This window comes from Ylistrum balloti, unplaced genomic scaffold (assembly GCF_031769215.1).
Source record: "Ylistrum balloti isolate Yb309-2 unplaced genomic scaffold, AGI_CSIRO_Ybal_v1 Utg370312, whole genome shotgun sequence".
In the NCBI taxonomy this organism is placed as follows: Eukaryota; Metazoa; Mollusca; class Bivalvia; order Pectinida; family Pectinidae; genus Ylistrum; species Ylistrum balloti.
This window is the reverse complement of record NW_026782231.1, coordinates 837,351-898,298: the sequence shown is the minus strand read 5'-3', so window position 1 is coordinate 898,298 and position 60,948 is coordinate 837,351. Positions and strand designations below refer to the sequence as shown.

Below are 60,948 nucleotides of genomic sequence, written 5' to 3'. Positions count from 1 at the left end.
ATGGTATCTTTCTTATGACCGACACCAGTTTGATACTGCACAAACAACTGCCTCCTCAAGTTTCCTAAGTTGTTTTGATGACGCAATGACGGTGGAGAACTGGTCAGATTGTGACAGCGACAGTGACTCCTTAACGAATATCCCAACACCACCATTCCCCTTACTAAAGCAGTAAACAAAAATACATTCCCGTAAGTAATAGACAAGGGTCATTAATGATCCTGTGAAACTCTGTGCTAAATTGATTTTTTTCCATTTTATTATCATCCATATTTGCAAAAATATTTCAAATAAATACACTGCACGTGATAAACGTATTGTTTATAGATGCATTAAGACAGGAAACGGTGCTCAAGTGTGACTTAATTAGTAATTAGGGCACTTAATTACCGTGACCTACTTTTCAACAATGGCATATGAGGTTTTGAAATATATCATCAAATGACACTTAAGAGAAATTTTTTTTTTAATTTAGTTTGATAATTATTGCAATAATAACAACTGAACAGCCTTCAGCTGACCTTAGATTAATGTCATGTCATTACCGCATGACATCAAGTTTTTAATAGACAAACAATAAAAAGAAGGCCCAAACTGTCAGTCCTCCTTTTCTAAGTTGAAAGGGTCACAGACAGCCGGGAATCGAACTTAATCTGTACCCTTGCAACAAAAAGCCATATGCCAAATTTCATTTTGATAACTCAAAACATTACCGAAAAAAGTCTGGAAAACTTTCGTCCGAACGCCGCCGCCGCCGCCGACGAAGTGTGAAGACGGAAGTGATCCCTAAGTGTCTGCCAGCTCTGCAGGCGACACAACAAGCTAACGATGATCGTTGCTGTACCAAGATACATTGGGTTGTGGAGTCTTACCATGGAAGATTAAAAAATGGGTACTGTTTAAAGATACACTCACTTCAAATCATCTGATTACAATCATTGGGAAACTTGTACGTATAGTAACCGCAAGCCTGAATAGTTTCAGAGGGCCCATATACGTTTCAGACCCCCAGTGTGAACAGAGAGACATACAAAATGCAACTCGCATGGTATCTCTTTTGCAAAGAGATAATGCTCTTGTGAAGCGTGTTGCGGAGGATCCAAACATGACTCGTAGAGCCGAAAATGAGTGGCGAAAACTAGAAGCATCAAATGTTTCCTTTCCTCAGTTGAATCGTGAGTACCTTGAGACATTACCATGTGGTATTTACCAGATCAACCTGCCCCTGGTTATATTGCTGAGCACCAGTCAAATGAAGGTGACTACGAGATCTGGGTATACCAGCATGTGGATGATCTCATCCGAGCTCAGATTCATTCACGCTACAAGTCACAAAGTAATATGATTGGATCCAATTTGAAAAACTGATTCAGATGATCCTATCAAGGCATATTACTGCCTTTGCCCTGCAGGGACAAGAACGTCTGGCATGTGTGTATGACTTCCTAGAAAATAAAGGCTGGGCCAAAAAGGGGAAATTAAGCAAATCTTCCTTCTGTACAAACAATTGCATTTTGTACATATTTGGTCTGAGGCATTCTAAGGTGGATGGCAGTCAATGGTGGGTCGTCACGTTGTGGGGCCAGACGAGCATAATTATACGTTCCTGGCAGAAACTACATAATGCCTTTCATAAATACCCTTGCATGATGCTAAATCGTATTTTAAATGAAATTCAAGGAAAACTGCTCCTTGCTTCAGACACCCAATTCAGTATATAGATATAAGGCCTAATAAGACTCAACACTGCCATCCACACTACAGGTATAATAATATACACAGTGTACAATACAGCCAAACTGCAAGAAATTCTCAATGACATCAGAAATATTCTTTTTTTTCTTTCTTTTTTCCAAGACATTTATTCATGATTATATTGGCAGACTGCCAAGGTCCATTGGGGCCTTTGGGTCAGCCTTCATAAATAAACTGTGTCCCCTCACAGGGGGCTCTCACACACCGCTTCACACATTCATCCTTCAAATATTTTACTATGTAGATACATAAATAGAATACATACTGAATGATGCTATATTCGCTTAACACAGGTATGGATTAACACACATATACAGTGGCCTACACTTGTTTACACAACCACAGATCCACACCAAAATATGCACTAATCACATGTTATATATTAATAAGGTGCATGTACTCCTTTAAGGGAAAGACATACAATCTGGGCCTGTATAATCATACTATAGTTTAACCATATGTACAGCTAGTACCTGCATCTTACACACGCTCACAGGTCATGCACACATACAGATTCTCAAACTCGCACACATACATCACATTGAATGTCATGTCCTCTTACATTTTTTACTCACTAGCAGAGAGTCCAGACACGACAAAATCTTTAGAGTTGGTAAATTACATGGTAAATATGATCAATATAAAAAACCTGTACTGAACAATATTCTATGATCTGCCCCCACTGGTTCATGTCTCAGAGCATTGACAAATGTCCCCCATTTTCGATGAAATTTACCAAGTGAGCCTGTTCGTTTTGCTATAAAGAATTCCATTTCCAGAGTTTTTCTTAATTTGGTCTTACATGCAGTAAAAGTAGGAACAACATCATTGATGGATGTAGTATTTAAGTAATAAAAGAAAGAGATTCAAGATATCGCTAAAATTAGCATTTCCAAAAATTACATCTGTACTTTGTAGAACACCTACATGTTGATCATCATAATCAGAATACCATGAACAAAATTCTTCTATCGCCGCATTGGAGTAAAAACAGAAATAAAGAATATGCTCTATTGTTTCTTCTTCTCTGTTACAAAAAGTACACAGATTACTCTCTGTAAGTTTTATTTAAAAAGTTTTGGGTTTGTCATAAGTATACGATGATTAATCTTATACTGAAAGGCTTGTAACTTAGTCTCTTGTGTACAACGAAATGCAACATTATAAATATTTTCAAAATCAAATTAATCAAGTAACAGAGCTTTCTTCCACTTTTCCTGAGTCTTAACGGGTTCATGTTTTATACTGTTTACAAAAAGCTCGTATATTAATTTTTGGTCTTTCATATCTAACATTTTCTGAACAATATCTTTTTTGATTGGAGTAATTGTTTCACCATTCACAAAAGCAATTCTGTATTCATTTTTTCAATTTCTATTCATTTTCTGAAAAATTGCATGGTATTCAATACAATCTAAATGCAACACATGCCTGAGCTCTCCCCAAGGTTTTGGTAATCCATTTATAAATAAATCATTAACCATGTGCAGACCAAAATTTCTCCACTGGATACAGTGGTTTACTTTTTGGAGAGGTACGAGATAGGTTAAATCTAACGCTAAAAATTCTTCAAGAGAATTTGGTGGACATTTTAATTCTGCTAAAGATAATACAAAACACCAGAATTTGGTTTTTACATTTTTTGCTTTCTCCCTCAACTTTCCTGCATCCAAGTGAAAGAGCACCTCGGGATCTATTTTCTATATGTGTTTTAAAAAAGATTTCCAGCCACTATCTACATCTGAATAGTATCTCTTTATCCATCTAACTGTCATATATTTACTAAAAGCTAAAATGCTTTCTGTGTATTTGAATTCCAGATAAATCTATAGAATACTCTATTCATTCTGTTGAAAAATTCTGTTGACGGATTAGGCAGAACACTAAATAAGTGTACAAACTTAGGTATAACAAGTGTTTTCAATACATTTATTCTGCCGATAATAGTTAAATCTTGTACTACCCAAAGCCTTAGCATTTTTTCAACCTGATTCAAAGTATGTTCATAATTTATTTCTTCCATCTCATCCAGATTCAAGGAGAATGTGATACCTAGAAGTCTAAAATTTTCAGTTGACCAAGTTAGGTTTATGTCTGGACAAATGATTTCATCTGAGAATTTATTATTGCCTATCCAATAATGGTGGGACTTTGCTAAATTTGCTTTTAAACCGGATATCATAGAAAAATCTTCAAGTATGTGTACAGCTTCGTATAGTGATTCACTTTTACCATCTAACAGGAGATATGTATCATCTGCGTATTGTCCAAGTAATACCTTTTTGTCAACAATTGTAAGAGCCCCGATTCTTTGGTTAGAATTTATCATTAAAGAAAGTAGCTCAGCCCCAATAACAAAGATGTACGGAGATATCGGGTTCGCCTTGACGACAGCCTCTTCCCAATTTGAAGAAATGAGAAAGATTACCATTATTGATAACACAGCTTTTAGAGTTAAAGTAAAAAAGAGTTAACCATTTATGAACAGATGAACTAAAACTGAAAATTTCTAAAGCTTTGTCTAAAAAATCCCACTCAACCGAATCAAAGGCCTTTTCAAAATCAAGAAGATACAATAAACCATGTTTGTTGTTTTCCTCTAAGAAATGCATAACATCATATAATTGCCTAGTACTATCCCCTATAAATCTTTCCTTAATAAACCCTGTCTGTGTTTCACTTATAATCGATGGTAACACCCTTTAACCTGTTTACTATGGCAGCTGAAACAATTTTGTAATCTACATTTAACAATGATATTGGACGCCAGTTTTTTATATATCTTCTATCTTTATTTTCTTTAGGTATGCATGTTATTATTCCCTGTGATTGAAAGTCAGACAATTTTCCTACCGAATATGCATAATTAATGGACCTACAAACTAGTTTACCTAAATCTTTCCAAAAAAATTGATAGAATTCTACATTAAATCCATCCGACCCAGGTGTTTTCCCATTTTTCATATTCTTGAGAGCTAGGGACAGTTCTCTAAGTGTTAGTAGACAGAAATATTAATACTTCCCAAATTATCTACTTCTGTGAAAATTAAAAAGTTTTAAATAACATTTAATATCAATTCATCAATTTATTTGATTTAAGTTAAATCCACGTTATCTAATCACATGACTTTTCTTTCTTTTGTTTTTTGCTTTTCTTTTTTTTGACCACTACACTATCTTGTCTATCACTTCCTGTACTGGCTGTATCATCGTCTTCACAAGATTCTCCTTTCAGTTTCTTTTTCTTCTTTTTTAAGTGTCTGATGGTACTGTCATGTTCCAGTACACATTCATCACTTGTCTGTTTGTTTGTTTTACTATTAGACATATCAATCTCTTGGACCTCAACTTCAGTTATGTCTATGTTTTTCAGCATTTTTTCTTTCCTCTTTTTCTTTTTGATGTCTTTATCTTTGACAGACTCGGAAGTCTCCTCACACCTCAGTTTCACAGGTGAACAAGCTGAATCTGTATCAACTGTCGCCTCCACTGAGCTATTATCCAAGTCTTCCATTTCTCTCTTCCGTTTCTTCTTTTCTGATTTGTCTTTCTTTCGTTTTTTCTTCTTTTCTTTTACATCTGTACTTAAATCCTCATCATTCTGGTGTCCATCCTCAATTTTGTCTTTTCCTCTGCTTGTTCCAGTTTTGTATTTAGCCAATAGCAACGCTTCTTGTTCTTGAATTCTGGCCAGTTTACCATTTAACTTGTGGCCGTGTCTGGCAGCCCTATAAAAACATAAGTCAAAAGTAACTATCAGGATTTGGAACTCTTTTGAAAAGAAGGTGACTTTAAATATGTTACAAAGGCAACTCTTTAAACAAGCTTATGTTCTGTATAAAATATAATCAAATTAAATTGATCACTTGAATGCATCTAACCTCCAACAAGACCTGATCCTGATGTTCAACAGCTGGTTTGATTTAATCAGTTGTTAGTGAAAACTTTCGAAACAGAATTGAGAAATTCTTTATCGTTTTCCAGCTGTAGGTTTACAGACTGATATATTTTAAGCTATAGTGATTGCCTTTCACAATGGTATTTTCTGTTTCAACAATTTGAAATTTTCACTAACCACTCATTGTCTCAGACCAGCCTTTGAGGCACCAAGGTGAGAAAGCTAACACATAATCTTTGACTCATCGCATTATATCTTATTGAAGAGCAGGATACAATACATATGTAGTTGATGGCAATCACTTTATCACCACTGGTTTTACAGAAATGCTGTATTGACACTATAACTTCACTACTGCAATCTCAGTATCATTAAAATGACTGTTTCACTCTCTCCTAGACACTAGTTCCCACCATACAAAAGGAAATGTAATTTATCCAGAAACAATGAATATTTTTTGTAGTTTTAATTCCCCTGGTCTTTTTAAGTCTGATATGCAAGCTCTAATGTTATTTCACCTCTTGATTAGTTCACTTCCAAAACAAAGATCTTGAAATTATAGAACATAAATTAGATAAATGCAGAACAGGAAACACATGAATGATTAAATAGATCAATACGATAAGGTAAATCGTGTTACCTATCATATGTGGTGTCTGATGTCACGTAATCCTTTGTTGGAGTATGTTAGATAAAATATCGCACAACTTACTTGTGTCCAGTCATTCCACCGCATGCCTTCAATAATTCTGCATCTTCCAAGTCCTGAATCCTAGTTAGAAAATATCAAAAATTAGAAATCATTTTACAGAATTATTAATCTTAAAGTCCTGAGTCCCAGTTAGAAAATAACAAAAAATAGAAATGATTCCATAGCACCATCATCTTCTCAGTCCTGAATCTTAGTCAAAAAATGTAAAACAGAAATACGAAATAACTTTATAGAACTAGATTTTCTGTCTACAGATATCGGTTGTGCTGGCAGGCACACACACACACACACACACACACACACACTCACAAACACACACACACACACACTCACACATGCACACACACACAATCACACACCTACACACGCACCCTCACTCACCCTCACACACACACACACACACACACACACACACACACACACACACACACACACTGTATTGCTGACCTTGCTGGAGTTGTATCCTCTTCATATTCATCCTCAGAATCCTCCTCCTTGGTTGCCTTGTAAGACCCATTAGACAAAGTGGCTCCCTGAACAGAAACATTGATGATTTTAATGCAAGACATTCATTATAACAATATGTCAAAGCAGGACCTTCCTTTCTTTATCAGTTTAAATATATTGATATGAATTTTATCTGTTTTAAAACATTTGTGAAACAGGTTTTTTTACGATGTATATTGACTCTTGTTGGCCTGGATGGAAGCCCACAATGCATCTTATTGTGAAAGGAAGTGAGAGTACAGGAGGAAAATGTGAGGTCAGAGAGGCGACCCCCTACCTACGTCTGATCTGGAAATCAAACCCTGGACAGCTAGGGGTGAAAGACGAGTGTGTGACCACTAAACCACCGACCACCTAACCATTTATCAGTTGGACCAGGGACGTCTGTTTATAAGATAAAGCAGATCTAATGATCTTACTTTTCTTCTGACAAGTCTCAACTACGCCTTACAAGGACAATATCTATATTTTCATGTCCATTCCTGGTTTATGCCTGAAATGATACATTTAAACTGGTATGTCTGTCAACATGAGCAAGCCCAAAGTGGGTTAGAGAAGCTGATATATGAAGCTGGAAACACTATATATAGCTACCAGTTTACACACACTCTATCCCATACATCAGGTTTACGTGCTAAGCACTCTACTTTCCTTAAGAATTTAGTTTTCTGGACAAAATATTGCCTACATCTATATTATGTTATAAGAAAATTAAGGTATGCAGTTGAACTGTCAAATGTTCAATAACATGAAAACCCTCCAAACTTAATGATTTAGATTTATTGTTTTTAGACCCTATTAGTAGACAAAGCCATTATAATAGTGATATGTACTTTCTTACAGAACAAATGGACTAGACTATAGCCTACAAGGGAATCTCCCAAATCCAATACAGGAGAATCTCACAAGTCCAATGTGTGTGAAACTTTCTAAAGGATTTAATATCAAATCAATCAGAAAAAAATCATTTCTAAAGAATTTCATATTAAAACAAAAAGAAAAAATCTCTAGAGGGTTAAATTTCAAACCAATAAGAAACATTCTTTATAAAGGGTTAAATTTCAAAACAATAAGAAAAATTCTTTATAAAGGGTTAAATTTCAAACCAATAAGAAAAATTCTTTATAAAGGATTTAACATCAAACCAATAAGAAAAATTCTTCTACTTCTTTCTTTGCTTTACCAAGATTTCTGGATTTTATTAAAGACAATTTTTTACCAGACAGGTGATCAGACAATTTGATAATGCTGTAGACATCCTTAATCACATCAGAATATTCTGAAACCACAGACAAGAATTTATACAGGTATACAGACCTTGAGGAATTTTCCATACAGCATGGCCTTGTTGTCGAAGGTTTTGGTGGTTGTTGTGGAGATCTTATCACTGTCCTTATTCTTACTCAGATTGACACCATCCTTCAAAAGTAAAACAGATACAGAATATGTCTCACACAGATACAGAATATGTCTCACACAGATACAGATAATGTCTCCACCAGTAAAACAGATACAGAATATGTCTCACACAGATACAGAATATGTCTCACACAGATACAGACAATGTCTCCACCAGTAAAACAGATACAGAATATGTCTCACACAGATACAGAATATGTCTCCACAAGTAAAACAGATACAGAAAATGTCTCACACAGATACAGAACATGTCTCACACAGATACAGAACATGTCTCACAGACACAGAACATGTCTCACACAGATACAGAATATGTCTCAAACAGATACAGAATATGTCTCACACAGATACAGAACAGATACAGAACATGTCTCACACAGATACAGAATATGTCTCCACTAGTACAACAGATACAGAATATGTCTTACACAGATACAGAATATGTCTCACACAGAACCACTAGAAAATTAATTACTCACAGATCTGACTACTTCTGATGGTCTTAAGATGGCTACATTGAAATTAGATTATGGGTTTACTAAATACATTTATTCGTAGTGCCTCTGTGAGCTGACATTACTGTTGGGAATTATTGAGACTACACAGTGAACAGTGTACTGCTGTAGATGTACTTAATTTACTGCAATCAAATTTTAGTGTATTATTGTTTTTTTTTTTTTAGAAAATTTGCACATTGATAAATTTCTTTATCCCCCATAACTTCTTTGAACACATTATAAAGAAACTGAAATTAGCGTAAACATATCTTAACATGTTGCTTTCCATGCAAAAAGAAATTTAGATAAGATTACTCTTAAATATCTACATAAAAAACAACAAGAAAATATCATAAGTCAACATAACAAAAATATTAACAAAAGAAAGACTTCTGAAAATTTACAAGGAAGATAAGACCAGGTGTTCCAGAAGAGTTAGCATCTTCTGCTTGTGTTATACAGTATTATTAACCATATCATAGTATGGTAATACCTCGGTGGAGTTGACACTGATGTTACTGGCTGCTTTGTTGAACACATGATCCCACCAGTGGAAAGCAAATTCATCTCCTTTTTTATGACCAACCTGAGGAAGTAAAATGTAATTTTAATTTTGTTTTACTCGATAGTTTCCTGAATAGATTTGACTACCAATAACAACAATCCAGGAATGATTACAAATGGGTAATTTTGGTCTATATCTCTCCTATCATACCACTTGTGGTCAGCAACATTCTATGTTGTCTGTAGTTCACAATTACACTTTTAATGATGAGTCCCTTAGTATGTTTGTATGGAAAGCAAATCAATAAGATCAATAACAAAATGTGTTGAAATTTGCTATAGAGCGTATCATAGACAGAGTTCATCATGTATGGGAGGTCTGCAGATCAGAAAGTTTACAGAAAGAAAATGTTCTTTATCAGCTCCTCGACTTGTAATTTTTATAGAGCAAACATTCTGTAATGTATTCCATTCCATCTTAAAATAGGTTGGACACAGTTCTGCAAATGTGTAAGTATAAGTGAATAACAGCTACTCAGCTGTAAAAACATAGCACATATACTTAATACTACTCAGGGATAAAAACAAATTTCCACTGACAGACAGGGACCGTCGAGAAAAGTCAACAATAATGAACCCTTTATTGGCTACCATAATGGTATGATAGAAACACTAATCCTTGTCAATGTATCTATGTAACCACACTTATAAACTACCAACAATTGTATGCAGTATCACACTTTCCACATAAAGTTGTTCTACTGAAGTCCTAATATAGATCCCAGTGTATCGTTATATTACATAAATTTCCTGATACCTGAGAATACCAAGCCACCATTTTTCATCTCAATGCCTCCGCTAGGAATCAAACCCAGGACCCCTGGCTTACTAGTCTGACGTTCAACCAATCGAGCTATAGAGAAGTTCTCTCTAGCCAAGTGGTATATTGCAGCTTGTATTTTACCAGGGTTACAACTACAACAGGTTTGTTGTAAAATTGTGCTGAATTTCTTAATCCTGCATAAGATGGTAACATTAATCAAATCTGATGATAAATAATTAGACTTTAATGTAACTAGTGTAGATCTCTCATCAGAAGTGATTTACAGGATGATCTCATGTTTTAGTTATTTATTACAGCAGTCGGAAGGTCGGATATTTCAAATAAAAAAAACTGTCCCTTGGCGTATAAACTTGACAGAAAACCACATCTGTTGCAACAATCCTACCCTTCTATAACATAGTTATTCAGAAACTACCAACCCAAATACAAAATCAGAAACGAAAACAGTGTAAGATAGTTAAAGTGTTTATAAGTTAAATGTCCTGTAATGACACGTTTTTATGGCACAGGTGAGTAAATGTTACCCCTATCAGGATTGTGCCCAACCTGTTTAAATGTAGTAAAAGGTATGTACTAATCTTACCCCGTGTGTGTCGTGTTTGATTTTCACTTTTATTGCTTCTTTTATACCACTTTCACTCTTCCCGAGTCCAGAACCTGAAAACAACCGTTACACATAAACTTCAGGATCAATATTAAAGTATATATCTAACTGTATTTATTAATATTCGTCTTATACACAACATCAATTCTCGTTACAAGGTACGATAACAGTAGCGTTACGTGTACAAATTATTGGATAGTACTATACCACGTATGCAGTTTATGTCTGTCGGAATTGGAGGATCGGCAATCTGGCTATATAGGCAGATATGACTTTGATGCATAGTGAACATGATTTTTGCTTGTGTTGGTATACGTTCCATATACATTGTACAGGTGCCTGTTCTCCTTGACCTGGACTAATTAGTGAATACGTCTTTACTCAACATGAAAGTGACGGCTCAGAATGAGTTGTGTCATTATTACTATACCTTCCTTCCAGCCATGTTTTGAGAGTTGTTGTAACGCGAACTTAGAACTGGACATGTCACAAATCTAGAGACAACAAGCACACTCTATGTATACTTATTCACACGTGTGTCGAAATCAACCGGAAGTAAAGACGTGTGTGTAAAATCAGTCTTACAAAGCAAAGCAGCCCCCTGACCATTTCCGGTTTCAGGTACAACTTGTAGTTCGATCCATATCCGACCCTACGACAAACTTTCGTATACAATAAGTAAAGCAGGGACATGTTTAGATGCATACACTTATATCTAACATGTAATGTGTATTACTTTATGTTCAATAATAATAGCTTCTTTCCTGATTATCATTGCTTCTAGTGAACGCGTCCGTAAAATGTACATGCGTCGTCGTCTTACTAGCAATGATTTGCCCGAGTGAGCAGTTTCTTGTCTTACGTCATAGGGGTTGTGGGGTTTTCGTTCATTGTCTTAATTGGAGTTTACGCGGGATTTTATGATATATTTCTTATGAAGATATGTATTTCTCAAACACTACAGAACAACTAGCTATACAATTACTGGTATCTCCACATCTGTGTGAAACATCACAATTAAGATATACATAGATATTTAACCAGGATCAATCTTGGCATGTACATTTATATAAGAAGCCATGCTTCATTTCTTCTTTAAACCAGGCTACAGTTCCAGCATATTGCAACCCTTTAGATTGAGAAATTGGGTTCTAAACCCTTCCACAACTCCCACGTAAATTTAAATTAAATTTTGCCTGAAAAATTACACGGGATTGACAATAATTTGTTAAATTTAAGAAATGAATTCGACCCCTTGGGACAGGGGGAGGAGCTTCGAATGAAGAATATGGCCAAAGTTTTGCTTTGAGATCCTACACTTCCCCAAAGCCTCAACAGACATGTTTTTTTTTTCAACCAACTTTGGTCTCAAAATCATTAGGGATAGGAAATCATTACTTAAATTCATAAAGTGGATAGACCCCTGGGGACTGAGGGCGGACCCTCCGAACTGCTTTCCTTTGCTAGTATTCCTGAATGATTGCGTGGATTTCAAACCAAATTTCGTTTGAAACAGCAACAATTTCAAAAACGAATGTTGACCGTTAAGGCCCATTCCCGCGAAAACCAGACTAGTATGGTAATCTCAAACTATATTAACTTGAAACGCCCACATCATTTAAGATACCGTGTTCAATGCCCGACAACAGATAACCCAACAAATAAACATGGACCTCTGACAGGCCTAATATTGAAAATGTCTCATAACATGGAAATGTTGGATCTTTGTAATGGTCATTACACATTTATTTTAGTTGTTTAACTTCCACTCAACTTTTCATTGTCATATTGTGAAATGAAATCCGGGATAAAACTGGTTATCTCATCAAATGAATAAAACACAAACAAGACAAGACAGATTTGTGACGAATCAATTTTTATTTTTAATAGACGGTCAGTAAAATTCTATGTGTACCAGCTGTACCGAATTATCTACATTCTAAATTTGTGTTAAAACTACTGTAATGATGTTCAAGGCAGACCGTGGATAATCGGGATGTATCGGGATATTTCGGGATGCATCTGGATGTTTCAGGATGTTTCTTTTATATCTGTTTCCCCCTCATGCTGTTATTGTAACAAAAAATTGGTCAAAATCCTAAGGAAAATTTGAGATAATTCAAAATGAGGCTGATTAAGCCCATTTTATGTTAAATAGTTACTTTATCCGTTCATGTCTACAAGTTACAGTTTACCCTAGTCAACATTCTTCAATCTATATCTCTATATACACACACTACATGCACAACATAGATACCTACGATTTAGAAATATCTTTTATATTTTCACCGTTTATATAAAAAAAGAAATAAATTAAGCTACACGCTAACATTGCAACTCGTGTACACGGTTGTATTCATAAACCATAACGATTAATAAATATATACATGCTCACCGTATAAACAAAAATGTATTTAAGGCTGTACGTGGCCTTAGTGTGACATTATACTTTACAAGAGAGTTCCAAACTAACAATTCTTAACATAATTAGTGACTTTGACACGATGAAAGGATCAGCTGATCATCTGCGGAAAACAAAGTCAAATTAAGAGTAAATTACTTATACTGTATACAAGTTATTTGGGAAACTCCATGTTTTATGAATAAGTTAAAGCGATATTACCAAAACACAGTATTAAAGTATGATACGAAAACAAGAATATGTCCTGATTCGCTAGCTGACAGATGTATCAAATGACGTCACCTCATTAAGACATGACGTTATATTCAGTTGACGTATCACACCCTCGCCATAAGTTTACGCATTAGTATCTCCTCGAGTTCCAGTGGTTCCTCTGTTGGTCGGGGTAGTCGATGATGGTTCAGGTCGATTGAGCCTACGAGAGACATCAGAACATTTTGGAGGGAAGAACTTGCTGGCGCATGCGCACTTACTGTATGAGTATTTGAGAGTGTTCCCTTGTTTGTGACATTCGTACTTGTAGTACTCTGACTAACCAAGGAATTACTTCCGCCTGGACTGACATGCGCAGATGTTTGGATAAGTATATCCGGTGATCGTGTACCAGTGTTTGTAGGCGCGTTTGTATTGTTTATAATGGTAGTGGTTTGCGGCTGGTTGTTATTAAATGAATCGACACCCGTCTGTAGTTGCGGAACATTCATTTCCTGCCAAGATCCACTTGGGACTGTGCTTTGTGAAGAAGAAACAACAGGTTCAACTTTTACACGAGTATCATGCGGAGGTCGGGAACTGCGTATAAAATCAGATCGAGACAGCACCTGGTCACGTGATCGAATGATGACGGGCTGTGATGAACTTTGAATCCCAACATCGGCAAACTGTCCTCCGTTGTCTGTTATACGTCTGTCTGAAGAAGGCAGACGAGAACTGATCATTATGATGTCCGGAGAGTTTCTGGAGTTGAAAGAGTCAAAGGACGATCTTGTAGACGAGGAACCATGGGAACTTCTGAATCTGCGGGAGTCTCCGAGAAATCCGGAATCAATAAATCTAGTTCTACCGCGCGAGCTTGTACGTCCCCTTGAGTCAATCTCTATTGCAATATGTGATCCACGACTCCGTGTCCTACTTCCCATTCCGGAGTGTCGGTTTCTACTCGTCAGTCTGTCCCCAAGTAATCCAATATCATGGACCCGCATAATTTGTCTGTCTTCCCTGCTCGGACCGCTACGTAAGCCTGGGAACGGGTCACCCCACTCGCCCTGCAAGAGGAATTTGTCGAGTTTAAGTTAAAATAAGGTATTCATGCCCGCTCCAGCACCCATCGTCTGTCAAGGTATTGCACTGGGGTAATGGAAACAAAGGGAGGTAACTGTGGCAGTGACAGAACAAAGATTCGCATTACATTTAAATGTTAAGATAATACCACGATAACTAAAAATCACACAAAATACAAATTTATAATAAAGACACTGAATCTACATGTCTACATAGCGTAGTGTGAGTAATCACATTGCTACAATCGTTTGTGTCGATGTTATTACGATTTTACAATATACTGGGTGATTACATATGGTAATACTGGTAGTGACATCACTGACCACCAATCATACTGTCTAGCATTGCAACCTTGATTCGATACAGCTTCACTAACATATATATTACATACCTGACTTGAAGAGATGGCTGGACGGCTCCAACGGGGATCAAAACGGGCCTCCGGATTCTAAAAAAATGATTGAAATAAGGGTACACTTCCAACCTTGTTTGACGTATAGACCAAGATTGATCACATTAACGTATCACAGATAGTGATATCTTAATATTACCACCAAATGTTTACCTCATTTCTCCGTGATTTACACGAGAGTTGTCTCCCTTGTATTTTAAAAATGACGCTGGGTATTTTATTTGCTAAGAATACATATATTTTGCAGGCCCATTCTCAACAAGTACAACTAAATACAATGTTACCTATGTCATTATTCCTAATCAATAAGATGTATTGATATTTTTAATTAAAGACATACCCAGTGTTCTGATTTGACGTTAAATTCAATGGAAGTAACACTTTATTTTAACAAATTCAACGTCTCCGCTACAGCATGGGCTATATGCGAACGGTTGTCAAGAGGGACGCCAACACCCGGGATTATATGAGGACGGGTGTCAAAAGGGACACCAACATCCGGGATGATATGAGGACGGGTGTCAAAAGGGACACCAACATCCGGGATTATATGAGGACAGGTTTCACGAGGGACACCAACATCCGGGTTATATGAGGACGGGTGTCAAAAGGGACACCAACATCCGGGATTATATGAGGACGGGTGTCAAAAGGGACACCAACATCCGGGATTATATGAGGACAGGTTTCACGAGGGACACCAACATCCGGGATGATATGAGGACAGGTTTCACGAGGGACACCAACATCCGGGTTATATGAGGACGGGTGTCAAAAGGGACACCAACATCCGGGTTATATGAGGACGGGTTTCACTAGGGACACCAACATCCGGGATGATATGAGGACGGGTGTCAAAAGGGACACCAACATCCGGGATTATATCAGGACGGGTTTCACGAGGGACACCAACATCCAGGGTGCTATTAGTTCGGAAGTTAAGAGGGACATCAAGAGTGGAAATGAAGCACACAGAGAGAAAGAGGAGAAGGGAAAGAAATAAATTGGTGGGGATAGGTAGGGTGAGATTAAATTGGAATCACTGTATCCTATCTGTCAAAAATGTGACCTTGATATATAAAATGTTGATTAATTATCATTCGCCACTTACTAATGTTACCGGTTATTATTTATATTTTAGTTGATATCGTGTCGTTAAAATCATTCACAAACATCGTAAATATTTTACTTGATGATTGATATACGTGCCTCTATCAAAGTACATTACACGAAACTATCTTACTTTTGAAGGAAGAATCTGTAACACTGACATTTCCTAAAGATTTCAAGCATTTTCCATAATTATAGATTTCTGTACATCACATTCAACTGTAAGAGACAGCATTTTACACTCAATTTTATTATTCCAGTGATTCAGCCACCAGTAAGAGTTACCTCCCCTGTTAAAAGCTGTGGCTCGATATGAATAATTAGGTTTCACCCAAACTGAAATGATATTTTTTTTAAATCCTTTTTTCGTTTGATCAAATGCAATTTTCTAATTAAGAAACGGTTCATTATATCTACCACAAAGCAGGTGTTAGTTGATAACGCCGTGAAGAAAAATATCCCACACACCGGGAACCAGGAAATAAGACAGGGTGCGTTTTCTTACATATTACACAATTAAATCCGTGCTTTAGGAAAACATCATTGTGCATTGTTGTATCGATACTGGTTTAATGCCAGTTTGCCATTTTACCATTTCAGATTAATTGATTTCGCGCTACCGTTTTGCTGTATGTGATCTGAATGTAGGGTAGGCCACTTCCCACTACACTAATGTAGTTGGATGGTACATAGTTAAGGGTTTGTTGTTATAGACTTGTGTGATACTTTTCCACCACAGACAAACATTCATGTACTTGTTCCTCGTCAGTTTGAAACCTGAAGTTTCATTGCGAAACTAAAACCATACGTTTACTTATTTCAAATGAAAAAAAAATAATAAAAAAAGAGATTTTTCCAGCGTAAAATATGTCTTAGTATCTTAGCAATAACTCTATATACGATAAAAAGTGCGTTTTCTTGTTGCTGGTAAAATTGAGGTTTGTATTTCATACTAAAGTGTCCCAAAATAATTCATCAAGTTTTCCCATTCTCAGAGTTTTATAAAACACAAAAAGAAAAAAAAGTGATATAGAAAATTGTCAAAATGAGAAAATGGTAGTCCATCTCTATAATAGATAAATTAAGATACTTACCCGTATCAAAAATCGCTGGGCAAAGGAGACCTGTATGTAGCAGACCAAACACAGCACACACGCTAGTCTAGAATCCATTTCTACAACTTCAAGCAGATTTAAAATAAAACTCAATCAACTTTTTTGTCAAAAATTAAAACAAAAGATCAGTTGCTAAGTCTTCTAACGGTAACCATCCGTGGCCCGAACTAATCACCTTGGCTGGTCATCAGATCAATAAGATGGCCAGCGGAGAGCGGACACTCATCAACGGTAATCTCGACTGACCAGCACGTGATTGTGTAATCCGTCAGTATTTTTACGAGAAGTCACGGTGGCTCGTTAACCTATCGCTAGTGTTACATGATGTCTAGTGTCAGACCCTGATAAGCCCGTGGTTACGTACTAACACAAATTCACACGCTGAAGTCATGTATCGCTCATTAAAAATTATAGAATAATAAAACGTGTATTTGATTTCATATTAAGATAATTTCCCTGTTAAACTATCGTGAAATACAAGCAATGACGTATGACAATTATTTTAACATATACAACACCTTCACCAAAACTCCACAATTAAAACTTTAAAAAATTAACATATACAAACAAAAAGAATAGGTAAGGATCTTGAAATTTTGATTATCATACGACAGTTCGTCGTCACTAATACACAGAGTGCGATAATTTTAGCACCTGTATTGGAATGGCTGTTTAAAACAATAGATATATTGTTATTGTTATTAAACAATATATATATATTGGAATGGCGGTTTAAAACAATATATATATTGTTTTAAGCATTATTTTAATTTAACATTAAAATCATAATTATATATAATTATAATTTTAATGTTATAAAAACATACATTATATTTTATATTAAATATTTAGAAATTAAATACATAGTGCATTTTCTAGATATATATATGTGTGTGTTTGTGTGTGTACGTGCGTGCGCGCGTGTGTGTGTAACCCTGTATCATCTGAAATTATGAAAATTTAAAAATTGACAAAAAACAACAAGTGATATATTTACTTGTTCCGGAATTACATCTGTATTGTTTTATGTTTAGTTGTTGTTAGTGTAGAACGTGCTGTGCAGTCGGGTTGCGGCTTGTCTAAGGATGTTATGTATTATTTAGATGTGATAACGGGATAGTACTATGTAAGTATGGATGAAGATTTCATACTATCATGGGATGTTTGGACAAAAATGACATTACTTTTTAACAGAGCTTCAAACAATACATCAAAATACAATAACGATATCGTCAGTAGAATTATATGTAAGTATATGCATATATTTATTTTCTTACACTTCATTGAATCTGTCCTATACTCTTGACATTCATTTGCCCATGAATGCCATCCACAAACAGGTCAATGCTTGTAGTTATCATTTTATTTTTCGTCTTGTTACAAAGGAAGGCGATTTCAGTCTGTCTACATTACTCGTAATGATTTTACTACACCCACAGCTGACCTTGGTTAAATCCTAGGAATGTCAAATTATGGTAAATATTCTATAATGTATGATATCGTATACTTCTACAGCACTGTTATCTTTTTTCAGATTCAGTAACATACTTTTAACATGTTTGCTTATTACTGTAGAACTAGCATCAGTCCGTTGTGTATGTTCCTTCCAAAAATATATATTTGCTAAGTATGTCTCATCACCTGGCCTTATGTCACGGATATGCCTGAACTTAAATGTTTCCTTAATTTAAAATATTAAAGAATTTCCCAAGCTATTTCTTTGAAATACACTTTTAACGAATCATGCTTATCCTTACTCGAGATCCTTCTTGACTAAGGACATCGAATCCTTTACGGAAAAGGTCGGTTTTTGGAACTACTAGGTTTAAGAAAGGTACCGTAGACAGAAATATCTGTCAATGAAATGACAACCCGACTTAATGCCAATAATCGCATCTCAAAAATTAGCATAATCGGTTAAATTGCACATTTTCTATAAAAATGAATAATCGTATAATGAATGTGAATATTAACATTAAAATATCATTTAAGAGACAGAATTTTTCGTTGTAAGGAATCTGCTTTATAAGTTATATTGTCTTGTGGAAAATTCTACATGTATCTCTAACATCCAACGTCGAATTCATCAGACGGAAGGACGAAAATTAAAATAAATCGGAAGTGTACAAATGCATGATGGGAAGTGTATTACTTGATCAAATGATCTGTTACCATTGGCTGTCAAACTAGACAGAAACACGTGTTTTATCACCTAGTTACGACACTTTACATATTACATATTTCTTGGCGATTGGAATGTCCTCTGCCTAATGACACTTGTCACATGGTGACAGCCTGTCGGCTAGAGCCTGACCACCGCTCACCTTACTGGTCTGTGTACTTATAGTATATTGTCTATTGTAATAACTAGACACATAAAACTGACGAGTACAGGGTCCCACGAGTGCTGGAGTTTGTATTTCCGACGAACGAATTCCAGTCTCTTACAACTACAAACAAAATGTACATATCCCTTTCCTTCCTTCAATAAATAAACAAATCAGACCCAACAATGGAATATAAACAGAGACAAAGTCGATAGTTTATAGTGTACAGTGTATGATATTGGTTTTCTTGATAAACTTCCGTATCTCAAACCACACAGCACACACTTCACTGTACATCATTTGTTGGAAACACTTCGTCATGTTTTCTAACCAAGCATGATCTATCTTCATTTCTTACATCCATGTTCCAATAGAAAAAATAACGTTCCTTACGTCTACATTGTACAATAATCTTTCTTGAACATGACACAGAGGAAAATGTGAGTTTAATCCCATTTCAAGAAATAAATTATTAACATAGTCATTAAAATGACAGAAAAAGAACGCTGTTGAAATATACCTGTGAGCCGATCGTTAATATCTATGTGGAGAAGACAGGTAAGTATTCTACACAAGATACCCCTAACAGGTAAGTGTTCTACACAAGATACCCCTAACAGATAAGTTTTCTACACAAGATACCCCTAACAGGTAAGTGTTCCACACAAGATACCCCTAACAGGTAAGTGTTCCACACAAGATACCCCTAACAGGTAAGTGTTCTACACAAGATACCCCTAACAGGTAATTGTTCTACACAAGATACCCTTAAAAGGTAAGTGTTCTACACAAGATACTCCTAACAGGTAATTGTTCTACACAAGATACCCCTAACAGGTAAGTGTTCCACACAAGATACCCCTAACAGGTAAGTGTTCTACACAAGATACCCCTAACAGGTAAGTGTTCCACACAAGATACCCCTAACATGTAAGTGTTCCACACAAGATACCCCTAACAGGTAAGTCTTCCACACAAGATACCCCTAACAGGTAAGTGTTCCACACAAGATACCCCTAACAGGCAACTGTTTCACACAAGATACCCTTAACAGGTAACTGTTTCACACAAGATACCCCTAACAGGTAAGTCTTCCAACAAGATACCCCTAACAGGTAAGTGTTCTACACAAGATACCCATAACAGGTAAGTGTTCTACACAAGATACCCATAACAGGTAAGTGTACTACACAAGATACCCCTAACAGGTAACTGTTTCACACAAGATACCCCTAACAGGTAAGTGTACTACACAAGATATCCCTAACAGGTAAGTGTTCCACACAAGATACCCCTAACAAGTAAGTGTTCACAAGATACCCCTATCAGGTAAGTGTACTACACAAGATACCCCTAACAGGTAAGTGTACTACACAAGATACACCTAACAGGCAACTGTTTCACACAAGATACCCTTAACAGGTAACTGTTTCACACAAGATACCCCTAACAGGTAACTGTTTCACACAAGATACCCCTAACAGGTAAGTGTTCCACACAAGATACCCCTAACAAGTAAGTGTTCACAAGATACCCCTATCAGGTAAGTGTACTACACAAGATACCCCTAACAGGTAAGTGTACTACACAAGATACACCTAACAGGCAACTGTTTCACACAAGATACCCTTAACAGGTAACTGTTTCACACAAGATACCCCTAACAGGTAAGTCTTCCAACAAGATACCCCTAACAGGTAAGTGTTCTACACAAGATACCCATAACAGGTAAGTGTTCTACACAAGATACCCCTAACAGGTAAGTGTACTACACAAGATACCCCTATCAGGTAAAAACAATATGTTTGTCTCACGAGAATTACAACAAAAGTACGTCAATTTGTTTGCTGCAGCCTGCAACACGCATTAGAATCTTAATTGGTAGAAAACTGGATTTAACATTCAAATAAAACCGGATGCCGTTAGCCACGCCTTTCCGCTCTATTGATTGATCCAACCCTTAACATCTTTTTTGATGTACAGGAGAGGATTCTAATAAAATGGGATATGTAATTGTAAGATAAGGAGTCAGGATTTACATAAGTCAACCATATAACACTGTACATTTTCTCTATCTCGATATCGCAAGGTGACACGCACTGAAAACTACAGACGCAATCTTTTGGCAAGTTTCAAAGATTCTTCTACCAAAGTCATACTGCTTACTACATATATCTTATTTAATACAGGTATTGACGACTTTTTCTTGTAATATTATCGATTTATCAATCAAACACAATACAGTTAATTATGTCATGACCCATGACCTAAGGAAAAGGTCAGGTCACTGCTTGGACCTCGGGGCACAAGATGTCGGCGCGCGAGATTTTATCATGGTAAGGTTTATATGTCAAACGTGCACTGTTGATACAAGAGGAATTGTTCGCCTGCCAGTTGTCGGAAGTGTGACAAGCGAGGAAATAAAACCAGGACGTGTTCTAGGATACATCTATACGTAATACTAATGCCACTCTGAATCAACGCCGACAGACACTTACAAGGCTTTGGAGATATCAGCCATGATTTATTTCCAAGTTTTGAAAAAAAACCCACATGCACACATATATACAATGGAATAAAAAGAAATAAGATGTTTTATCGGCCTTAACGGTAGCTAACTTCAGTTTTATTTCTCCTCTGTAGAAATAAATACAGTCAGTACTATGTAGTTCTGACATTGCGAGGACGAACGTTTTTCTAAAGTATTTCTTTGTCATCCTGTATTTCTGCTTGTCCGGGAATCAGGACCTCCTGTAACACCTTGTGGAATCCCTCTACCCCTATCTGGATTATCTTAACCAGGTTTAGTCAACATGTATCACGTGTCGTTCATGAGAAGACAAGTGTTTTCCGATGTAAGTTATAGTAAAATTTGACCCCGTCCTGAGATCAAACAGGAAACACATTTTGCTCTTCACCAAAGATTAAACATTAATATGTCGCTCAAACGATCCTGAACAGGAGAATAATTAATAAATTTGAGCTTTGGAGGTCCTACCCCCTGGCACCACTTAACTTAAAGTTTCGGTAAGCTTCTAGGACGTTATTACTATATCTTGACAAGACAGAAATATGAACTTGGCGTATAAATTTTAGCTACATTTTTTCCTCCAATTTTGGTAAAATTCCATAAGAGCTATACAGCCTTACAACAGTTCTGGTACTTTTGGGTCCTGAAGAAGACTATTAATATTTTTCATATTAAATTCTCAGGAAGAGAGGGTTGGACTGATGTGTTCTGAGGATGCTTGTGATAAAAAGAACTAAATTGACTTTAAAAAATCCAATTTATTTTATTCACTCTTGTTGGCCCGGATGGAAGTATGCAAGTGTTATTACTGAGGCAGAAAACCGGAGTACCCTGGGAAAATCCATGTGGTCGGGCAGGTGACCCCATACCTTTACACGTCTGTTCCGGGAATCGAACCCCGGGAGTATTGTACTGGCAGGTCACTAATTACAAGTATACCCTAATGAGTTGACTTAACCACTGCCAGTCCGTAACAGGTTGTCATTCATATTCTGTTCCCTGTCCGAGTCTTACCAGAGTCTAATGAGGAAGGCTTGGGTTCTGTCCCCTGCCCGAGTCTTACCAGAGTCTAGTGAGGAAGACTTGGGTTCTGTCCCCTGTCCGAGTCTTTCCAGAGTCTAGTGAGGAAGGCTTGGGTTCTGTCCCCTGTCCGAGTCTTACCAGAGTCTAGTGAGGAAGGTTTTGGGTTCTGTCCCCTGACCGAGATATACCAGAGTCTAGTAAGGAAAACTTTGGGTTCTGTCCCCTTGTCTACACATACCAGAGTCTAGTAAGGACGACTTTGGGTTCTGTCCCCTTGTCTACACATACCAGAGTCTAGTAAGGAAGACTTTGGGTTCTGTCCCCTTGTCTACACATACCAGAGTCTTTGGGTTCTGTCCCCTTGTCTACACATACTAGTAAGGAAGACTTTGGGTTCTGTCCCCTTGTCTACACATACCAGAGTCTAGTAAGGACGACTTTGGGTTCTGTCCCCTTGTCTACACATACCAGAGTCTAGTAAGGAAGACTTTGGGTTCTGTCCCCTTGTCTACACATACCAGAGTCTAGTAAGGACGACTTTGGGTTCTGTCCCCTGGCCGATACAAACCACAGCCCAGTGAGGAAAGATTTGGGTTCTGTTCCCTGTCCGAGATGTACCAGAGTTTAGTAAGGAAGGTTTTGGGTTCTATCCCCTGTCCGAGACAAACCGCAGTCTATAAAATGGTAGGTTTTGTTATGTCCAAATAAATAATTATATTACTCCTGTTAACATGTAAATGTATAAAAAGATTTTAGTACCCTTCATAACACGAGGAAAACTTTACCATAGTAGTTACTGCTGTATGTTTAACGTTCATCAACATTGAGTTGTTATCAATCTGTCTGAGAAAATGTTCGAGGTAAGCGCTTCTACAATTACAACAGCGATCACAATTACCTTACTTATATCAGGAGTGACAAAAACGAATCTGCTGTTATATCTGTAACAATATGGCGGATTTAGCGGGAAACCAACAATCGTCCTTCATCATCAATGTACTGTATTCCGAGAAATTTTCGCCCTCATGTTATTGTCATTCTCATGTACTTTTCGTCTTTTACGTCCATGAACATACAGAGCGAATTTAAGATGGCGACAGACGTTGTTACATTTATGTAACATTTTATATACATCCCATGTGGCGAAATGAACAAAGAAGCGAATTCGTGTATTATAGTACAAGGGCGAAAATAACCTTAGGCGAAAATATCCCGGTATTCAGTATATTAACGGGTGTAAATGGATAACACTAATTTCATATGCAATAGTTTTATTTTCGAATGAAACTTTTTAACATCAACACAAGATGTTTTTACTGGATAAGAGATAATCAGGACTTTTACAAAATAACACAAAGATAGACATAATGAACATTTAAAAGTCTTTTATGATATTTCCAACCAGGAGTATACTTCCAGTATTATGTATGTTACACGTCTGTTCACCTGCTACTAGTGCCCCTCTAATTACCTAAACACGTTGTAGTTCATGTCAGGGAGATTGCTGCAGCTCGTCGGTCTGTTGTAACTGTTCAATAAAACAAAGATGGCAAGAATGTTCAAAATTTATGTCTCCATGGGAACTGTTAACTCTGAACCTTATCAGTAGTGGTGTTCTTAAAAACTGGGAAAACACGCCATCCCGTTAACATATCAGACCGATTAAAATATAGCTTAGTCATTCCTATTGGCTTTTATTTTTAATATAACATTCTGATAATTGATATATATCGAGTTATCAATGTGAAACAACATATTGATGTATTACTACTCACATGAAATTTGGTAGTTTGAACGCATCTGGTTGAATATTACACATGTCAAAGTTCAGACACATCACCTTCGCCAATGTCATTTTGCGTAGTTCGATGAGTTGGGCTAAAATATATTGTACAGAACTTGTTTTAATCATATGACCGGGAAATATTTCTCTAATGTTTTGTGTCCCTGCAAACATTTTTATACCTGGTAGTATAATATTGAATTACAGGCACATGAAACTAATTCTGACAGGATCCTCCAAACGTTTTAGTGTCATTAACACTGTGATTATGATTGACAACAAATGATACACTAAGGCACAAAACCTACCCTCACCTAAGACATTTAGACTATTCCATGGGAATCCATGGTAACGTTCACAAAGTACTCTATCATTGCCAGAACTTACTCCCTTTTCAACACTCTCCTTAACAGGTGTATAACATAGCGACGAACGAAAAATGAAATCATTTCTGTATTCGTATTTAAATGAAATTATTTCTGTAATTCGTGTTGAAATGGAATCATATCTGTTTTCTTGTAATGAAATCATATCTGTATTCTTGTAATGAAATCATATCTGTATTCTTGTTGAAATGAAATCATATCTGTGTTCCTGTTTTAGTGTCAATTTTCGCAGATACAAATCAAGTATTTGTATGCATTATTTACAAACTGAACCACGTTACAATCTTTAAATGACCTTAATGAACAAATGACCATAATAAGCTTGGTACTGAAGTATGATTATATAGCCAATAATTGTGATTAGAAGTTGGACACAACAAGGGTTCAGTAGATTGTTTTAAGCTTAAGAGACTTTCTCTTCAGAAACACGCGGTTTTATTCTTGTGCCTTTTCCTGAGCCTCCATGTACATCTTTCATTAATTCATATTTTGGCCTTGTTTTATTGAATTTGAGTTTGGATTATGATCATGTTGACATGTTGGTATTTGCTTTTTTTAAGCATGGGTTTACTATTGTCCATGTACTACAAGGTAGGTATCATGTTATTATTGATACTGGCGATTTGTGATGGTTACCTGTATTAAAGACCGTGCTTCTTTCAAACCAGAAACGGTCCCCGTGTTTCAGAGCTTGGAACTGTTTTCCAAGGAGGCAGCCGAACGTTGGTCCAACTTTTCCACCTGTTACAAATTCTTCGGTCATTCCCCCCGCGAAAAGGTCAATATCAGAGACAGCACTACAGTAAGGTAATAGATGATGTGTTTATTTAAAACTCTTTTACAACATGAAGTTGTACATGTTTAATACATAACGTATCTTAAAACAATATATACATATCAATGACAACGTAAATACATGAAACATTGTACGAAAATAGATAACAAAGACTACAGTCTAACCTCTTTTATCTCGAACTCTGCTGGACCATGGGGAAACTTAAAAGATAACCCAGAATTTCGATTTAATTGGGGTCGAATGTTTTGTGTAAAGTTACGTAGGGACAGACGAATGTTTTGTGTAAAGTTACGTAGGGACAGACGAATGTTTTGTGTAAAGTTACGTAGGGACAGACGAATGTTTTGTGTAAAGTTACGTAGGGACAGACGAATGTTTTGTGTAAAGTTACGTCGGGACGGACGAATGTTTCGAATTAAAAGAGGTCTTCGAATTATACGAGTTTGAGATAACGAGGTCCGACTGTACATTGTGATTAATAAGGCAGTCCCTTCTACGAAAGTGATTTGAAGAATAAACCCCTTTTTTGTTCTATGATAGACAGACACGACTACTCCAGATCTAAGATGTAAGACTGTTGTGATAACGCTTACTTGTAAACAGACGCCAGAAGTGCCCTATTTGCAACTGTGTGGTTCATCAGTTCATCAAAGGTAGTGGGTATGGCCAATCCGCATACGTTCAAAAAATTGACATAAGGCGGGATACCATGATCTCTTCCTCTCTGAATGTTAACAGCAGGGAGGTCTAAACTGTGTCCAAGCGAGTCCAGAAACAGAAGATCCAACACACCTTTTGGAAACAATCTGTACGAAATATAAAATATATTTAGATAAATGTTTGATTTTTTCACCTTTAACCTATTAGTACAGGTTTATCGTCTCTGCAGTGTTATCTGCGACGGTCCCAATAGACAACAGCGCATTAACCTCAGAAAGACAGGAGACCAGAGTTAAACTAGGAAAAGGTTTTGTATCTCATCATTAGTATGACAAGCAGTATCTGGATAAGAAACCATTAAAACCATTGTTGAATTATGGGGATAGTGTACCTCCCGGACTATTGGCTTTTCTTTCGATCAGTTTGGATTTTTTTAAGTCGCCTCCAAACTTAAAAATTTCGGCCCTTAAAATCACTGATGAGTCCTAGAAGTTTACTTCATTGTTTAGCTCAACTACATCCATATCTGAATTTGTATTTTAAGAAATATATTACTCATATGTGTGTCTTTTGAGCAGTCAAATATGTTAAGGGCATGAGAGGTTAAGTGACCGACCGTGTATGACAATTACCGAATTAAACATGTTACCTACCAGCGTCTGTAGAGTGAGTTTTCACCTTCATCGGATTGAAAAACTTACCTACCAGCCTCTTTAGAATGAGTTGTCACCTTATTCGGATTAAACAACTTACCTTCCAGCCTCTGCAGAGTGAGTTGTCACCTTCCATCTCGTATGTTTATCAAGGTCTTTGCCTTGTTCACGGACAGTAAATATGGGCCGGAGGTATGTGTCTTCAATTCTATTCACTGTTGTGTCGTTGTAGTAGTTACTGAGGAAATTTTGGAAATCTGTAATCTGCGAATGACCGAATCGAAATGCTGCTACAGCAAAATTGTTAAAGACTGTAGGATTCATTGCGGCATTATAGATGTTATGAGATGGTTCCCGAACCATAAGTTTGTACTCGTTCATCAAATCAGGGCCAAGAATAAGAGGTAGATATTCGCCGTATGTAATCTGTTGCATAATAGCGATGTTTATCTTTCTTGCTTCCTGAAAGAGCTTTTCCTCGGACCAACGTGTTATCTCTGCCAGTTGCAAAACTATTGTATTATGGTTTCCTAGCAGTAGGACATGGTCATTCGCAAGGTTCGGAACTACCTGAGTTCGTCCATCACCTACAAAATAATCATGATAAATATTGTATTTTTAACAATCATTTCGAATTATTGGGACCGCCAAATATAATATTTAAAACGAATTGCGTTTTTCTATTCTTGGGCTAATGTGCTACCCCTGTACACATGTCGATTCATACATTTATTACTATCTATTTGGTTTTCCTCAGTCGACCATACGTTTCCAAATTTAGGCACTTAGTATGATTAAAAAGTCTTAGTAAAACGATATAGTTGTATGATGCAGTTTGATTTTAAATTTGATTTTAAAGGTGCTTTTCAATTGTGTGTCGTCGGAACACTCGTCTAGTCAATAATTTGTCTTAAGAGGTGAATGTCAAGAGAACACACGGGTTATATGATAGGAGAGACTGCATACATGTCCTTTCTCGATACCTCGGAGGAACAAATTAGGATACAATTTAATGTTCTCCCTTGCAGAATAGGTGTTTTTCTTCCACATCAAGAGTGGGTATTGAACAGATCTACATAGGTATGCTGCCCCATTGCATGACTTAGAATCACTATCTTTTCTGTTTGAACGACCCAGCTGAGTTGTTGTCGTTTGACAATACACATGTATGTGTCGTTTGTACGATTTTACCTGTTTTCATGCAGAATTCATTCGTTTCTTGAGTCAGCCTACAGGTCGTATTGGTTCCAAGAGGCGGTGGTAAATTACCAGGACTTACCAGCATCAAACCTGGAACACAGCATAGCAAGCTTGTCTTTCCAATTTACACTGAATAGTAAAACTTTACCTCATGTATAGCATCTTTACGGTGGAGAAAAATACTCAAATGGCTGTTCGAGGCAAGAGCTGCACAGTTTGCTGACAAATCTTATGACTACTTCACTAGATATGTCATACTTTTTTTTATTTCTTTATTTAAGAACTTTATCATAACTGCTAAAAGATCAAAAGTTTCAAAAGTTTCCACAGAGACTAACACGAACATATCGCACTTTCACACAAACACACTCAACATATACATTTATTTCGCATATATGGTGATGCCGTCCTGCAATGACCATAGCTGTTAACAGGACGATAAACAATATAAAAGTTTATCAACATACCAATCCAAACAGTATGATGTCATAACACATCAAAAGGCTAATTTTAAATGTAACTAAGTTCTGATTTAGCTGATATATTTTATTATGAAACTTTTATATTAAGATATATGATATTTTTACTTTCTCAATAATAGGTATATGTAAAATATCCTTTGGTGATGAATAGCGTGTGTCACCCTGAATTTTCACAAAAGAGTATGGTGTTGCGAGCAACGACATCTGTGGCTTTGACAAGGCTGTCACACAGAATTTTCAGCATGCTAGATATTGCCAGGACTAAATCTTTTCAAACATGAAAAGATCTGTGACGTTAGCCGTCAGGTTTTATTTTAAGTGTTCGGCGCTATAAAGAGAATTTTTTGTACAACGAAACACTCGTACGGTATGGAGCTTTTGTGCGATCAGTGTATACCATACATATCATACTGCTGACCGTCAGATACATCAACATCGTCTTATGTGAAAAGCCTTTTCATTTAGAAGTTATACAAAACAACACAATGCAGCAATAGATCCCAATTATTTATTATAAAACATAGGACCTAATGATATTTTATAAAATTAACACAACGTTAACCATCACATTCTCTCCTTCTCAGCAAGTCATCACGGTATTTTCTTTCTCTGGCCACAAACACAAACGATTCTTTAAAACTGGGTAATTAAAGTATTAAAGTATTGTGCTAAGCCCACATTTATAAGACGCTGCGATACCGTCTCGGAAGCGCATTTGTGATAGAGGCAATACCGAACTCATAGTGTTATCACACTGAAGTATACTGCGAAAGGCCTCCGTCGATACACCACACCTTGGCAAATTATACCGACGACGGGGAAACCATTTGAAAAACAATAATAAAATAAAAACAAAACAATTCTGAGCGTTAGGCACTGAGTGGTAAATAAGTGTTCCTCGGCCAGGGAGCAGAACCCGTCCAACTGGTTTGTAATAAGAGGTAAAAATAATACCTTTATTCTGAGTCATGTCTCTTAGAGAGTTTTGTCTTTCCAGTGTTGTCCCATATACCATTGAGCCGTCAATAAAAGAAGTCGCCAAATTCATCTGCTCTCTTTTTACTGCAATCAAGCGACATTTATGATACTACTTGAAACCATACCAACCCTACATCTTTCAGAAATGACGTTTAAATGATGTTTTAATGAATTAAACAATGAATGAATTTTAACATTATCCTTAAGTGTGTGCTCAAAACAAACCTTTTCACAAGAGTTAAATTTATATGTATGTCATCCTTTTTATACCATGCTCATCGTTCTACATGATCTGTATATTAAAGAGCCGTTAAATAAATCTATTCATTTTCCTTCGCCTTAGAAGGACATCTATGCAAGCAAGAATTCTTGGTTAAGGATCTACAGGTCTCTGTGTGATGGTCAGCTGTTTTCGAGCTGGCAGTAAGCACAGCTGTGTGACTGACATAAGAAACTTTGAGAAAATTACCATCCATCTACATTACAATACAAGAGGGCCTAAATGAAATATGAAATATTGCCCTTTGTAACATTGAATATCTGTCTCAGTCTTAACTTTTAATTTAAATACCTAACTGTTTTTTTTCTTTTTTTATAGGTCAACATTGTTAGCCTTGTTACGAGATTTATCCTCTAGTTATAATCTATAAAGTCGACACTCGGTGGTATTATCAGTAGCTTAAGTAACATAAATATCTAGATAGGTAATCGTGTATGTACTATAAAAGTATAGATAAACAGTATAGTCCTCAGTATTCCGAAATATTTAGCCATTAATGAAACGTAAAGTAAACTGAACTAAAATGAATCTGATGAAGGCCGTACTTACGAGGGATACAAGATGAATCAGTACTGACAGCAGGAGCTGATCTGACGAAATCTAAGCATGTGGTGTCGGTGAAATGTGGATCTGTCGCCATATCCACCACAATTGGAGCACATTCGACCCTAATGACAATAACAATTTATATTTTTATCAATTCTCTATTTAAAATTCTATTAGGAAATCCAGGGCACGTTTTTCAAATGTTTTATGTTTACTAGTACATGGTAGCCGTCATCACAATCCTGAAGGCGAAAGGCGCGATATAACGTAGTATCAAGGGAGACAATAATTACCTGTCTGTAATTGGTTGTCGGGTAGTACTATTGTCTGGAGCAACACAGCAGGAAATGCTATTTCCATCAGCACCTGTGGAATATTATAATAATGATATGCTTGTTATATAGAAGAACATTTTAAGTTTTTACGTCTTTGTCAGTAATTCCTTAGATAAATCAAACTAATCTCACAATTAAATACGATGAACGTTGTTTGGTTTCAATGGTACAAATAAGCATATAATGAAAAAACAACCACCTGCGAACTTTTGCATGTGCGCTGACGATTAAAACTTTAGTTGTATTGCTTCATTGATGACCTATATACAGAACATGAACCCAACAATACTAAATACATGAAGTTTAAAGTCATAGAGTTAGTCTAAAAGCTATCAATGTTTTCAATGAAAGGGGAATTTTAAATCAAATATATTTATTGTATTATGTAGGGTCCATAATGAAATATGTCCCCGGATTTAAATAGTTATATTCTGCAACTTTAAAAGACGTTGACAAGCCAACATACTCGAATGATAAATATCGATTTATTAATTTCAAATATATTGATCATGTGACATCACTGTTATAAAACACTGTACAGACTTTAAAAAGTAAAACTTTAAAAAACGTTGACAAGCCAAAATACTCGAATGATAAATATCGATTTATTAATTTCAAATATATTGATCATGTGACATCACTGTTATAAAACACTGTACAGACTTTAAAAAGTAAAACTTTAAAAAACGTTGACAAGCCAACATACTCGAATGATAAATATCGATTTATTAATTTCAAATATATTGACCATGTGACATCACTGTTATAAAACACTGTACAGACTTTAAAAAGTAAAACTTTAAAAGACGTTGACAAGCCAACATACTCGAATGATAAATATCGATTTATTAATTTCAAATATATTGATCATGTGACATCACTGTTATAAAACACTGTACAGACTTTAAAAAGTAAAACTTTAAAAGACGTTGACAAGCCAACATACTCGAATGATAAATATCGATTTATTAATTTCAAATATATTGATCATGTGACATCACTGTTATAAAACACTGTACAGACTTTAAAAAGTAAAACTTTAAAAAACGTTGACAAGCCAACATACTCGAATGATAAATATCGATTTATTAATTTCAAATATATTGATCATGTGACATCACTGTTATAAAACACTGTACAGACTTTAAAAAGTAAAACTTTAAAAGACGTTGACAAGCCAACATACTCGAATGACAAATATCGATTTATTAATTTCAAATATATTGATCATGTGACATCACTGTTATAAAACACTGTACAGACTTTAAAAAGTAAAATATTAACCTTTTGACACTGGTGTGAATACAATGTCATGATCGATAAATTGACCCCAGCTCATCACTTCGAATGACAGTTTGTCGTCTTTGTCTTCCTTTGAGAAATCTCTGAAGAGTGTTAGAGACACAAGCCGTGCACTCGGCAATTCTACAGGGTCTGGTCCCGATGTGGCGTTTCGAGGCGCTGATCCTAGTCCTGAGCGAAAGTTGAAACATTTATTGTAAATAAACAGGTTTTTAGAAGATCGCGAGACGTTCGAATTGACATGTGTTCACCGATAAACAATATATTAGTACATAATCATACCCATGACGTCTCCATATTCAGCAGGAACAAGCCTCGCCTGTGGAGTTTCACTCATTCCCCAGCACGGGTACTGTAAGTTATTACACGAACCATCCGGTGTACGATACTCACTGGATTCACATGTTACATTACACAGACAACTCGGAAATGTCTGATTCCATAGAAGGTTTAGTTCCTGGTCATGGCGAATAGTTGACAGAGAAAGGCCAGATCTAGAAAATGAGGAAAAATATGACTATACGTAGGCGGCAGATTGATTTTATTTGAGACACACCTTTTAATACAAACATCAGCTTAGATACTGTAGAGCCAATACACGAATTAAACTGCATCGTACAGCTGTTTCGTCCTTCTAGGACTCGTCAGTGATGTTACATCATACAGCTGTTTCGTCCTTCTAGGACTCGTCAGTGATGCTACATCATACAGCTGTTTCGTCCTTCTAGGACTCGTCAGTGATGTTACATCATACAGCTGTTTCGTCCTTCTAGGACTCGTCAGTGATGTTACATCGTACAGCTGTTTCGTCCTTCTAGGACTCTTCAGTGATGCTACATCGTACAGCTGTTTCGTCCTTCTAGGACTCGTCAGTGATGTTACATCGTACAGCTGTTTCGTCCTTCTAGGACTCGTCAGTGATGCTACATCGTACAGCTGTTTCGTCCTTCTAGGACTCGTCAGTGATGTTACATCGTACAGCTGTTTCGTCCTTCTAGGACTCGTCAGTGATGTTACATCGTACAGCTGTTTCGTCCTTCTAGGACTCGTCAGTGATGTTACATCGTACAGCTGTTTCATCCTTCTAGGACTCGTCAGTGATGCTACATCGTACAGCTGTTTCGTCCTTCTAGGACTCTTCAGTGATGCTACATCATACAGTTGTTCCGTCCTTCAGGGACAAGTAATTGATGTTATATGCTTAAGTCTAGGAGACAACTTAGGAAAATTCAAAGTGATCGAAAGAAAAGTAAAAATCCAGACTTTATATTTATCACGTCTATAAATGTTACTCTGAGTTGTTTTATCGATGACGTATCAAACAATTTTGACTATACCAATATAAAATTGTATCTTAATACAAGTATTGACAAGTACATAGCTGATTGGAAGATTGTAAATTCCACACGATCACAATAAGGCTTACATGAACAAGACGCATCCTCTCACGCACACTCAGTACATGTACTCACCTGGCTCACATACATAAAGCTCAGTTAAAATACTATAGTTGTTGAAATGACAATTTACAATTTTCAAACCAAAACTCGTAACTGGATGGAACAGGACCATATATATAGCTGACCTTTGCATGACGAATTCCAGGGTGTTGAGCTGTGTGTTGGCAATAAATTCCAGAGTTTCACCTTCGGGTGTTTGTGAATGTATTTGGTAATGAGCTTCCTTACAACTACCGCCGATTTGTGGTTTGTCAACCTCTGAAATAGCCACAGTTTGTAGAGCGTTCAATTATTTGTATTTTTGTCGCTTATTTGAACAACTAAGAATATACAGACATGTCTGAATTCAATCATATTTGATGAAACTATTGTAAAATAAAAACAGAAGAAAGCTGTACACGCAGAATCCCGAAAATGTACAAGGAGATTAAGACCAGTTGTTCCGGAAGAGTAAGGGTCTTCTACTGCCATTTATATATTTGGCCTCAAACTATTCAATATCTGAATTGATAAATAACACATACATACATTCATTTACAATTATTAACAATCCTTTAGCTAGCATTATGTAAATATTTCTAGAATATTACAAAACAGGGGCAAACACTACCATCACAATACATTGAGAATTTGGTGGGACAAAATTGAAGTTCGATACGACTGTCGTAAAAGATGTGGGATATGATCAGACGGATCATCGATAATCTATCGATCTTATACTTCTGATTATAAAAGTTTATAGCTCTTATGATTTGAATTTCAACAAAGTCATATGAGTTGTAAAAATACTATGTTAAGTCATCACCATGAGAACTGACCAGCATCAATGAATGCATAATTGTATTTAGGAAGTTTTCTTTCTATATAGATATGATCTTCCCTACTTTGTCCACGCCTACAACAATACTTAGAGAAGGTAAAGCTATAACAGATTGACAGGCTTATATTAAATGAATACCTGCATAATCCCATCGCTTTTGTACTAGCTCTTCTAACTGTTGTGTCCCATGAACGACAGCCTCTTCGAATATTGCCGCCATATTGGCATCAACAACAGTTTGTAGTAAACAGGCCACAAGGACGGATTTCCAAAAGGACCCGAGGCACAAACTCACAATTCTTTCGTCCTACAATGGATACATACTTCCATGTCCTAATTTGATTTTTGCTTGTAATTCCAGGTCAAACATAAACATTTACATGTCGGGTCAGATGATCTGAAACTTCGGAACCGTAGAAATTAAATATGTACTGCTTTCTTCTTGAAACAAATTCAGTTCTTGTTGCATTTGTAGCTAGAACAACTCAATTCATCATTCCATGAAACCGACAAAAGCATGATTCAATGCTTATATATCGATGTTTCGGTTTCAATATTTTGAACAAATCCAAGTCTGCAGTTATAGATCTTGTGTAATTCTAATGGATTCTATAAAAATACAGTCCGGCATTTTAAATTAGAGGATGATCAAACAGTGTTACTCAAGCAGAATACGATTATGTGACACAAAAAATAAAATTAGAAAAAAAATAATTAAAACTCAATTGATTTTGTTGATAAAGTTAAGAGATTAGGAAAATTCTCCGACAGGTATACGGAGCTATACTGTCGTCACCCGATTGTTAAAATGTTACGGAGTGGGTTTTATGAACATTCACTCTAGTCTATATATCCAGGTCATCACGGACGTGGTCAAGAAAAGTTATATTCTAAATATCTCAATAGACCAAGATCTTGGCCCTATGTGTTATTATAATATTATTTATATTTACCAATATATATTCTGCAAATCTGGAGCAGATTTACTTTTTTTATAATTTAGCATCAAAAATAATAATTCCCCGCGCTAAATCTGTCTAGGATGTATTCATAAGTCCTGTTCAATGTTAATGTATTGACAAATGAAACGCTAGATTTGGTAGTGTCGTTGAGACCAACTCGAGTAGAAATTTAAACAATAATATTGAAAATTTTTATCAAACACCGTTTTTCTATCATGTTTATTTCATGATTTGATTCTTGTAATATAAATTTACAATGTTCCTTAGCATTTATAAAATTCTTGTGATGTCAATTTAATTGTTAAATTGGTTCAGTACATGTTGAAATAACAAAGACACCCCTATACTGTAATATGTAGTGGTACCGACGTTAGTGAGTTAACAATGTTACTTACCATACTGTTAGACTAGTGGTGACTGTTTACTTACCATACTGTTAGACTGGTGGTGACTGTTTACTTACCATACTGTTAGACTGGTGGTGACTGTTTACTTACCATACTGTTAGACTGGTGGTGACTGTTTACTTACCACACTGTTAGACTGGTGGTGACTGTTTACTTACCACACTGTTAGACTGGTGGTGACTGTTTACTTACCACACTGTTAGACTGGTGGTGACTGTTTACTTACCATACTGTTAGACTGGTGGTGACTGTTTACTTACCATACTGTTAGACTGGTGGTGATTGTTTACATACCACACTGTTAGACTGGCGGTGATTGTTTACTTACCATACTGTTAGACTGGTGGTGATTGTTTACATACCACACTGTTAGACTGTTTACTTACCATACTGTTAGACTGGTGGTGACTGTTTACTTACCATACTGTTAGACTGGTGGTGACTGTTTACTTACCATACTGTTAGACTGGTGGTGACTGTTTACTTACCACACTGTTAGACTGGTGGTGACTGTTTACATACCACACTGTTAGACTGGTGGTGACTGTTTACTTACCATACTGTTAGACTGGTGGTGATTGTTTACTTACCATACTGTTAGACTGGTGGTGACTGTTTACTTACCACACTGTTAGACTGGTGGTGATTGTTTACATACCACACTGTTAGACTGTTTACTTACCATACTGTTAGACTGGTGGTGATTGTTTACTTACCATACTGTTAGACTGGTGGTAACTGTTTACTTACCATTGTCCTCCGTTCTGATTTGTCGATTACAATCAGGGACAGTGCAGTCCTATATATACTGTTATTTCATAACTCAATTACTCGTTTATTATGAACTGATGATGCATGAAATTGCAATCTTCAAAATATTTGTTTTGATAAACAAATTTTAAAGATATCACAGTGACTATTGAATATAAAGTTTTTACTTGTCTGATGATTTATTTATCTTTTTTATGTATTTACCTGTCCAGAGGTATCAGTTACAGCGATCGTATGAAAAGTGGATGAATCACACAATTAACCTAACCCATTAGTTTGCAGTCATATTTCATTCAATGCGTTATTTATCAGATCGAATTTGCTGTTATGTATCTCTCCCTTCAAACGTTTCAATTATAATACTAGATTAAGATTATTAAATATTATGGGAAATTCAAATAGAATTATGATAAGTTTTTAAAACTTTAAGATTACTTAATTCCCAGGGAGTAATTGCTTAGCAACCACTACAGGTTTATACACGACAGCACAAATAGTGTGATGTGGTGTTGACGTTCGAAAATGATTGTATTGAAACAAATCCATGTTGATATATATCTACCTTTTTCATTAGACATTTGATCACGCAGGTAGTAACAACTTGAGAAATTTCGTTGTCTCAATGTATTGGAAAATTTTAATGTGTCCTTTCTGCATTTCGATGTGAATATTTATCAACTTATTATATGACCTACATAAGCTTCAAGCTTGTTGTCAAATCCCTTTTCACCTCTGTTTATTCTGTGCCTTCTTGTTTTTCAATAATGATTAAAATATTGTTTAAACTAAACTTGATTATTATTGATGTTCTTAAGGGTTTATTTTACATATCCTAACTTTCGAATGGTTACCCCCACTCTCGCCCGTTATTCTCCGCAAAACAGTGAACAAAGAATCTGACCAACATCTCGATATGATCGTGATTAAGTCAACATTTTATGACGAAATGAGTTGAAGCTTAAATACAATGAATACAGATTTCCACCTTATGGGATGTTGTCAAATCCTAATGTGGAGAGAAAATTAGGATCTGTATTAGGTAAGATATGATAATGAAAGGAAAATTGGGTCAAAGTAACGGGAGGGGAGGGGAATGTACATGAAAATTCTATCGTTAAATTTCTTGTAAACATTGTGTTGGAGTGGCGGTAGCTGTCTTTGTGTTTTCAGCAAAAAACATGTCTTATATATTATGATTTAAGTATGTTATTTTAAAAAAGGCAGACATTTAATTTATAAATGATCGGTCCTAAAAGTACAAAGTGGACTCACAATTATATTTGCCTTAAATAGTAGTGAATTTGTAATCAAAATATTATGTTGGCGTTAACAAAGACAAATTGATCTGCCTATTTTTCCTATTATCATTTTTAAGAAGATTTTATATAAATACTTTGTTCCTTGAACCTATTTGAAAAAGAAAATCTAAGTTAAAAGGAATGAAGGGAAGTTAGGAGTTTTATATAATGAATCCTTCGTGTATTAATAGATAATTTAACAGAGTTAACCAGAAATTGAAAAAGGAGAAAGTTTGTAGATATACTATATTTCTGTGTAAATTAAAAATAAGAATAGAAAGTAACAGGATTTGTATTTTTCAACACATCGTTTACCACACTAACTCTCGTAGCATTCCAGGTTTTGTGAAAAAGCAAAGTTTCCACCAATATTTTTTTGTGGATTATGTCACAAGGGAATCTGAAAATATAGAGTTGTCTGCCCTTTAGTAAATCATAATCCAATAATCATTCCCAAACTTTAAGAATATCACACCTTCAAAAACATTTTCTTTAGTTATAACATTTCGTTTCACTTTGTCTGTTTTGTCATTCCAAAGGAATAAAATAAACTTAAGAATTAAAAAATTACCACCACAAGGGAATCCATATCTTGGTAAAACGCTGACCCTACTTGACCTTCTAGGTCTGATTATGTATAAAGTCTTAAACTTGTTATTGAAACAGTAAACGTATTATAAATTCTAACCTGTTAGTGGTTGACCTGTTAACTTGGATACGACTTGCTATGAACACTAACTGTATATATGTCTTTTACGTCTTTCATTTGATTGAATCTGTTAGACCGTCCGCCATTGTTTGACCTTAATGACCTTCGCTATGTCGCCGGTCCGTTAAGACAGTAATAAGCCCAATATTAAGTCTCCTAGTACATTGTCACGTCCGGAGGAATGGCGATTTCATGGCCGGGGATCGGTGATCTCATGGTCCAGGGGATCGGTCACCCCAAGTGATTCTGCAGCGTCCGTCAATTATCTATTTTCTAGAAATGCTACATTGTACCAGATTTTTTCGCCTTTTTCGTCCATGAACACGGAGGGCAAATAGAACTCTTTTAGATAAAGTTCAGTGGGCAAAATGGTAATGAGGCGAATTCGTGTATAGTTGTAAAAATGGGGAAATATCCCTGTATTCAATACTAGTCGTGAATGACTCAGCGGGTTTTCAACAAATGTTGATTAGAGAATCGTTTGGTAAAATAAGTCGTTGTTGTCGATTGGTTAAAATGTCTAACCGACTTTATCACTAGCTCTCCACCTCTGGATCGCGTAGGGTTAGTCGCCCGATACTAGCCGCAATTCGGTGATTTTTCTCCGGAAATTCAACCAACCAAACCTGGTATGACCTTAAATGACCCTGGCTTTTAATAGGACATAAAGCAATAATAAACTAAACGTTTGGTGTATGGGACTCAATTTCTTATCGATAGTAGCCCGGACCCCTGTGCCCAATGGGAGATATATTGTAGTCATGCTCTGATGGAGGACACCCTTTAAATTAAATAACACCTTGCTATGTACTCTTATGTATTTATGTAGATAGTAACGAGTGTGATAGATCATTTTTAATTAACGTGAATTATATTATTTTTTTATTTATTGACAATTAAAAGCAGTAATAATCTTATACATAATCATTCAATGTGGTGATGGACTTGTTAACTTATTCTGATGTATTTTTGCATCGATTTAAATGTATAATTTTGTGTATTACCATATAGTTATCAGTCTGCATTGATTACCATTAGCTTTACTCTACTTACTTGATTTAAAAAGGAACATATTACATTACACTAAAATCCATTATTTCAGTGCGGGGTTGGGGGCTGAGCGCCAACTCTTGTTACCTGTTACCTCGTCATAGACACCACTTGTTACCTTATCTCAGCCAATTCAGGCGCATTTGGTTGAGTCAACTCATCTGGTTGTGCCACATAAAAACTAGGATTAAACTTGAACGGTACATATTGCCTGTGTTTGTTCAAAAGACTCTTAAAAGTGTTTAGGGTAGGGGCTTCTATTACGGTGTTTGGAAGTTAATCCCAAAGATCCACTTCCTGTCTACTAAAAGTCCCTTCAGAGACATTTGTCCTGCTAGGCTTCTTGAAAAAGGTTTTTACTATTACCTCTAGTAGAGACTGTTGATATAGTAAATACGTTGTCTTTGTCAAGTTTGTCAATGTTGTTTAGGATTTTATATACCCCAACCATATCGTTTCTTTTACGTCTACACTCTAAAGTTGGAATATCTAGCTTTTTAAACCTGACATGATATGGCAATTCTCTATGGAGTGTACTCTCTTAGTGACCCTGAGCTGAACATTCTCTTTTGCAATCTGATCTTTCACTAAGATAGGTGACCATACCTAGTAGCATACTCTAGATTAGGGCGTATAAAACTTTTGTACAAGTTTAAAAACATAGCAATGTCCATGAAGACAAAAGTTCTAAAGATTAATCCAGCAACACCGTTCCTTTTGTTAACCGCTGGACTCACATGTTCACTAAATTTTAATTTGTTGTCGATCACTACACCTAAATCTTTTTCTTTGTTAACCTTTTTTATTTGTTTGTTAGATGGAAAATAATCACTATCCTGTGTAATATTTTGCCTGGAACTGATGTTAAACTGATAGGGCGATAGTTGTCAATTTTCTTGTGGTTTCCACTTTTAAATATCGGTATTACATTGGCAACACGGCAGTCATCGGGGATTTTGCCCTCGTCCAATAATTTTCTGAATAAGATTTCTAATGGTTTGAAAATTTCGTCGGCTGTTTCAACGATGAATTTTGGTGGAAAATGTCTGGACCTGGGTATTTGTTTGGCTTTAGTTTCTTTATAGCTTTTAAAATTATGTTGTGATTGACTTCAATATCTGAAAGTTCAGTTTGTTACGATCTGTTAGGAAAGTTTGGTGCTTCATCGGTGTCAGGAGGATTGAAGTTTAAGATTTTTTACTTTACATAATCAGATCCTCGAAGGTCATATTAAAGTTAAAGTTAAGACAGATCACTTATAAAATAGATGACTGCCCTTTATTTAATCTGATAACATTTTAAAAACATAATATAGAAGACATGTTAGTTACTGAAAACACAGTCTCCTCAAACACAAAGTTTACAAGAAATGTAACGATATAATTTTCATTTACAAATCTATTACCTAGACAGTCCTTTCGTTATCATATCTGACCTGAATAAAAATACAGATCCTAGCATGCAATAGCGGTCATGTTCTGGTGACCTTTGCACCCTGTATACTTCACAAAGGGCGAATCGTTTAATTCTAATGTTACAAGATGTGAATCAATCTGAAATACTCTTTCCTAACTCTCGCTCCGTTACTCTTCACAATACGTTTGACAATATCCCAAAAGGAGTGATATTCTGGTGGATGTCTTTGTCAATTCTATTTAAGCTTCAACTCATTTTGTCATAAAATGTCGACTAAATCTAGATCATATCTCTATGTCGTTGTGACCAAAATGTTGAAAATTTGTTCACTGTAATGCGGAGAGTAACGGGCGAGAGTAAGAATCTGAACTTTAGTCAAATTTATTTAAATGTAATGAAATAACTTACTGTAGATCATTCGCGTAAGGTGATGTATGAGAGTGCAAAGGTCACCAGATAACGACCCCTAGTGGGATGTTGTCAGATGTCAGTGCTGAGGGTAACTAAGCAAAAGTCAGGATCTGTATAATAAACCCTTAAGAACATCGATTATAAGCACGCTTAGTTTAAACAATATTGTAATCATTATTGAAATACAAGAATGTGTAGAATAAACAGAGGTGAAAAGGGATTTGACAACAAGCTTGAAGCTTATGTAAGTCATATAATCACGTTGATAAATATTCACATCGAAATGTAGAAAGGACACATTAGATCTTTTTTCAATACATTGAGACAACGAAAGTTGTTACTACCTGCGTGATCACATTACTAATGAAAAAGGTATATATATATCAACATGGATTTGTTTCAATACAATCATTTTCGAACGTCAACACTGCATCACACTATTTGTGCTGTCGTGTATTAACCTGTAGTGGTTGCTAGGCAATTACTCCCTGCGAATTCACTAACCTTAAAGTTTTATAAACTTTTCATAATTATATTTGAATTTCCCATATTATTTAATAATCTTAATCTAGTATTATAATTGAAACGTTTGAAGGGAGAGATACATAACAGCAAATTCGATCTGATAAATAACACATTGAATGAAATATGACTGAAAACTAATGGGTTAGGTTAATTGTATGTGATTCATCCACTTCACAACTGAATAATTCAAGGTTTCATCCGATCGCTGTAACTGATACCTCTGGACAGGTAAATACATAAAAACGATGAATAAATCATCAGATAAGTAATAACTTTATTATTCAATAGTCACTGTAATATTTTTAAAATTTGTTTATCAAAACAAATATTTTAAATATTCTATTTTCATGCATCATAAATTCATAATTAACGTCTATATGAGACAAATTCAACAGCTTCACGGTTAATTAAATTTGCCTGAAGAACAACTACATTCATAAATAGGAACAAACATTACCGCTGAGGGCATTGCGACAAATATTAAAAACGCTTTTAATATCTGCTTTTATTGATTTACGTGTGTGTGTGTGTGTGTGTGTGTGTGTGTGTGTGTGTGTGTGTGTGTGTGTGTGTGTGTGTGTGTGTGTGTGTTGTACATTGTTTAATGGTGTGTGAACTGCATTTTCCCATTTTTTAAAGAAAATTTAAATGCTGAAATATTTACAAATTAATGTTTACACTTCAGTAAACGTAAAGCCTGGCGTGAGAGAAGTCGGACCGCTATGCATATGTAGTAAAAATTAGTTTAAAATACGATATTGCGTTTGTTGTATTTTTTTTAACTTTGTCAATTTATTTTCTGTAAACTAGAAAACTCAATATGTGAACGGAAATGTAAATACTAAAAGTATCTCACAATAATGTAATACTTTGGTGATATTGTTATGTAACTATTTTCTGTAGTTGACAATCTTTCCCGCGAAAACAGGATTTCAAAATGAAAATACACATAATTGCTCTCTCTTATTGGTGTGTAAACTGCATTATTTTACAGATGATGGTTAGTGTTAGTGCGTCATGTTGAAATATTTGATAACCGTGTAGTTAACACCTCAATAAACAACAACACAGAAACACTTGTTATATTTACATCTTGATCTTTATCTCTTTTTATTTACGATACTTTTAAAACTCCCAGACGGAACCCTTTAACAAGTGATGGAAAAGTATATTAACGTAATTCTATTTCGATGGGGAAAATTGTCAGACTTGACGTTTATCGAAGTGTAAACAGTAATCTTGTTGTTAAGGTCAAACAGAAAATACACCTCGGAAATGTAAATAGACATGCAAATGTTTATGTTTGACCTGGAATTACAAGCAAAAATCAAATTAGGACATGCAAGTATGTTTCCATTGTAGGACGAAAGAAGTGTACATATTTAATTTCCATTGTATCTGACCCGACATGTAAATGTTTATGTTTGACCTGGAATTACAAGCAAAAATCAAATTAGGACATGGAAGTATGTATCCATTGTAGGACGAAAGAAGTTTGAGCTTGTGCCTCGGTTCCTTTTGGAAATCCGTCCTTGTGGCCTGTTTACTACAAACTGTTGTTGATGCCAATATGGCGGCAATATTCGAAAAGGCTGTCGTTCATGAGACACAACAGTTAGAAGAGCTAGTACAAAAGCGATGGGATTATGCAGGTATTCATTTAATATAAGCCTGTCAATCTGTTATAACTTTACCTTCTCTACGTATTGTTGTAGGCGTGGACAAAGTAGGGAAGATCAAATCTATATAGAAAGAAAACGTCCTAAATACAATTATGCATTCATTGATGCTGGTCAGTTCTCATGGTGATGACTTAACATTGTATTTTTACAACTCATATGACTTTGTTGAAACTCAAATCATAAGAGCTATCAACTTTTATAATCAGAAGTATATGATCGATAGATTATCGATGATCCGTCTGATCATATCCCACATCTTTTACGACAGTCGTATCGAACCTCGCACAAATTCTCAATGTGTTGTGGTTGATAGTAGTCTTTGCCCCTGTTTTGTGATATTCTACAAATATTTTCTTTGGGTTTGCTGGACAAATTGCGAATGTGGGAATGCATCTCGAATAAATTAAAAAGAGATTTTTAGAGAAGAAAGCTTCTAGCACTCCTTGTTTTATACTAAGTATTGTGATAACCTAACAACTTGTTTGACTTTTGTCAGAATCATGTGACCGGATGTGAATGGCCTTTGGGACTTCCTTGAATTATCATTGCTGTTGATTGAACATAAAACAATATAAAACCAACCATTATTCCCCTCTACTTACAATTCTTTCCTATTCGTTACCTCGCTACCTGGTGTAATAAAACACGGATTTGGTTTTCCTCGTTACCGGGTGTGATAAAAGACGGATAGAAAAGCAACTTCAACTTTACAGTTTAATATATCAATAGTAATGAACAAAATATGCCTAATATTGGACCATCCGTTTTCTAATCGTCGAAGATTTCTAACACACGAGGACTTCATTAGGCAGCTAGGAATTAGAGTATCCTAATATACTCAAAGATAATATAATGGCACTTGTGAGACCGATCCCTAATATCGTGCGTGCTCTCACCAAAAAACTAAAGCATCTCCAATTCTTTGTGGCATGGAGCTCATCAGAGCGTTGACTGTTCGTAGAGGAATGTTAGTCCTTTCCTCGGTAAGTGTGTTGTCCCACAAGTGTTCGATTGGGGGCAAATCGGGGTTATATGGTGGCCAATCCATAGGGACAATGGTCTGTGTTGCAATGTGTGGCCAAGTGTTATCATGTTGTAAGATCCAATGGTGCCTTATTATGAAAGATACAACATGAGACCTCAGTTAATGATCACAAAAGGTGTCTTTAAAGCACTGGAAATTCCTCCCCAAACTATAACCGAATCTGTCGTGCTCCACATCACAACCTTCTGCAACACGCTCTCCTCGATGCCAGTATACAACACGTTGACGGCGATCGAAATAACATGAATCGTGATTCATCGGTGAGTCATGAACCTCCAATGTCTCATAGGGAAACGTCTGGACGCATGGACCTCCAACGTCTCATAGGGAAACGTCTGGACGCATGGACCTCCAATGTCTCATAGGGAAACGTCTAGACGCATGGACCTCCAACGTCTCATAGGGAAACGTCTGGATACATGGCCCTCCAACGTCTCATAGGGAAACGTCTGGATACATGGACCTCCAACGTCTCATAGGGAAACCTCTGGACGCATGGACCTCCAACGTCTCACAGGGAAACGTCTGGACGCATGGACCTCCAACGTCTCATAAGGAAACGTCTGGACGCATGGACCTCCAACGTCTCATAGGGAAACGTCTAAATGCTTGGGCCTCCAACGTCTCATAGGGAAACGTCTGGACGCCTGGGCTGTCAGCTATCGCATACATCGTGCTCGGCGTTGAAATGTCAGTGACAAACATACGTACTGGCAACGTGGGCGTAAATTTGCCTGTCGCAGTCTTGTTCTCTCAGTTGTTGGTTAATTCGACGGTTTCCATTACCGATAATACTTCGCATTGTTTCGGCTGCCGTTAATCTTTTGTCACACAAGGGGGCAAGCCTAGTGAAGCGATTTTGACGTCGCGACGTTACATGTGGACGTCAGGACTTCAATCTGTCATCAACTCTACCCGCAGCGTTAAGACATATAACTAACCGAAATGGAGCAAAGATCTGCTGTTGAATACTACCTCCGATGAAGCATTGCGCGAGCCTGTCCTCTATTATATTGGGATATCCGTGACATATCCGTATAAAAACAATTATTGATTGCAAGGAATCGTTGTTTTGTCAGTGATGACGAATTTTTTAACATTTATTCGGGGTTAGGTTAGGTGCCCTAATATTCCTCTTTTTATACGGCAATGTATATTCCATACAAAATATTTCACAACTGAAGAAATTGCGTTTCTTAATCCTTTCAGGATATATGATCGTTTAAGCCTCTGTATGTATACCAGCTGAGTATATTAAACACTAACGAAGCTGTAATATGACTCTCGTTCATATCTTTCTGTTATTTCCACCCAGCAACAGATTTATAACTCTACATGTCGGTAGGTTCAGGCGGTGTTAACGTTGTAACAGGTTTATAAATCTACATGTCGGTAGGTTCAGGCGGTGTTAACGTTGTAACAGGTTTATAAATCTACATGTCGGTAGGTTCAGGCGGTGTTAACGTTGTAACAGATTTATAAATCTACATGTCGGTAGGTTCAGGCGGTGTTAACGGTTCAGGCGGTGTTAACGTTGTAACAGATTTATAAATCTACATGTCGGTAGGTTCAGGCGGTGTTAACGTTGTAACAGATTTATAAATCTACATGTCAGTAGGTTCAGGCGGTGTTAACGTTGTAACAGATTTATAAATCTACATGTCGGTAGGTTCAGGCGGTGTTAACGTTGTAACAGATTTATAAATCTACATGTCGGTAGGTTCAGGCGGTGTTAACGTTGTAACAGATTTATAAATCTACATGTCGGTAGGTTCAGGCGGTGTTAACGTTGTAACAGATTTATAAATCTACATGTCGGTAGGTTCAGGCGGTGTTAACGTTGTAACAGATTTATAAATCTACATGTCGGTAGGTTCAGGCGGTGTTAACGTTGTAACAGGTTTATAAATCTACATGTCGGTAGGTTCAGGCGGTGTTAACGTTGTAACAGATTTATAAATCTACATGTCGGTAGGTTCAGGCGGTGTTAACGTTGTAACAGATTTATAAATCTACATGTCGGTAGGTTCAGGCGGTGTTAACGTTGTAACAGATTTATAAATCTACATGTCGGTAGGTTCAGGCGGTGTTAACGTTGTAACAGGTTTATAAATCTACATGTCGGTAGGTTCAGGCGGTGTTAACGTTGTAACAGATTTATAAATCTACATGTCGGTAGGTTCAGGCGGTGTTAACGTTGTAACAGGTTTATAAATCTACATGTCGGTAGGTTCAGGCGGTGTTAACGTTGTAACAGATTTATAAATCTACATGTCGGTAGGTTCAGGCGGTGTTAACGTTGTAACAGATTTTGTGTTTTATTGATTTTGTTTTCTATATTTTTAATGTCAACAGAGTGGGACATCAGGTTGAGTCTAATGAAGTCTTCTCCAAGCTTATGTACACATATACATTTTCTACTTTATTATCTATCCATATTTTGTGATGTAAGGGAGACAACTGTACTTTTGTAAATTATATAAATTGTAACCATTCACTTCTTGTTTATTCTATACATTCTGAAAAACTTTGCAAATGGCACAAAACAACGTACTTATATGATACATTATAACATATGGCTTATAAAAATGTGTAATATAGTCATAAAAATAGCTTTTAACTGAAAGCCCTTTTTTCTCGAAAAATAATATATATACAATTCTCAAAATAGAGTCAAAAATCCACTATCATTACAGATATTGTGACAAACAACGTTAATAATCACTTAAGAAGGTGTAGAAAAATTAGAGGGGCCAGTAGTATTTTGTGTGGTTTAATTGAACAGGTTAATACCTTCTGACAACAGCGGTATTGTAATTGGACAAGAATTGCGTTAAAATAGGTTAGGTGTGAGCATATGTCAATGACATTGATGCTAAAGATCAATAATCATTGTATTTTCAGGACATCTCATCAAAAAAGTGAGGCCAGAAGCACGGTTAGAGTACTACAACACCGACCAGAATAAGTGGACAAAGGGAAATAACCTGTTATATATGTAACACAACACACGTAGGTTACTACAGCACTGACCAGGATAAGTGGACAAAGGGAATTAACTGTTAAATAAGTAATATGGCAATCTTGGGTTACTACAACACTAATTTTTGCTATAACGCTGTTTCTGTGTGTGCAAATATGACATTAATCAATCTTCCTACATCTTGTTTAGAGCTAAGTTGGCACTGTCCCTCTGATGACGTCACATCCGGTCCATTGTGAAATTCACAAGTAACAAGCCTTCCCCAGACAGGTGATGGTGGTGTTTTGAGACATATGTATCTAAACTGCGCAACTACAAATTTTGGAAGGATTTTCAGCGTTTTTACGTCATGAACTGACACCACTTGCATTAAAAAGTACTTTTGCACTCAGGTTGACCTTTAAGAACCTGTTGACTTGTCAGTATGTTTTGCATATTTTGTTTTTATTTTTTGTTCCATTTTGAATTTTGCTTTTGTTATTAATTTATTTTTGTTCGTTGGTTTAGTTTTATTTATTCATTGAATTTGTTTGTTTGGTTTTGTTTTTCGTGCAAAGAAGTCAGCTTATTTTTATTTTTCATTGATCTATCTAGATAAACTACTTCCAACAAGTGTTTTGTATAAACATCGCTGTAAGGTAAAGGTATAAAAATGACAGTGTTTGGGTAAGGGTTAGGCACATGTTCAATGGAAGTAAGAAAACAAAATAGGAAGACAGTTGTACAAAAATACGTCAATAACTTTTACGGGAGGTGGAAGTAACTTTCACGTCTGGTGATCTTCCGAAACTTTGTGTGTTCATCTCGTACATTATAAGGTTAATCTGATGACATATAGCTCTTTCATCTTTTGTTTATATTTTACAATCGTTGCTTCGAATTTGAGTGTGAATTCTTCTTTAGATATGCTAATCACTTCAGTGTCTTTGGTACAATGTCAGTATTGTGAAACAACTGTATTCGTGACAATAACTACTAATTAGCTGTTAATCGTCCCGCGGACATCCGGGGTCATTTTGAAATGGGTTTCCTTCTAGTTGCTGACGACTACCTCAGTGAACAACATACGGGAGGCCTGTCTCGTGCAATCTGAGCAAAGCGTATTGCTAAATTACTCTACCACAAAAACAAAGACCGTTCGCTGTAAAAGAACTAGTTTTATGACAGAAATTAATTTTGTGAGGCACAAAATGACTCCATCATTACCAATTTACTTTAATCTATCATGATGTGTAGAGTAATTAATTTAATTACATGCACTTTTTATTTTAAACCCCAGTTGAGCATTTCAGATCGGGAACATTTAAGATAGTACTTTGGTGATGCATTGCGGCAGTGTACACTTAAAACAAATTATGTTATCAGCATTTTATCATTTTATGTCACTTTTAAAATACCCCAGTTGAAATGAGTCGACACTCAAACGAGCATCTAATGCGTTATCATTTAAATACTTATATTGGTTAAAGCCGTGTTACGTAATCTATGAACAGTTGGTGGTGACAAGTCAGGTAAATAATTGTTGGCCTGTCGGCACAACAGGTAGTAATTAATAGACTGTGATTTGATTGGTTGTTTACTTGTAATAACATGTTACTGTACACAGTGTTGTTTAAAAGTCAACGTTATTAGAGTAGGTCTTACCGTAGCCTCCATCAGCGTATCACATTTTCGCTGTCTACAAACCACGTGCAGCTGAATGAAAACTATTCAACTTTGCTATTTATTAAGCATTGAAGATGAATTTCTTTATGAGATGGGAAGGGGTCCGATGTTTTAAAATACACCTTCTTTGAAAGATTTGTTTAGGAAGGTAAATTGGCAGAAAAAAGAAACCGTGGATCTTTGAGATTTATTTATGGTATTTTATAAAAAGAAATCTCAAACCGAGACCATTTTCTCCGTCCTGCCGACCTCCGAATGCCATGATTGTACTGCAGACTGTACTGCAGATAATACGTTACTTGCATAAAATGTATGTTATAATGAACGTCTATTATGTCATGCTATACAAAAATAAGTATACTAACCTTGTCAATTGATACTTGTACTTTCCGATAACAAATTCGCTAGTATCGTCGTATATATACATGTATTTACGAATTTATGACGTTATTGCAATCAACTTAATTTGCACTATGGAAATGTACATATGAACTTTATGAATCTTCATTTTGGAGGAAATAAAGGAAAAATAATCACCGGTTAGATAGATTAATAGTTACTCAAAATTCCTTACCACAATAAGATTTTTATGAATAATCATTTTTCAAAACCTTTAGACATGGGGCCGCGGTTGCGAGTAGTCCATCACATGGCCGTCTGTATCACAAGCCTTCGACCTCTCAGGTCGCGGGTTTCTGATCAACGTAGGAAAGGTAAAAGGTACTGGTCATTGGTCGATGGTTTTTCTCCCTTAACCCAAGATCTCCTCCATCATCCAAACCTCGCACGACTTTAAATGACCCTGGACGTAGAGGGACTAAACCAAACCTATTTTTATGTATCTATGATTATCATTATTACGTCCACTGTTTTGGCCTCAAGGCCTTTCTGAGGACAAGAAAAGGTAGGAAAATGGGTATAGAAAAAAGATCAGGAAGTGATGGGAGAGGGGCCGTCTATACTATCAGTGACTGGAGAGAATGAGATACAGAGATGTGGTAGAGAGGGGCCGTCTATGCTATCAGTGACTGGAGAGAATGAGATACAGAGATGTGGTAGAGAGGGGCCGTCTATGCTATCAGTGACTGGAGAGAATGAGATACAGAGATGTGGTAGAGAGGGGCCGTCTATGCTATCAGTGACTGGAGAGAATGAGATACAGAGATGTGGTAGAGAGGGGCCGTCTATGCTATCAGTGACTGGAGAGAATGAGATACAGAGATGAGGTAGAGAGGGGCCGTCTATACTATCAGTGACTGGAGAGAGTGGGATACAGAGATGAGGTAGAGAGGGGCTGTCTATACTATCAGTGACTGGGGAAAGTGGAATACAGAGATGAGGTAGAGAGGGGCCGTCTATGCTATCAGTGACTGGAGAGAATGAGATACAGAGATGAGGTAGAGAGGGGCCGTCTATACTATCAGTGACTGGAGAGAGTGGGATACAGAGATGAGGTAGAGAGGGGCTGTCTATACTATCAGTGACTGGGGAAAGTGGAATACAGAGATGAGGTAGAGAGGGGCCGTCTATACTATCAGTGACTGGGGAGAGTGGGATACAGAGATGAGATAGAGAGGGGCTGTCTATACTGTCAGTGACTGTTAAAGCAAGAAGACCGGTTGAAGACAGAAGAGGAAGGGATTGGGGCTCCTATACTAGGTGAAGTTCGATATGTTTATAATATTTTGGACGTCAGTCAAAATAACGTAATAAATAATCCCTTTTGCTTACCTACCCCTAACCTCTGGGCCGACGTTATCACGCATGCTCTGATCAAAAACACATACAGTGGAATCTTTATCGAGTGAAATGGGCATTCTCACACGGACCACCATTTTAAGTCTCTTCCGCCGAACTGTGGGTTATTGGTCAGTTTTCAGTAAGGTGCTGATCTGTTTTTTGTGTGTATATGTGTATAAATGTTTTTTCCATTTACGTGTTTCACTCTGTGTACTGTTCCAACCGTTCCTTGCTACGTGTAGCTGTTCACTTTCCGACATGTGAATGATTGAGAGGTTTGTATTGGAAAATATTGAAAGTGTTAGTTTAATAAGTGGTTAACGAAAAGAGACTTGTTTCGAAGTTATTTATTGACCGGGTGAGTGATATAGGGTCATTTTGATTTCGGGGTAGGGTAGAGTTAGGAAAAACGGACCGGTAGGTACTTGGTGGACTATAGAAATGGGGTAGGGGTCCTTCTTATGTAGGAGGGGGGTTCTTTAGACCTGTCGTCACTGCAATTTGGAAGTCCTGTTTAAGCCTTGTTAACGAGTCCTATTGTGTTTCTATGAATGTAATTATGTATTTGTGGTTTAAGTGAAATTACTAAATGATCGTAAATCATTTTGTAGTAGACGGCAACACTTCCAAAAACATGGGAAACAAATTTATTTTGCTAACATTAAAATTTTGTTTTATTTAATTCTCATTATAAATATCATTTATCTTAACTTATATTTCACATGTCTTGATTAATTTCGTTTAAAGTTAAGCATCAAACATGTGCAAGGGTTATCTCCCCCTCCCTCCTCCTCACCCCCTCCCCCACCCACCATCCCCACCCCCACCCCACCTGCCCCTTACAGAATCTGTAAATGATGTATTCATATCTCCAAATTAATGTTAATCTGGTCAAATTCACCGACTAATGAAACAGGTCAAATTCGGTAGTTTCATGGCGTCCAACGTGACAGACTATAATTAACACCATAACTGATAGTGTTCGCCATTTAAACACATTAGTATAACGTTTCCTTTTATGGTAATTAGTTTTTTATCATAGATATATTAATTAACATTTAAGCATCAGAAATACAAGATTAGAAATTAGAAAAAAAAAGTTGAGATGTTCAAAGCTATAAATCACTTAACGTTTGTTTTTTTTAAATAAAACATATTTTGTGGCACATTGGTAGCAACAGGACTGGGCACAAGTTTAACAACTTAAAACTCTTTCTAAAAATATTAATACACACATTACATTTACAGGATGGCAGTAGGATATGATACCAATTATAAACAGGGAGGGTGCGTGTGTGTTACACGTAATTGTATGTGTAGAATACTTTGTATATATGTAGGTTATGTATCTTCTCCTTCTCCATGCAGGCGAAACAGGGGATACACTGTCCACACGCCAAAGCTCTCAACTTGTCAATGTCGTCTTTACATAATGAAAAAGTGTTTATGATTCAAAAGATGGTTGATGTATTCCCCTTTACTTTTTTATGTTTTCGTAATCTGTTTTGTTGTTCAGCTAAATATTTAGGTCATTGGAGACAAAATCTCAAGTGACCTATCACAGTCTTCTTTCACCTTAACAACTGATATTTTCGACTCCTCAAAACACCATGAACAGATTTTGATGTCATTTTCCTTGGACAAAAAGGGGTCAGATTGACTCAAAAAATCGACTCAAAATCTAGATATGGTGGATTACGGCCTATGGATGGAAGGATCTTAAGGTTCTTTACCAAAATTGTAAGCAAACTCTAAAGAATGGAAACAGAAGGTTAAACTTTGCGCGTGCTCTCATTAACAGTACAGGTAGCCGCTTTAACTTTCGTACATACTTTTCATTCTCGATCTGAGAACTTTTATAAATTAATTTAAGTGCCCTTAAGATGCAGTCTTGATTGCAGACAAATGTCACTAGTTTATCGTGATTTGTTTAAAACTTTTGAATTTTTTTTTCTAATTACACATGAATGCTGCTTTTACAAATTGTGATTAATATTGATGTAAGATAATATTCTTCATTTATCAACGTCAGCAGGACATAGAGCTTTATTGCCATTCCAATGTCCTGCAGATTTGTAACCATGCACTTTAGTTAATTTAAGTGGCATGAGTTCTGCAATACAACTATCTGATTGAATTCAAAACATTTACTTATTGGAGATGTCGACAATTGCATATCACAGTGTAGTATAGCGGTGAAATATTCACGGGTGAATGATTAAATAAGTGGTTGATTTGAACTAATTTACTGAAATATTCCATTGCCAAACGAGGTCAAATAACTAAAATTTAAGAAATTATTTGATGAACCAACTATTGTCAATTAAATTAAATGTCACTACCAATGAGAATTTATGACCCCCATGGCGAGTCGCTTCAATCTGGGGCAGCAGTGAACACTTTGTGATGTGCCCAATTGTAACTTTTTTTCCAACTTATGCCAATATCAAGACCTTTATGAAGCTTTAACAGATATTTTTCTCTAAATTTTGTATGCACAAGATCATGTTGAAGTCGACAATACCGAGGCTTCATATTGTTCCGAAATAATATTTCTTAACTAGATTGGAGATTACTATTTGCACAGACTCGGGTATGGGTCTCTAAATGGGTTACTAGCTTACTGAGTAAAGCTAAATCCAAGGACAGCTTGGTTCTACAAAAAACGCAAATTAGCCAATCCCCGCAACCTCTGGAGACTTAAACTACTGTTAAACAATTCAAACACGGTTGACGTATTTATACAGGATGTAATTTTGGTAGTGTGTACACATTGAGTAAAGCTAAATCCAAAGACAGCTTGGTTCTAATTGACATAGATATCCAAAATCGTATTCTTCAAAGCCCCGATGGAGTAGATGGATTGGCCCGTCTCCGTTTCTGACGTGACTCCGGGGACGGCCATTATGTTTTCTCGAGTTCATAGCGGAAACAGTTTTCAACATAATTCATTTAATTTCCGATAGATGTAATTCTTGCTTTGTTATGAGTATTAAGATAGGATTAATGTTACGTGTACTTAATATTTACATTACTTATTCAGTGTTCAAGATTTTTGTGTTGTAAACAAGCTGCTTTCTATGCCATATGGTAGAACAACGAAAGAGACTGTTATAGAACTCTGGTAACCGAACAGGCCCTAGGACCTTGGCTATTTTTATCATCTACCCTAAAACGATTCAATCCATAGTAGCCCTTTAGGTTAAAACTAGATTTTTCGATAGGGAGGAGATTTATATTAATAATAGACACTGTCAATATCAGTGATATTTAGGTAAATATTGTCGGCAGTCAATGGACTCTTTACGTCGATATATGTTTGATTGAACTACAATAACCCCGTCTACATAAAGTATAATTATAGGGTTTCACGTTTAAGATCCCCATTATTAAGCTATTTATAGCCACAAAAATACATTACCTAAAAGGCATATGTCACTGTACAGATGTATATGTGATGTGTAAAACAGCCATTGTCTACTATATTTGGAAGATATTTTACATTTTCGTTTTGTTTGATGTTCTTTATTTAGTTTGTCTACTGAATATTAATTGTTGCTAAAGGAACGAATGGATATAAGAAGAGTATGTATTGTCCTGAAGTTATTACAGTCAGCAGTAATGAAACAGCGTTATGTTAGGAGACATATCTGATATGAAAGGTGCAGTTAAATCTGCCCAATTGAAGAATTCATTTTCTATAAAAGACGTTAACATAATAGATACGTTAAACATATTTAACTGACGATGCAAATGCAAACTTATGCATATTCACTTCGTTTAGCACTTTAACTGAGAACTTTACTTACAACTACGGCGACCCCTAAAAGATATCATTGACTTTAGCTAGAGGGCGTTCTGTTACATTTGAAATTCACTGATGCGTGTTATTGATATAAATATAGGAATGACATCGAGAAAAAACTAGTTACATCACTTCGAAGGTCTATACAGGTGGCACGGTAAGTCTTGTCGATCTGGCAATATGGTTTCCACACATCTTGTCATCATTGTCTTATGTTTTACATTCCTTTACATTATACCACTAATTCTAAGTCATTGTTTTTCAACATTCTCGTTCCTATTTTGTGATAGATTTTGTTGTACTTTCCTTATATATATACATATATATTAAAAAAAACTAATTTCTGCCTTAAAGATGAAAACACACAATCAAGTATTTATTCTCTGTTAGAGATGAAAGCACACATATCCAAACACTTCATCTTATTTACCGAAGAGTGCATGCATATCTGAACGGTTTTCCTTTTGTAAATATGACACCATGGAGTTTATTGGTTTTGTTTGTCTGATTGTATTTTTTTCTGTTGTCATCTACACGTAACAGAGACTTTGATCTCCATCAATAGATATATAAAGTGTGGAGACATATTCTGTAATTTTCATAATTAATATCCTAACACCAAATAGTACGTAATTACATGTCAAACTTCTCCGGTTGTATGGTAGGTTTAGGAATTTTCTATTTTCAATCTTTCTTAAGAATTTAGAGGATTTTCGTACTTAACGCAATGTTCCATTTATGAGTGACGTGTATGAATATTTGTTTTTAAAATTTCGTTTTAGTATATGCTGACGATTCTGTACATACGGCTGTAACAGCTGGTTTACAAAACGCTCTGAATAAATTTCAAAATTATTTTGAGGAATGGAAAGTTTCAGTAAATACACAACAAACGAAGATTATAAGAAAAAGTAGATGAAATGTTTGACTTTATGTTCAGTAACGATATTGTAGTGATACAGGAGAGTTATACATATATTGCATTGTTTAATGGTGTTTTATCAAAAGTCAAGACCATTGAACTGTAACTCGGTATACCACGATAAGTATATATCATAGATCTTCTGTAGACATTGCTTGGTGTACTTGTGATGCCAATTTTATTACAAACATGTGCGATATTGGGTTACGAGAGTAATTATACTATAAAGATATGAATTTACAGTATTGTAAACGGTTTTTATATGTTCGTAGTAGTACACCTAATTATATAGTTTACGGGGAGTTGGGAAGATACCCACTGGAAATTGAAATAAGACGGACAATGTTTTGTCATAAAATGATATCGGATTGAGCGAACTTATCTATGTCACTGAATAAATTAATGTATAAACTGCACCAGGGTTCTGTTTACAGTTCTAAATGGTTATAGTATATCAAAAACATATTAAATGGAACTAGTTTCAATGACGTATGGGTATTCCAGTCATCTACCACGATTATAAGAGATTCAAATTCAATTTTAAGCAAAGGCTGCAAGATCAATTTATTAAAACAGGATATCATGATGTTGAAACTTCCTCCCGCGGATAATACTATTCTTATAAATATCAGTAAAATAATGATGAATCAACATCGTAATCGGAATAAAATATCTTTATGTAAATTTAGAACCACAAACATTCTACAGAGACAAGTGGATGGCATAACGTTCCTCGCGAGGAAATGTAATGTCCTTTATGTACACACTGTATTGTTGATGAATCCACTATTTCTATACTTGTAATACAAATCTGTTTTAGTTTTTGGACAAGTTTATAACCAAGGTATTATAATGTTAATCCAATTTATACCAAAATGAAAGACATGTTCATAATATGTAATACTGTGCTGTTAAGAAACTCGCTTTATTCAAATGTTAAAGAGACTATTGCCTTAGATTTCAACATCGGAAAATGGAGAATTCGGCTATGAATAATAAAATATATCCATAATAAAGCGATACACGCGCCTATAACGTCAAATTTGTTGTTTTTGTACATTTTTTCGGCGTCGGAACATTGTTTATCTTGACTATTATTTATATTATGTTCACACTCGGTTTATTACGAAGAAAGTCGAGAGGGTCACATGGCTTGTCATGTGTCGAAGTCATTTACTTCCGTAGCAAAGAGAAAATGGATGACGAGGAAAGTGTAAACAAACGCACATGTCTTATGTATGACACTTGTGTTGCGCCTTTCTGCTAACGGTCAATCTTAGTAATTCATTTGTTTTGGCTTGTCGTACCAGAATTGTCTATGTCAATCGCGGGCACTAAACTAATAGGCCCCCAAAGGGGGTAATTACAATAGAAAAAGAAAAATCTCATTGTGCAGAAATGCACAGGAAATTGATACTTTGTCTGTACACATTAATATATATTGTTTACCATTCAACATGAGTCTATGTGTTTATTATGAAGTTTATGTTTATCATCACGGTCGTTATTCTCTCAGTAGCACCAGTACCATCATATTTTCACACTTAGAACGAATACCCCCAATGGACCCCACCTTGCAGTCAACAACAAACACGTTGTCAATAGTAAATTCAAGCGAATAACACAACTATTTTCATTCAACATTTATCAGATAACACTTTTAGTAGTGTTGTTCATAACATATTCACACGTCAAACGCTGGATATTGGATTATAATCAATGACAGACGGATACGTTATAATTATAGGGCTGACGTTAAGCTAACCAGTCAAGCAGCAGCTTCTTCTGAAATCCGAATTCAGTCTCCTGTCTTAATTCTGGCATCTGACTCCTTTCTCTTACGCTTTCTAGCACCTTCTCTGAGATCCTCCTTCATCTTTTTTTAGGCGCCATCTATCCATGTTAACTTCTTTATCTTTTAGATATCTTAATTCTGGAGGTGTCTTTGTCATTTAGATCAATACACTAAAAATTCTGACTCATTAATCTGTGTTGTATTAAACTATCATCAGTTACATTTGCTAGCTTACGTATAGCACTATATTTTAACGTATTTTAAGGTATACTCACTCTTTGACAATTAGCGGAAATGTCGTATGATGATGTCAGAGAAAGTCCAGTTGAAATATCAAATCACATTTCCTATGATGAGTGAATACTTCACTTAATCTTCTGTTGGTAATTGTTCGTATTTGGAAACCACACGTTCCAGGTAACATTTTATCCGAATTGGGTACATGTGAAAAGAAAAGTGATTTATTGAGTAAAAGTCTTACTTTATTACGAGAAAGAAGTACGTTTAACAAGATAAAATATCCCATATGTCGTTCGCACAAGAATGACGCATTTCATTTCACAATGTCAAAGAAGTTTTATTTCACATGTAAGTGAAGACCTTTCCTTTTCAGGGCCCTCGTGAAAGTAACTGGGATGTGGTTGTTTACAGCAACAAACGCTTGGCGCCAAATATATCTTTGTCGTAATAGAAATTTATATCAAGCGCACAAAAATATTACACGATGTTTTCTAGAAACCAAGATGTTTGGTATACAGTACATACTGAGGATTTTAGGACATAACGATACTCAGGGGAAATCAAAGTTCTCATCAGATACCTTGAAGAATGCGCTAATTTGACCAGTCAGTTTGTCAAGTTTTAAATACACGACATTACTACTAATACGTGTTTACCGATGTGTTATTATGTAATTTGTCGAGCTTGAGTGTAAAATGACATTAATAGAGTAATGGCTTTCATCACAGAAACATTAAACACAAATTTTAAAAACATCAAAAGTATCAATTTGATTTTAAAAACAACAAATTATATTTCTAATGCAAAGAGACAAGTTTAAATACGGTGACATCTGGTGTAACCAACATTTTCATTGAAATATGTCTCTCCCACTTTTTCAATATCAAATGAGATAGAGAGTTGACAAAGAAGAGCGGGGAATGTGATGTAACCTATAAAACTGCCTTGGTGTTTATCGGTACAAGTTGTCACCGTTAACTGAGAGACTATTGGACAACTGCAACCCCTAGTCTAACCAATGCAATTAAAATATAATCGACGGCATTACTGCGTGTCTATATCAACCCCTCCAAAAGCCTGATTTATTGACTGACATAACAATCAATTACGCACTCAACGTAGGTCGTGGTGTCATCGCTGCGACATTAAATTATCGAAATGTGATCCTCATGTCATTAGACTCGTTTTAACTCCGCCTTTAATCAGTTTTAATCTGCATCCCACCTTTTAATTCATTCGAATAGTTGCACGGTTCAGAATAATCGCATGTTGTTCGCATTTTTCTGAAATTAACAGATGTAGGATAATTACATAAACAAATTACATTAGCTAGACCACCACGCCTTCTAGATTTTGATCTTTCTCTCAGAAATGTTTGTTTTTTCTCAGTCCCCTCACTCGTTTCAAAATTTAAGCCTTAAACATCACTGAATGACGATACAGCTGTATGATGCAGCTTAATTCAATATTTTGACTCTAATGTATATAATTCTTAGTATGCACGAAAAGATGATATTTACCTGTGTGCCATTTTTACCTTTTTACACTCTAAAGGGCCTGGAATTTATTTGGGGTTTTTAGGCTAAACGTACTCAGTACGCATAGCCTATTGCGAAGGCCTTTCAGACAAAATTTACCGATCCTGGCCTTCTCATTGGCTGAAATATCGAAAAGAGTTAGAGCCCTCAAGCGGCAATTATCTGCTTAAATAATGCCGCGATCTTTCTAATCGCTATTTTAAAAGCATCCAAAATTAGTTTATTTTTTAATAACAATACGATTTCTATATATTTCAAAAAAGAAGCACAGTGTAGTTGAACTATTGATAAATTTTGAACAGTATATATTACGGAATTCTCGACATGACGTAAGCGTATAGAACACCGTACGTGCGAGTTGGCGCAATGATAAGAAGCTAGTCTGGGGGCTTGGTTTGAATTATCAACTAACAGCACTTATAAACAAACAAAACTTACAAACAGAACATCAATTTTGTTTTAATCCTTGTCGTTGTGGCAAGATCGTCATAATATATAACATCACTTTACCTCATTAGACGTCACCGAACTGGACTGTTCGTCCTACGCGCACACCCGCCGATATGACACTTTTTCAGGTTTTTCACACCCACCGCCATGACACTTTTTCAAGTTTTTGGAGATAAAAAGTTTGCGCTTCGTAGGCAAGGTACATTTGGTGCTCATGATTTATGAATGATATATTTTTAATACTGTACTGATCATGATGTTGACTCTGTTATAACTTATATTTTTTGTCTTTTTGTTTTATTTGATGAAGGTTGATTGTGCTGATTTCTCAAGGTTTGTTAATGTGTATCAAAGTTCCTTGAAATGAAAATATTCTTTCAAACAAAGCGCGTATAAAAAAAACAAAATATTCATGTTTATGATTATCAATTAACTAGAACGAAATATTTCCATAACATATTTATTCATTTAGCGTGTCATGGTAACATTATCTAATGCATTGAAGATCAGAAATAGTAGTAGCTATAGTGAAAATATTGTAAATTTTGTATATATATTGGAAGTCTGGTTTAATCTCAAAGAACTATGTCTTTATAGATATAATTACTGGAAGAAAAGTCTTACCATGATACTTCAAGGAAGATAGGCATGTAAATACATTTAATGTAATTATTTACACTTTAATCTATCTGAAATGCTGTGTATACCTTATCTACTTTTCTCAACTACAAATAAAATTATAATAAGTAAGGACTATTACTTTGCAATACATTCAAAATAAAGAAGTAGGTATAAAGTCCTTTCAATTTGTCTAAATCCTCATATTGATAGGATAGTAATTGCAACATATTGGGTATTTCAAAGGTTTTATTTAGTCAACTTCATCATAGAGC

At 35.9% G+C, this 60,948-nt stretch overlaps 3 protein-coding genes across 3 annotated transcripts; all 3 read right to left on the bottom strand.

Annotated features, from left to right (window-relative positions):
- Positions 1-843: 843 nt before the first annotated feature.
- LOC132553228 (G patch domain-containing protein 4-like) lies at positions 844-11,257 on the bottom strand. Its single transcript, XM_060217458.1, has 7 exons — positions 11,171-11,257; positions 10,720-10,793; positions 9,282-9,374; positions 8,190-8,291; positions 6,813-6,898; positions 6,366-6,425; positions 844-5,483 (listed from the first exon to the last, which is right to left on the bottom strand). The coding sequence occupies exons 1-7, from the start codon at positions 11,223-11,225 to the stop codon at positions 4,871-4,873; spliced, it is 1,083 nt and encodes a 360-aa protein (XP_060073441.1). The 5' UTR covers positions 11,226-11,257; the 3' UTR covers positions 844-4,870.
- Positions 11,258-13,479: 2,222 nt separating this feature from the next.
- On the bottom strand, positions 13,480-17,137 carry LOC132553234 (uncharacterized). The gene is made up of 3 exons (XM_060217463.1): positions 17,060-17,137; positions 14,835-14,891; positions 13,480-14,427 (listed from the first exon to the last, which is right to left on the bottom strand). Exons 1-3 carry the CDS (start codon positions 17,135-17,137, stop codon positions 13,480-13,482), a joined length of 1,083 nt encoding a protein of 360 aa, XP_060073446.1.
- A 5,869-nt stretch (positions 17,138-23,006) lies between these two features.
- On the bottom strand, positions 23,007-34,861 carry LOC132553233 (thyroid peroxidase-like). Its single transcript, XM_060217462.1, has 14 exons — positions 34,780-34,861; positions 33,947-34,079; positions 32,644-32,855; positions 32,344-32,532; positions 31,018-31,090; positions 30,728-30,846; positions 29,875-29,982; positions 28,430-28,528; positions 27,339-27,825; positions 26,519-26,731; positions 25,766-25,926; positions 24,736-24,838; positions 24,432-24,488; positions 23,007-23,133 (listed from the first exon to the last, which is right to left on the bottom strand). The coding sequence occupies exons 1-14, from the start codon at positions 34,859-34,861 to the stop codon at positions 23,007-23,009; spliced, it is 2,163 nt and encodes a 720-aa protein (XP_060073445.1).
- Between the last annotated feature and the right edge of the window lie 26,087 nt (positions 34,862-60,948).

What these genes read in the sequence shown, in the direction of transcription:
- LOC132553228 (XM_060217458.1), bottom strand. Translation starts at nt 11,225, where the DNA reads ATGTCCAGTTCTAAGTTCGCGTTACAACAACTCTCAAAACATGGCTGG. An exon ending in TCAAACACGACACACACGGG is followed by an intron (nt 9,375 to 10,719) that starts GTAAGATTAGTA and finishes TTACTTCCTCAG; the next exon opens with GTTGGTCATAAAAAAGGAGA. An exon ending in GGTGGAATGACTGGACACAA is followed by an intron (nt 5,484 to 6,365) that starts GTAAGTTGTGCG and finishes ATGTTTTTATAG; the next exon opens with GGCTGCCAGACACGGCCACA.
- LOC132553234 (XM_060217463.1), bottom strand. Translation starts at nt 17,137, where the DNA reads ATGGATTCTAGACTAGCGTGTGTGCTGTGTTTGGTCTGCTACATACAG. An exon ending in CCCAGCGATTTTTGATACGG is followed by an intron (nt 14,892 to 17,059) that starts GTAAGTATCTTA and finishes TCATTTTTTTAG; the next exon opens with AATCCGGAGGCCCGTTTTGA. An exon ending in CAGCCATCTCTTCAAGTCAG is followed by an intron (nt 14,428 to 14,834) that starts GTATGTAATATA and finishes TTCCTCTTGCAG; the next exon opens with GGCGAGTGGGGTGACCCGTT.
- LOC132553233 (XM_060217462.1), bottom strand. Translation starts at nt 34,861, where the DNA reads ATGGCGGCAATATTCGAAGAGGCTGTCGTTCATGGGACACAACAGTTA. An exon ending in TGAATATGGAGACGTCATGG is followed by an intron (nt 32,533 to 32,643) that starts GTATGATTATGT and finishes ACTTTCGCTCAG; the next exon opens with GACTAGGATCAGCGCCTCGA. An exon ending in CACTCTGCAGAGGCTGGAAG is followed by an intron (nt 26,732 to 27,338) that starts GTAAGTTGTTTA and finishes TATTTCGTACAG; the next exon opens with ATTGTTTCCAAAAGGTGTGT.